Source organism: Zingiber officinale, chromosome 5A (assembly GCF_018446385.1).
Source record: "Zingiber officinale cultivar Zhangliang chromosome 5A, Zo_v1.1, whole genome shotgun sequence".
Classification (NCBI taxonomy): Eukaryota; Viridiplantae; Streptophyta; class Magnoliopsida; order Zingiberales; family Zingiberaceae; genus Zingiber; species Zingiber officinale.
The window spans coordinates 31,046,119-31,118,207 of NC_055994.1; the positions used below are offsets into that span (position 1 = coordinate 31,046,119).

General features: G+C 41.3%; 2 protein-coding genes and 1 pseudogene across 2 annotated transcripts in view; 1 reads left to right on the forward strand and 2 right to left on the reverse strand.

Moving 5' to 3' along the window:
• Window positions 1-261, reverse strand: part of LOC121980399 (transcription factor MYBC1-like) — a 2,584-nt gene extending 2,323 nt beyond the window's left edge. The window contains exon 1 of the mRNA XM_042532418.1: window positions 1-261. This exon is cut by the window's left edge and continues 789 nt beyond it. Within this exon, the coding sequence (XP_042388352.1) occupies window positions 1-87 (87 nt within the window). The 5' untranslated portion in view covers window positions 88-261.
• Window positions 262-4,221: 3,960 nt separating this feature from the next.
• Window positions 4,222-15,393, reverse strand: LOC121980401 (autophagy-related protein 18h-like). The gene is made up of 9 exons (XM_042532419.1): window positions 14,907-15,393; window positions 13,438-13,899; window positions 12,914-13,348; window positions 12,537-12,782; window positions 11,627-12,448; window positions 11,361-11,533; window positions 5,362-5,462; window positions 4,718-5,284; window positions 4,222-4,625 (listed from the first exon to the last, which is right to left on the reverse strand). The coding sequence occupies exons 1-9, from the start codon at window positions 15,075-15,077 to the stop codon at window positions 4,621-4,623; spliced, it is 2,982 nt and encodes a 993-aa protein (XP_042388353.1). The 5' UTR covers window positions 15,078-15,393; the 3' UTR covers window positions 4,222-4,620.
• Window positions 15,394-15,453: 60 nt separating this feature from the next.
• Window positions 15,454-24,063, forward strand: LOC121979503 (annotated as a pseudogene).
• The last annotated feature ends 48,026 nt before the right edge of the window (window positions 24,064-72,089 follow it).

The following is a 72,089-nucleotide window of genomic DNA, read 5'->3' on the forward strand; positions in this document are numbered from 1 at the left end:
CGAAGGGAGCTGCTCCTCCCAGTCCCATCGAGCGAAGCATTTGGCTTCTTCTTCTTCTTCTTCTTCTTCCGCTATTTGTTGCCTCATCGGCAGAATCGAAAATTGAGAGAGAGAGAGAGAAAAAAAACTGGAGAGGAGGCGGCGGCAGCGGCGGCGGCGGCGGCGGCGTCGTCGACGACGAGGGAACGATAAGGGAGCAGAGGAGTTCGAGGTGGATATTTCTTCGGACAATTACTCTTACTATCGAACGTACCGCTTTTCTAATGGGCACAGAGTCGTCCTTCATGTGGGGTTCACCGCAAAGCAGAGGCGGGTACAAGATCCGTGTATCATCGTATGCGGAACTGGGAAAGTGTTGGTGTGATTCGTTCCATACTTCCATGTTATTTCGACGCGATTAACCAACCCGCCCCGGCCAGTTCCACGAGCTCTGGTCGCTCGTCCTCTCGTTGGGTTGGGGTCCACTCAAGCATGAAGTAGCTTTAAATGATGTCGAGTTGGTCATCATATAGTTAAGATTGAATTTCGGTAAAAAAAAATTGAGAAATTATTCTCTCAAAAGATGATTAATTTTAATTTTTTTAATTTACTCTCTCCAATAATATAAAATAATAATAATAAATTATATAAAGGAAAATAAATAATGGATCAATTTTCATTAAATAGTTAAGAAGTGAAAGGAATTTATGCGATATGTTATGTATTTATTTGTACGGTAGAGTTGGAGATGAGGAGGAATGAGAATGTGGTGGCGTGCTTAAAATAAAAATAGTTGGTTGGTTGTGACGGACAGGTGGAGGTTTTTATTTTATTTTTATTTTTATTTTTTTCAAACGCGAAGAGAAGAGAGGGTAAGGTGCGAGCTCGGCACCGGTGAGCGTTGACTGAGTGTCCTGATTGGTATGACAGTAGATCTTTTGATCGTCCTTTGCGATCCAGGGATCGTTCGATCATTGATTTATTTGAATGATCTTCATCAGATAGGATTTATTCAAATGAATTAATGATCATTTATGGTCCATAATGGAACCAAAGGATTCCGTCTGGATTGGTATGGATTGAAAAGGAAAGGAAATTTGACGATCAAATTTCCATAACTCCATTCGTATCTAAATTTCAAAATATACAAATGGCATATAATATTCTTGAAATATTCCTCCACTCTATCAATTAATTTCGTCGTAAACTGATTGATATTTCGTTCCAAACAATCACTTCACTTCAAATCAAAATTATTATATATTTTTAAAAAATTTCTTAATGTATTTTTAAGATTACTTCAATTGAGAATGATGAATTAAATTTAGACGGGCTTTTCTAAATTATATATATTCTTAACGAGTTTAAAATTTTATTCTCAATTTATGCTATTGATTTGAAGTGATTTAGAGTTATTTAAATTCATCAGTTAATTTGGAACGAAATTAACTAATGGATAGTATTTTGGGAATATACTATGCGATTTGAGTATTTTAAAAATTGAGCATGTGAAACGGGTAATAGTTTTTTTAAAAATAGATAATCAACTCTTTGAATCGACTAATTTTAGAGGTGATCGATTTGACCTTAAAAAATTTCCATTTATCATTAGAATAAATCCGTGAAATACAGATAGATCCTAGTGGACGGTCCAGTATCACAAGTAATTCGACCATTATAAGCGTATGAGGTATCTTATGTGAGTTTTAAATGCTCATTGAATGGAAACTCATCCTACCTCTTACCACCGCATCTTGTCTCGTGAAATGGGTAATATTTTTTTCATAACAGATATCCAACTCTTCGACCCACTAATTCTAGAGATAATCGGTCTAACGACAAGAAAGTTTTCCATTAGCCATCGGATAAATTCGAAAAGCACAGATTGGTCCTAGTGCATGAGTGATCCTGTCCAAAAGTTGAGTCAAATGAGAGTACTGGTGATGATGGCAAGAATGTTGACGGAGAGAGGAATCTGGGACTTGGAGGAGAGGATCGTCGATGGTACCCACAACCCTGCGAACACCACAAACCAAGCACTCGGAAGCGTAAGAGCGAGAACCAGTGAAGAAGCCTCTAGCGCAGGCCCTCCAACGCTCAAGTCAGAAGAGAAGCCAAACAAGAAAAAGATGAAGAACCGTAAATACGTGCGCATAAATAAGACTACTGTAAAGCATATACTTGGTCAACGAAGAGGACATCCCTTTTTATATTAGTTTTTGTAACCTTCGTAATCATAAGGTATCAGAGAATGTCGAATGTCAAAGGGTATTGGGTGAAAGAGGATGTAAGTCGGACTTCCATTGAGTAGAGGAAGATTCCGTAGTTTGTATGTGGTAGAGTATTGGAATGTTCTCTAATAAATAGCTGTCATTCTCTGACAAGTTGTTGTAATTCTCTGATAACGTTGTCCCCCGGGGGTCTAACCAGCTAAGAAGTCAACCGGAAGTAAGGCTGGGATGGTATCCAGGAGAAATGATGGGACTGAGTCTTGGAGGTCTGACCGATTAAGAACCGACCGATATTAGGTTGGGAGTCTAACCGGTGTAAAGCCGACCGGGATTATATTAGGAGTCTTGCTCATGAGAAATAAGAGGACTGAGCCTTGGAAGTCTGATCGGCTAAGAACCAACTGGGATTAGGTTGTGAGTCCGACTGGCGTAAAGCCGGCCGAATTAGATTGGGAACCTTACCCGTAAGAAGTGAGGGGATTGAGCCCTAGAGGTTCGACCAGCTAAGAATCGGGCAACATTAGGTTGGGAGTCCAACTGGCGTAAAGCCGACCGAGATTAGATTGAGAGTCTTGCTCATGAAAAGTGAGGAGATTGAGACTTGGAGGTTCGACTGGCTAAGACCGGCTGGGACTAGGTTGAGAGTCCGACCGGTGTAAAGTCGACCAGGATTAGATTGGGAGTCTTGTCCATGAGAAGTGAGAAGACTGAGCCCTAGAAGTCCGGCCAACGTAAAGTCAACTTAGAGTAGAGGAGTGGGCTGCTTGGGCCGTAATCCCTAACATTGACCGCCACTTCCTCCTAATTTTTGACTACCACTTCATCTTGATTATCGTTTCCGCCCTATCACCGTGGTCATCCATTATTTTATGTATCAACGAGTAATTCAAATACTATATGCAAATGAGTTACCCTATGTGAGTTTTGAACCCTCGTTGCATGGGAGTCCATCCCTACCTTTTACTATCGCATCGTGCCTCTTGAAATGGGTAATAGTTTTTTTTTTAATAATCTAGATCTCTGGCTCTTCAAACCAATTAGTCTTGGAGATGATTGATCCGGCCCCATGAAAATTTTTCACAAACCACTAAAATAAATCGAGAAGCGTTCAGCTCATCCAAGCACCTAGTGTTCTTAAATTCACTTTAATTGAGATTTGAATTTTAAATATATTATTAAATATCTGATTAATCATTTGAAAAATCTAATAGTGATCCAAATCTATCTAAGTACACACAAATTAATAAATTTCAGATGATTTTTTTAAAAAAAAAATCATAATAAAGAAAGAAAAAGGAAATTAAGAACTTGGGAAAGGTTGTCCTTGCGGCGCCCACTATGAGAGATGGGAGTGACGCCCCCGACAAGTAAAAGAAAGTTCCATCAACTCAAAAAAAAGATATGCAATCGATCCTTTCTTTCATCCGAACATCCCCACCTCCATGTGCTGGCAACTGAACTAAATTATTTGTGACTGGACTTAATTCGATCTTATTTTGATCTACCTAATTGATCAGATAGAGGCTTCCATCTAGCTCATAATAACGTAGTAGATTCAGTCTGACCAATAGATTAGGTTGGATAAGATGACTAGGCTTGCCGTCGGCTAAGCACAACTTAGTTATAGATCATGTCTACCCTGTCCTCTCAAGATGATTTAGTAACTAACACATGAAATGTTGTCACCATGAGATCGGAAGTTCGAATATCGATAAAACCGAAACAAATATCTTTCTTATGTGTTAATCACTATTCCAAAAACTAATTTCTTCATGATCATTCTACCTCACTAGGGCCGAAGGCACCATTCGTGCGACTCATCTATCCTCATATGTTTGTAGTACGCATCGTCAATCCAATAAGACTGGGAATCATTTTAACTTTGCAACGAATTGTATGACTAATCATCTGTTCCCTGCATTGTTGTTTCCTATCCCCCTTTCCACGAGAAGTTTTGGATAAAACATCCAAAAAAACTTCCTTTCCGAGAAATTCAATCAAATTTCAGGCGACTGTAAAATGCAGTGGACATAATTTAATGCCGATAAATCACCTCGTTCGTAGTAGTAAACACTTCTATACAAGTAAACACCTAGCCAGAGATCATCTCCGGAAAGGGCAGCAAGTCTTTCGACATGAATTAAAATCCAAATGTACAGAATATACAGAGAAATGCCGGAAGGAAGATGGTTGAATATGTTCAGCTTCAGTCTCCCCACTGCACTAAAATTCAGGACTTCCCAATCGGCTGGGCTCACTTGTATAAACATTGTTTCACCTTCGATTGCCACATCAAATCGAATAGAAAAGAGAAGAGTTGTAGTGTAAATACATTCACATAGAATCGGTCATCTAAAAAAGGTGACGAAGACAACAACAGAACCGTAGAAGGTGAAAGTCCCATGCATCGTTAACCTGTTCAGTATCACCAGAAATAACTATCATGATCAGAGAACAGAAGAGCAAAACCCAGCAATTATGAACCGGATATATCTATATAATCAAACCTTCTTCACAGAAGGCGAATACGCCTCCCACCATTTCGTCGTTGTTGTCCCCGTCTTCATCAGGCTTTTCTCTCTCGCAGTGGCTGCTGTTGCTGTCTGCATCAACAGCTTCAGTTAACTCACGGCAGTCATCGAGTTCTGATACTTTACAATAGCCCTCATCAAAATATTGGACATATTCAACTGAATTGTTGGAATCAGAGCGTTCAGCATGATCCGCATGGTTGCTGGAGATGTATAACTTTGGAACTTTACCACCATCATCGTCTGCTAGTCTACCGTTACATGGCACACTATTTGATCTTCCTGACACCCCAGTATCGACACAGCCATCTTCGATAAAATGACTTGGACTTTGGTTTGCATGCAGTTGCATGTAATCTTTGGAGCACCTAATTGGTGCCGTACTTGGTTTAGTTTCTGACAATGCGGCAACATCATTATGGATGATTGAAGATGAACCATGACTTGATTCCCTCGGCATAGCCGTCTGCATTGAGGGTAAAATAGCTGGTTTGCCAGATGCTGTATCATCAAAATCAAGCAAACCACTTGTCGGTCTTGTCCCTAGGAAAGACCGGTCGCAATGAATTTCTGACGATCCAATTTCATATCATAATTTCATAAAATTGAAAAGTTATTACCAAAATCTGACCGAGATGATGTCTTGAAGCTATGATTGGCTGTATTCCTGCTGAACTCATATTTACCTTGGCAAGATACTGACGATGAAGTTCGACCAACTCTGCAAGAATGCAAACCGTATCAGTCAGATTCAGCAACTGCCATAATCAATAATTTAGTGTTCATTTCTATTATTCTATTGACTATAAATAGATATTTCAGCAGGGCTGTGAATGATCTAAATTTATCCAAGTTTAGCCACATTAAAGCTTGCTAAATAAAAAACGTTTTGAGAATAACTGAATCCAACCAAAGCTTATAATTCATGTCTATTTTTTTTTGTAAGTTTGTGTTCATCATCAGGCTCAAATGCAAATCAATAAGAAAATTTTATTTTTGAGTTTATAACAAGTCATAATATTTTAAATAAATAATTTATGTTGTAATTTGCATAATAAGTCACAGTGCTCATACCAAACTGATAAAAGATAAATTTAGAATAGTTCCAATAGTAGGCACATATGCAACACAAAATTTCCACCAAAAGAAAAACTTCAAGTACAAACAGTGCAATTAAAACATACGCACTTATAAGACTTCTAAGTGTATACATTAAACAAGATCATAGACAAGAGTGATGTTGAGCTTTTATTTTATCTGTTAGCTAGTGAGTTCCTTCGTTAACATAGGCTAGATTTCCACCTCTTTCTTGTCCTAAAACACAACTCAAAGAATTGCAATTTCTTCATAGTTCAATAAGTGGAATGAAAATTGTGAACACCTGAGGAAAATTAATCAAAGAGCTTATAAATTTCTTCCTCTCTATCTTACCATAAAAACACAACAGATTTTTTTTTTTTAAAAAAAAAAATCTTCTATTTCAATTATGACAAGCAAAGATTGTTATTGCCAGGAGAGCAGGTAAAATCAAATAGAGAAAACACAATGCAGACTTTATTCCTAAGTTCTAGCTAAATTGTGCAAATGAAAACACCCACCAAAAATCATAGAGAACCTTGGCACATGTGAAACTAAAAGAGAGGAGGCTACATCATTTCAGCAAAGACAGAAATTTTGCTCTCAGAAAAGATTTATTAAAAAATATAGCAATGAGAGACTAACAAACAATATAGGAGAGTAAAAGAATGTCACTGAATGTATGTATTTTTGTGACCTTATGCAATCCTGCAAGAATAACGAGAACTGTTTAAAAAACAAAGAGAATTTTCCTAAAGAGTCTTATAACTCTTCCAGCATATGCCAACTATTATTCAAGATGCACACCAAACAATTCTTCTAGCATGTCAAGAAGACATGAATAACATCCCTTGAATAGCACCTGGAGAAGATTAAATACGATGCTCAGAAAATAAGCTACGGGCTGGTTCAAGAATCCTACAAATTGGATAAAACAATGTATCTAAGAACTCTAGTCTCTATCATCTTACTGAGTGCTGCCACAACTTCCATGTGTGTCAGCTTTCAGGTGGCTAGATGACTCACATATTTGTCACTCATGAACACAAAATTAAATGTCGACATTTAAAAAGCAAGAAAGAAAGATAGACCTACCAACTGCAAAAAAAGGGAATGATTAAAGAGAAGTGAACTAGAGCAACTGAAACATCCAAACAAAAAATCAACTTCTAATAATCATATTAATTTTACAATAAATCATTCAATGTAGTGCATATATTAAATAGGATAAATTTAATATGGAGTGGGATGGGATATGCCAAGATTATAAAATGTCCCTCTAGATCCACTTTCCACCATTAGCTAGCTGTTAAAAATAGAATTTGATTAATGATGTTTGTTTAGCAATACTTAAGAATAAATTTAATGCCTCAGGGTCCTTGTAAAAGTGGTAATTATTCATCTGGTCACGAAATACTCTTTTTAAGTGTGACGTTGGCAATTGAGAAGATGATCAATGCGTTAATGAGATGACTCAACAACAGTAAGCTATTTCGGATTGCTGGACCTCTAAGTCCAGGAAGTTCTACCGGAATGGTTGTTAGTGAGCCAAGGGCAAAGCAGGTTGTCGAGGTTAGTAAGGCTGCAAGAATTTCACGCCAAATCAATATTGCTATAATGGACCAACTTCAGATATTAACATTGAACCCTAGCATAAGTTAGGCAATAAGTGATGGACCACGATAAGTGCATTGCAGAGTTTGGAGTGGGTAAAATATCCTGAGGACCCGAGGTGAATAAGATAGAGTCATGCTGTTTGTTCTTGCTGAAACAAGATGATAAATTGGATAACGATTGCAGGACAAATGGACTTTTAAGTCAATTTTTCATAACATGGCAATATCTTATTTTATTTGTATGCATATTACATCAGCCAAGAAAGAAAATCAAACTACGATGAAACACAATTAAGATAAATTCATGCTTGGGGATGTTTTAAGAAAGTAAAACAACATCAATGCCAATTGAAATGAAAACAAATATAGAGATTATTGATTGATTTTGTAGCAAAAGAATATGTTCCTTCAATGCATAAGAGGAAAAAAAGGCAGCTCAGTGCAGAGCTCCCGCAAATGCAGTTGTTGGGAAGGGTTGGATCATATTGGATCTATTGCATGCAACCTTATCTATTTTTACAATTCAAACTAGTGGCCTTATCACACGGCAGCAACTTTACTTTACTGTTACATCAAGGTTCCCCTTCCATGCATCAGAGGAAACAATATGATAAATAATTGGATTTATAACGTACCAACATAACTATTTGAAGCTTTGAACTTGAATCTTTTTTCCCCACAAAATTTAACTGGTGGGTGGCATACCACATTTCAAAAGTGTGATTCTGTCACGTTTAAATCAAGTCCCAATGTTTTGTCATAATTTTTATTTCAGAGAAAACATCTCACACTTGTAACCCTTGCTATATGTCAATTGAACTCACTAGTAGATTGATTCAGTAACCACCATAAAGAAATTAGGAAAGAGAATATTTTATTGTTTATGTTAATGGCACATCCAGTATCCACCTTATAGAAATTAGGAAAGAGAATATTGTATTGCTTATGTTAATGGCACAACCATTACACGAGCATATATGGTCTCTAGAGATGACCCTAAATCTAAAACACTAATGTAGCACTAAACGAGATACACAAATATTAGTGGATTGTTTGTCGGAAACGTTCCAAGAGTGCGTGGGCTTTGAAGGAGTAGTCAAATAATCCTATTAATACTAATTAATACCTCTGACACTCCTTTTCCCCTCCCTCTCAAGATACATTATAAAACCATCTATGTCTAGCTTATCACATGAACTAGAGAAACTTGCACATGCAAACTAAAATTAGACATGCCGATAATGAAATAAGACATGCTATTCACATTAAGCAAAGCACAAACAAAACTCATATAGTCAATGGGGAGTTCCTTTTGACCAAAATCAACAAAGCTTTAGAGATAGTGATGGAGCATATAAATGATGATCCCCTTGTACTCAGATTGGCATGTCTTTAACCTAAAATCAGCATCAATAAAGAAAGGAAAAGGAAGGGATAAAAATTAGAAGAGAGCTTAGGAACTAATCTCTAGAGTACTCTTCCCCCTAAAGTGGCAATTACACCTACACATAATAAATGAGGGAAAAGGAACCCTCTAGAGGGTCCTAAAGGAAAGATGGATTTAGATGGAAAGAATAGTACGACCCTTTGCTAGACTCTAGCAAGATGGGAACAGGATATCTCCTTCACTCAAGTCGCCACTAGTTCTTAGACACCACACACAGCTGGACCCTTTGCTAGACTTGAGCAAAATGAGAATAAGGAAACTTCTCTTTTAAGGTCTCCATTGAGACCCCACATGCAACACACAAAGAAAATAGAATAGAACGGGATCCTAGGTGATAAATCTCTTGAGCGAACTTTTCCGCTAGGCATATCAACAATACACAATACACTAAAAATGAAAAAGGAAATCACTAGATAGGGTTTGCAGGTCAATGAGGCACATCGACAACATACATGAACATAAGAGCAGGAAAGAAGAGCAAAAATAAGGTAAAGCATAACAAAGGATGGTTGAGATTTGAGGAAGAAGGAAAAGTAAGACAACTGGCTCCCCCTTATGACACATTTTGAAGAAGAGAAGCATAGTAAGTATAACAAGGGAGGGACTTTGGTGATGCTGAAAAGAAGACAGATCTATTGGAACCACAAAAAATTGAAGAACTGTTGAAGCTTGAATGATTGGATACAAATTTGAAGGTGTGCAACCGAGCATTGGCCACAAGCCAATGGAAGCTGCTTGAAGTTCAAATTCCTGAATAAAGATCACCACATGACAACATTTTATTGGTCTAACAATGAAGAAGCTAAATCAACAATGAAGGTATTAACAGCAAAATAAGAGAAGATTGATTCCTTAAGGATAGTTTTGGCAAGTAAGATTGCAGTTATTAAAGAAATATAATTCATGAAAACTCGCCTTGAATATGAAAATCAGGAGCTATATAGACATTTTTGAGAGAATACCAAAATGCTCGAATAAATGAAATTAATACCACAATTCTCAAGATTCATAGGAAAATATTTATGGAACATTCCCACAAGGGTTGATCAGAGGACAGAAACTGAATGAAGATCCAGATGGTGAAGGTAAAAAGATTTGGGCGGCTGCCTTAGTCAGTTAATTTTCAAAGAGAAGCAGCTTTTGAACTTGCTTACTGAACTAGAAGACTCTCAGTCTTCCTTTGTGTTACAGAAACTAGATGACAAAAATAATAGTTCTTATGATATTTGAATTCGATAACAGAAAAAATATTGTTAGTTCTTATTATAGTCAAATAAAAACTCTTTTGAGTCTAGCTCAGCTATTGGACACCTGAAACATGAGATGGTAGAACAAAGGGTAAAAGTTGCAGAAAGCGTCAAGGTTTTGTAATACCTACTAGTGAGAAAAAAATGATGCTCTTAATCAGGCCAAGGCTTAAATCCCAAGCTATAAGACAGGCAAAAAATGATACTGTTGAATAATTGCAGAAAAGGGTTTCCCTTCCCCACCTTTAGCAGCAAACAACTCTCCAGGTTCTCCTCCCATTGAAAGAGAGGGTTTGGCCGATACTTTCTCCACTGTGATGCATATGTGTCTCAAAGGGTGTCATCACTCATCTCTTATCGTCATCATCAACTACCTCAGCCACGACAAAAATAAGTTCCCAACAAATGCGATGAAGTTTCATGCAGCACAATGCAACTGACTTAGACCTTGAGGTGCAAACTTTCATAATTTATATGGAGAGTGAAGAAGCAGAATGGATCCCATTTGATCCAATTATTGTCTCAACTGCTTCTGTGCAAAATCAAACCGAAGAGACAGATGGAGTAACATCTACGAAAAAGATGGACCAACCTTGACTTGGCCAATAAATTGTGAACCTATACAGGTAAATTCCAAATCAACAAATCGCAATCTGTTCATTTTTCCTCCTTTGTGAGAATCTGCCATCATCTACTGGTCTCCTAGTATCTTTCTCCTTCATCCTTTATAAGCTTAAGTAATCATTCATCTCCATCATTTTTTGTTCATTCAATTTTTTTATTTGTAACCAGATTTGTGTTAAGACTGATTATGTAAGCAGAAGCAAGATAAGTAACCATGTCCTAGTTCATGAGTATTTTAGTCTATTCCATTTCCATCCTTCCTATTGACCCAAATAAATACAGGAATGGATCCACTTCCATTCTTTTCTCTTCCATCAAGTAAACAGGTTTTCTTCCAGCATCTCTTCCCTTCCTTTCCTCCCATTCCCGTCTTCACCCTGATTCCCCTTCCCTTCCACTCACAAGTCAACATACCCTAATGGATATACTTGGGAAAATTAAATTGATCCTACAGATTACTACTATTCAATTACACATATTTTATAGCATCCAAAGAAAATAAACAGTAACTAATGATTTTTCCCCCATGAAGACCTTTGACCTACCAATTGTACTTGTCCTATACGGATAGGAGAGTCTTATCAACAGCAATTTTAGTGAAACAGTACCTGTCAGTCCCTTGTGATTGGAAGCCTCGAAATTGCTCAAAAACAGGAAGCAAATCCTTTCGTCTCACTTCCACCTCATCAAAATGTAGTTTTTCAATCTCAATCTCTCCACCAGTATAATCTGTTGCAAAAACTTCACCAGCTCCCGATGGAGTTATTATGCAAAAGCAAATCTAAAATGCAAATTGAGTTAGGTATAAATTATTCATCTAGTTGAAGAATCTAGTTTTTCCAAAGTGAATTTCTCAAAAACAGAAAAATTGTACCTTCGATTTCTGCCATATTGGGATCTTTCCTGAGTTAATCTGCACTTCAGCATTTGAGATGAACCAGTGGGATCTTTCACTCCTAACTGATTCTGCCCCAGATGCACCACTGGCGGAAGACATGGCATATGATGTTCCATTATCTTCAGAATCTCCAGGATCCGGGATTTTCTCACTATTTTGCTGACTGTACAAAATAACTTGGCAAATATTTTCCTCTCTTTCTGGCCAATTTGACCTTCTACAAACATCCCACCATTGAACTGGCTCAGAGTTTACACGTAATTCTTCATCTTGAGCTTGAAATAGAGGAGCAGGTACAGCTTTCAAGCTGCTATCAGTAGACTCCACTAACGAAGATGGAAGAAGTTCATGTTGTACGACATGGCCAGATGGGGAATACACCAGGATATGTTCCAAAAAATTTTCCTTGCCAGTACCTGGTATAGAGTCATGATACAGAGAATTATAGAACACTGCAGCAATTGCACCTGATGGTACAGAAGCCTTTCCCGCAGCAGATGCGGCAACATTGCTTACAGTGTTTAGCCATCCAGAATTAAAATTTTTAATTCTACTAATTACAGAGTATGTGATTGGAGATGGAGGTGGGTGTAATTGCTGGTGGATCATGCAGCATGAAGCTGACCACCAGGGTGATGTTAGATTAGGAGTAAGAACTGGGCCTTCACCATTTATAGTTTGTGGTTGAAGGCTAGCATCACCGCCAAAAGGCGATAGAACATATATGTGGCTGGTGCCTCTAGATGAAACAATTGAAATCCACTGGCTATAATGACTAAAAGATATATCTTGTATGACCTGTTAAAAGAAGCAAAAAATAAATAAATATAAAGCAAAACATCTTGTACGCCCAATAATCAAGGTAAAAAAAAATACAGATTCATACAGCTGCTGTTAGTCCACGATATAGCTTGTAAAGATGAACATGTGATGACGTCCAATCATAACATGCTGGGTTCGAACTATTCTGTACACGAGTTGGCATAATTCGGAAAATATTTATATTGTGCCCATGTACTGAAGCTGTGACCAATAGGGTACCACTAGGGTCAAAACATAGAGCAGATATTGGACTGCTATGAGCCCTAAATTGAGAAATAACTTCCTTGGAAACAAAATCCTTAATGACAACCTGCAAAGGACAAACAATTATCAATCACCCAGTATGCAATTCTCAAATCACCTAATGGTTGGCGACAGGTATCTATATGCATTAATATGAAAGTATTAAGGAAAAGAATAACTCTGACAATATATACATACCATTCCTGCATTGTCAGGCTCGCTTGGATGTGTCATAGTTTGAAATCTTCCAGATCTCCGACCTACACTTGATGACAAAGGAGAGTTAGAACCGTCAGGTAGTAGTTCTTGGCAATATTTAGACAGAGTTTTGTAACCCATATCTCCCAGATTGATAATTCCAGCAGCCAATGTTTTACTAGATTCCATAGCATATCGAGCAACAAGGTTTCCACTGCTGGGAGAAGTTGATGGGCTTACACCTGGAGAGGGAGTAAGATTTTGTGGACTAAGGCGACCCGTGTTTGATATGAGAGGGTTATTGGAAGCATAAGCTAACCACCTAGGACCAACAGCCATCGGACCACAACCAATGTTAACACCAGCTGCTCCTTGTAATGGATAGGTTAAAACACTGAACTTGTTTTCAAGAGTAACAGCATCGAAGCAATATATCTGCCAAAAACATTTAACCAATCAAAATGATTTTCCTAGTGAAACCCAACATACCTAATTATTCAAGAAAAAATAATTATCATTAGTACCTGTGCTGCAAGCGCAACAGCAACTATTCGGGAACTGCATCGAACAATATATACAGCAGAGCGGAATCTCAAAACATGAATATAACTGTGAGACTTGAGTGAGTAGAACCGAACAACAGTAGGAGTAGAGACACAACTTCCTGCCTGAGGTTCACTGCTATTCTCTCTGATCAATGCACTCAAACGGCCACCTTGGACTACACCTGAGCCATTGGTCTCATCACCAGCAACAACCAAGAGCATAGGATGTGATGCCCTGAACCCTTCGGTAACTTCAGAACTGATTGGCGTGGGCTGCATCTGTAAAAAAGTAACTGGACCATCACGCTTAGAAACCAGTTCGCAGACACTAGCGGCATCCTCAACATCAAGCACTTGAAACCCATTTGAATAACCAAGAAGTAGAACATGCTTAAACGAAGATGGACCAAGCTCCAGCTTATCAAAGCCAGCCCATAGTACCTGCAAGAGCAATAGAAAATGAAGTAAAATTTTGGTCTATTAGACTTAGAAAAACAACATACAAAATTACATGGACCACTTGAGAGAAATATAAAACATGCAAGAGAAGAAAGTCACCATACAAAAAGAGAAGTGTGTTTATTCAAATCATGGCAATGGTGCCATAAGAATATACACCTCCACAAATACTTTCCTGTAGAAAAAATGATTTTCCAAATTATTCTAGAAAGGTGTACTGATTCCATGTTAGAATAAAATTCTTAAGAATCATAATTCCAATTCCTATGATCAAATTTTAAGCTCATTGTTGGGATTGAACTTTTAAGTTCCAATTCCCATTTTTAAGTTGCCCACATTGTGATTTGAACCTTAGGATATTAGGATCATATTTCTCAAGTTGATATATACATTCCAGATGCCAAGTAGGATCCAACTTTGCCAATACATTTCTTATAGCTGCAGGAATTAATATTCTTAGGAATTCTTTTTCTTATTTAAAATTGGAATTCTATTATATAGGAATTGCTTCAAACAAGCAAGCTGACAAACTATAACGTCTTAACAATTTGGAAAGGCCGCCAACAATAAACATAATGCAAATGTTTAATTTCATGGACAAAATAAGATAGTTCAGAACAATTAATACTTTTCCTAGTGAATATTTGCATTCTTCATTCAATTGACAGGATAAGCTCCTTAGATGCCTTTGGTGCCTCTTAATCCAACTCTATGGATTATATTGCGTTCTACTCTCAGACCAGTTGAAAATGAGCAGCATAAAAAATCCGCATGACTGGGTAATCAAGGAACTTCAGAGCTAGAACCCTATCCATCGAGCAGTTGGCATTTATCGAAGCCCTTTCCCACAGTAAAACACCCCAAAAAGACAAACCACCAAACGGAACCTAATCGCATCAGAACCCAATCGAATTGGACAACACAGATCTCTCTCCCAACAGAAAGCAAAAAAGAAGTTTTTTTTTTCTTTTATGGTGACAAAAAGTAACCTGGTCCTTTTCATCCTCCGTCGGTGACGCAATCGATCCAGCAACAGATGCTCCGGCAGATCGGACGCTGCTCGCAACCGTCCCTGCGTTCGACGACACTGTCTTCAGGCACGATGAGATGATCCGGAGCGAGCTCGGCAGCAGACCGTTTTTACCTTTGCCCCGAGTCATCCTCCCTTATCTCCCCCGCCCCCACCTCTTTCCCCTCTACCACACGCCCGCCGCCCCACCGCCGCCCATCGACAATTCTCACCGCCGATGATCAATACCATTCGACTCTAAACCACTCCCACCTCTTCCCTCCCAAAAATTTCTCCTTTCTCTTCCCCTTCACCTCCTCTGCCCATGCTTTGACTTCACCGCCATAATTCTCCTCCCTATCTCTCCTCCTCCGGGACTCCCCAGCTCACCCACAAAACAAAACCAACTCAACCCTCTCTCTCTCCCTCTCTCTGCACCTCTCCCCTTCCTCTTCTACCCTCTCCCCCTCTCTCTCTCTCTCTCTCTCTCTCCCAGCTGTTGCTTTCGTGTTTGCCTTCCCTAAATCATGATAGGAAACCAGTTCCTCTACTCCGCCAGTGCACGTAATGGGCAAACGTTCGATCACATGTATGTTCGGATTCCGTCTAGATCAAGGAATGGTACACGATAGATCGAGTAATCTGCATGGACACCACAACGGGTGTTCTATTAAAGGGCTCAGACAACGGGAATATAAACCGTAGATTCCGCTTACAAATCCGTTTTCCAATCAAATTAATTCCGTGGATCCCGGTAGCGCGTGGAATCAGGTAATCGGTAGACTTGTGGGTCAAGTAATTCTAATTTCGTCTTTTCACCTACTATTATTATTATTATTATTATTAAAAGAGAATTTAAATATAATTTTTTATATTAAATAATAATAATAATAATAATAATAATAATAATACTATTAAAAGAAATTTAATTATTCTTTCATTAGGGTTGGGGGTGTATTAGGATTCTTAGGGAAGAATGTCGAAATTTCGGCCTCTAGAGTGTTAAGCTTAGAAATTGTCACTATTACTATAGTACTTTTTAAAAAATTTATACATAAATTATAATTAATAAAATATCCTAAAAAATCCTTCTAATCTTTAGTCAAATGTCCAAATAAAAATGAATTGTTTTTCTTCCCAAATGCTTTTTATTAGTAGTCTTAATCAATTAATTTTTATTATATGCTAATTTTTTTATACATGTATTTGTGATATTTGGCTTTTTACTCTTAATAAAATGTATCTGAAAGGAAAATAAATTATAGAAAGCTTCGTCCAGTAATAATAACTCATGTAAGGAGATTATCAGTGGAGCATTCTGCACCATATTGAAAATCGAGTTCAAGCCTATTAATGATAATAATCTTATATGAATCAACTACGATAACCCGTGAGAGCTTATTAAGCTTGGATATGATCCCATACATGATATGCATCTTTGACAAGTGTGCAATTATATTTATTTGTGAAGTAATATGCTTATAATTTCTAATTTATCGAGAGTAATAAGAAAAAAAAATTATATTTTGAGTTTTAAGTTGTTCGACGACGACTAAAGATGAATGAGTACTCATCTGTACACATTAAGAAAAGATAGTTTGAGCCCTATTTTCTTTTCTTTGATCCTCATTTTTGACAAGTTTCACTTTCATTTCTAAGTAATTCTTGTGACTTTCATTTCTTAATGAATTTAAGAATGAGAGAATGAAATGATAGTAAAAAATAATATTTGAATTATAAGTTTGAAAATGATGATTTAGGAATGATTATTAGATTTATGGGAATCAACCAAACTCATATAATTAGGTTAGTTTCATTTCCATTCTAATTCTCATTCTATTCTACTATTAAACTTATACCTATAGTCATTTCCATCATTTAATCAAACGCCACCTAAATACTTCTTGTGATGGTGATGGTCTAATGATGCCTTTATCTTTGGGTGACCTTATTAATTGCTTACCTCGTTTATTGATTGTTCTTTTTTGTTTTTTTAAATGTTAACATTATGTTTATGTCGATTAATCTTATGGTGATCGATCCGTTTTATAAAAACTTTCCACCGATTATTAGAAAAATGCTCATAATGGATGATCCATCAGTTCAATTTTTGTAGGTCAACTGCTTATTAAAAAAAAATTATCCATTAAATTGTCAAAGCTGAGATTGAAAACATTTTACCATATCATTTGCCTAGAGAGAAAAAAAAAATGCTTAAAGACATTGTAACACCATATTAGCGGCTCCTTCATGAATGCCCCGCCTATAAGTGATAAAATTCTCTGTCAAGTTTTGACATATTATGTTTGCTTGTTCATATTCTCGACTTATGGAATTTACGCCATGTGAAATTGTTCATTTATTTGTGATCTAAAAGATTATAATAAAAGTTCCTAATAGCATTATTATTCAAGTGATTAGTCAAACGAATTTAATGTTCATAACAATATTATTAAAAGGTTCCTTGTCATAACAATATAATTGAAAGGTTCATAAGATAAATGCGTTAGGACTTCTTAAATTCCCCACCAAACTCTTGGGATATTGACCACTGGCGGCAGAAGAATTTGAGATGATCTAAAGGTCATGATAGCCTTCGGTATGCTATCTAGTTCAAATATTTAAATTTCATTATAAATTTTCTAAGTAGTTCAGTATTATCATATTCTCCATACCCAGACTTTAATTTTAATTCAAATTACAAAAGTTCAAATATTTTTTTATATCAATGAATTTGATTTATTACATTTCTGGTGTCTAATCTATTTTATTTTTTAATTATTTATTTATATTTTTGTTGAAATATTATCATGTGAAAGATTTGGTGTATAATATGATATATTAATTTTTTTATAAATATTTTTTTTCATATAAAAAAATAATGATTTATTTTAAATTTAATATAAAATATAGAAATAGTTAAATGTAATTGATTCACAAATTTTTTAAAAACTAAAAATAAAAAGAGAGAGAAGAATTTTATTTTATTTATTTATTTATTTTTACTAAAATCCAAATCATTGTAACCTTTTAAATGGAAAAATTAGGATTCTCAAACAAAAATCACACTCGTAGAGTTTAGAGATTCTCATCGAACATATTAAATAAATGTTCAAAGGGTGTATTTTTATAAAAATGATACGTCAAAATACTCAACTCCATTTGTATATTCTAAAATACTTGTGAATTGAGAATTCATAATTATCTCTTTCATTTTCTTTAATGTTTCGATTAATTTTCTTTTCTTTCTTCTCTAATTTTTTACATAATGACTTTTCATAATTGATTTTAATGTGCGGAATTTCTTTTCCCCATATATATTTTCATTTGGAAGGGAATAATGATTATTGTACCAAGATAAAATATCTCTTATAATTTATCCGCTAATTATCCAATAGCACACATTGACTTTTTGAGGGTCATCCATATAATTCAATCATTATGGACCTATAAACCCGCGCCCGAGGAGCATGAGTTGATATAGGTTCTCTGTCGTTGGTGCGTCCAAGGGCCACTATGAACCAAACGTAGACCTCATCCTCATCTTCCATTTCCTTGGTCCCGTGGAAATTCACTTCCCCAATTTCGCAAGGTCGTCGCTCCTCGCTTGCTGCCCCCGCCTTCTCGTCTCCAGCGTTCTCGACCATCTCCTCCCCGCACTCAACTTCCTCTGTCATGTCGGTTTCGTCGGCCGCCACTATATTGTTGGTCCCTTTGGAGGCCGACAAGAGGGGAGGGTGAATTGCCCTGAAAAATAAACCAACTCTTTCCCGGCTTATAATTAAATAAACAACACTTGCAAATAAAAAGTAAAGAGACTAATTAAAAGAAAGCAGACACAAAGGAGTTACTTGGTTTGCAATCAGAAGATTGCTAATCCAAAGAGAATATGACGTACTATCTAAAGATCTTCTTCGGGTGGAGTAGCCTCTTACAGCGTTAACAGAACAGACAGAAAAGTATAACACAGAGAATTGGATTACAAGTGAACTGATCTAACTGTGAAAATCAGTGCTATATTTATAACGCTGTTCGAAGCGCCTGAAAAGGTTCCGGGCGCCCTGGGGGGATAGAATTCTATCCTCGACGCGTCGGTTAACGTCCACATCATCGCAGATAAAATTTGGATTCTAGGCGCCCGAACTCAAAAGAAGGTTCCGGGCGCCCGAACCACATAAGTCAATAGTGTTGACTTTTTGTGGTCTGGTTCCTCTGCTCCGGTTCAGCTTGTCTCGGTCTGGGTCTTCCGCTCCGGCTCCACTAGCTTGGGTGATCTTGGCCATTCGGAATAGGGCTCACCCGAACCCAACTTCCGACTTTCTCTTCGAGCAGCCTTCCTCCCCGGTTTCTCGTCCCTCGAACGTCGCGTACGTTCTTCTCGTCCACCGGTGTACTCTTCCGCGGCACCTCGTCCCTCGGACGCACCGAGCCCGTTGGCTCTCTCCCCGTGTCGTCCTTCTCGCTAGCCGCGTCTTCCGCTCGACTTCCTGTGCTCCTAAGCTCCTGCACACTTAGACACAATGGTTAAACCAAACAGGACCTAACTTAACTTATTTGATCATATCAAAACACCTTAGGGTTCCAACAATCTTCCCCTTTTTAATGTGAGCAACCCAAGTTAAGATAGGGTAAAACAAACATAATGTAGAAACAAATAATTTTGCAAATTAGTGTAAGTAAGAATTTTCAATGAAAAATTTTGAATACACCTTCCCCTAGACTTAACATTCTTCTCCCCCTTTGATCACATAAATAAATGGGGTTCTTTAACAAGTCTAAGGTTAATTAAAATTTTTAAAAAGAATTTACAATAAATTAGGAAATTTTAAGTTTAAAAAAATCTAAGTAGAAATTAAAATTTTTAAAAAGAATTTACAATAAATTAGAAAATTTTAAGTTTAAAAAAATCTAAGTATGAAAATTTCTAAGTAAAAAGAAATGTATTTTTCTAAGTTAAACATAACATTTTATGCAATGGAATAACATATTTTAACAGAAATAATATTGAATTTTTCTAAGTGAAACTTTTAAAAGAAATTTTAATAAGTGCTAAGAGTTGCAAAAAGTTTCTAAGTAAAAACAAATTCTGAGTTAAAGATAATTTTAAAAAAAAATTGAGAAAATTTCTCTAACTTTTTGCAAACATAAATATTTTTGAGAATTGTCTAAAACAAATTGAGTAATCCTTTAAAGCATTTCAAATTAATACTTTTTTAGTTAGTCAATTAAATTTTTCATTTCAATACTTGGCTTCCAAGCAGTGGCGAGAAACTAGGCCTTCTTGGTTATTGGAGCAACAACAACTTTCTAGACAAAGTCTTATAAAGAAACTAAATATTTAATTTTCTTGCTGAAAATACTAAGTCTAATTTTAAATTTAAATTAAACAGGTTTTTAAAACCCAATAGAAGTTTCTTCCTGGAGGGTTAATCAGGTATTTTTTAGGAATATAAGGCTTTGATATTTTTCTGATTTGGCTTTTGTGAAACCTATAGTACCAGTTTAATCCTCTATAATTTCTAAAAGAAGAAATATTTGAACAAACATAATTTTTCAAGTTTTGTATTTCTTCTTTTAATTTATCATTTTCAAGTTTTACTTTTTCAAAGTCTTCTATTAGAAAATTTTTTGCCAAAATTCTTTTTAATTCTAAATTTTTATTTTTTTTAATTTGGTATTTTTTACTTTTTAACTTGAACATGGATTTTGTCATAAACTTAATTCGAAAATAAAGTTGATCAAGAGGTAAGAGACATATCTCACTTACCATATCATACTTGAAGCCTGACTCTCCCCCTGTTTCGCTGCATTCATCTGAAGTCGCTCCCCCTTCATTGATGCTGGGTTCTGATGTACTTTGCCCTTCATAGCTCGCCATCAGTGCTAGTCCAACATATTCTTGTACTTCGGATTCAGATGATGAAGTGTCGTCTCAAGTAGCTTTTAGATTCTTGTGTTTCTTGAGTATCTTGACTTTATCTTTCTTGAGTTCTGGGCAATCCTCTTTTAAGTGACATTCCTTTTAACACTGGTAGCAACGAACCCTTCTTCTATTTCTCAGATTCTTCTTATTCTGCATTTCTTTAAATTTATTAGATCGAAAGAATTTTTTAAAATTCCTTACCATATACGTTTCTTGATCTTCTTTTGAGTTTGACTCGAGTTCATCCTTTTTGATTGCGTTTAGTGCCATAATCTGGCTTGATTCCTTTATTGTCCCTACACATATGGTTTCATGTAATTCAAGAGTAGAAAATAATTCCTCTAGGGTACTTACCTCCAGGTCCTTTGAAATGTAGTAGGCGTCGATTATCGAGGTTCATTCCGAAGTTTTGGGAAAGGCGTTGAGTGCGTAGCATATGGTGTCCCGATTGGTTAACGTTTGACCGAGGTTCTCGAGTTTGGTAATTAACTCTTTTACCTTTGGGTGTAGATCAGCTACTTTCTCACCTCTTTCCAGACGAATGCTCGTTAGTTTGTTCCGAAGTATATCTCTTCTTGCGAGCTTGGCTTCGGATGTGCCTTCATGGAGTTCCAGGAATTTTTCCCAGAGTTCTTTGGCTGACGAGTAGCTTCCGATGCGGTTGACTTCTTGAGGCGGCAACATGCTCAGTAAGTGATACTCCACTCGGTTATTTGCTACGGAATCATTTCGCTCCTTCTTCGTCCAAAGACTTTCTTCTTTTTCTTCTCCATTTTGATTCGTCGGAGCTACAAAACCATATTTTATTATTAAATGAATTTCGAAATCGATTTTCAAAAATACCTCCATACGACGTTTCCAGTGTGCGAAATCTCCCTCGAATTTTGGTGGAACGATGCTTGATCCGACCATTAGTTCCTTTGCTTCGGTTGACAGTTAGTCCTTCTGAAGCGTCCTCGCTCTGATACCACTCGTTGGTCCCTTTGGAGGTCGATAAGAGGGGAGGGGTGAATTTCCCTGAAAAATAAACCAATCCTTTCCTGACTTATAACTAAATAAAGAACACTTGTAAATAAAAGGCTAAATAACTTTAAGCCCCCCTATGTTTTCCTTCCAAAAGCAGTTTGCCCCCCTATATTTAAAAAATGACACTTAGCCCCCCTATGTTTTAAATAAAAAAGGAAAAAAATAATAAATGACCAAAATAACCCTTACTTTGCTATTTAAATGTTAAACTATGGCTAAATAACTTTAAACCCCTTTTATTTTTCATCCAAAAGTAGTTTCCCCATGTATTTAAAAAATAACACTTAGCCCCCTATGTTTTAAAGAAAAAAAGAAAAAAAAAAAGTAAATAATCAAAATAACTCCTTTATTATTCTAAATATTAAAATTATTCTAACTGAAACATCCTTATTCAAGGTAACCTTAGATTTTTAGACAAAAAGAAAAGTAAAAATAAAAAATATCACATAATCGTTGAAAGCTTAATCTTAACCAAACCTGATTGATATATAGGTTAAAAATTTCACTTGTTCTTAAAAAAATTCTCACAAAATTTATACGTACACCAGTATAAACAATAGATAAGCAACGACTCTAAAAAAAAATAACTATTCAAAAACCCATTCTACCACCCTTACCAAATAAAAAAAAACCAAAATTTTAAATTAATGAACCAAAATCAAATAAAGATGGAATAAAGTTCATAATTAAAAATTTCTTTCTCATTATCAAATGTGACATACAATAAAGCAGCAATGAAGTGTTGGTGTGACAAAATTACATCAATACAAAAATAAAGGTAACCTTAGATTTCTAGAAACAAAAGAAATATAAAAATAAAAAATCTTGGATGGAAAAGAAAAAGGACTTAAAGTTATTTATCCATAATTTTAACACTTAAATAAAAGTAAGGGTTATTTTGGTCATTTATTTTTTTTTCTTTTTTCTTTAAAACATAGGGGGGTTAAGTGTCATTTTTTAAATATAGGGGGGCAAACTATTTTTGGATGGAAAACATCGGGGGGTTGAAAGTTATTTAGCCTAAATAAAAAGCAAAGAGACTAATTAAAAGAAAGCAGACACAAAGGAGTTTTTTTGTTTGAAATCAGAAGATTGCTAATCCAAGAGAATATGATGCACTATCTGAAGATCTCCTTCGGGCGGAGTATCCTCTTACAGCGTTAATAGAACAGACAGAAAAGTATAGCACAGAGAATTAGATTACAAGTGAATTGATCTAACTGTGAAAATCAGTGCTATATTTATAGCACTGTTCGGGGCGCCTGGAAGGGTTCCGGACACCCTAGGGGGGATAGAATTCTATCCCTGACGCGTCGGTCAGCATCCACATTATCGTAGATAAAATTTGGGTTCCGAGTGCCCGGAATGATTCCGGGCGGCCAAACCACATAAGTCAACAGTGTTGACTTTTTGTAGTCCGGTTCCTCTGCTCCGATTCAGCTCGTCTCGGTCCGGATCTTCCGCTTCGACTCCACTAGCTTAGATGATCTCAGCCATCCGGAATAGAGATCACCCGAACCCAACTTCTGACCTTCTCCTTGAGCAGCCTTCCTCCCCGGTTTCTCGTCCCTTGAACGTCACGTACGTTCTTCTCGTCCACCAGTGTACTTTTCAGCGGCACCTCGTCCCTTGGACGCACCGAGCCCGTTGGCTCTCTCCCTGTATCGTCCTTCTTGCTAGCCGCATCTTCCGCTCGATTTCCTGTGCTCCTAAGCTCCTGCACACTTAGACACAAGGGTTAAATCAAATAGGACCTAACTTAACTTGTTTGATTACATCAAAACACCTTGGGGTTCCAACATGCATCACCTGTCACACCACTGTCCTCCTCGTCTATAGCGTTGAGGACACCTTCATCCCCAAGCTTGAATACCTCTGTGGCCTTGGATTCTCCCATTGGGAAACCCGAAGCATGGTGATTCGCTCACCCGGTTTGCTTACCTTCAGCATCGAGAACAATTTCCAGCCCAAGGTTGAGTTTTTGCGCCACGAAATGGGCAGAGATCTCTCCGGACTCAAGGACTTTCCACAGTACTTCTCCTTTAATCTGGAGCGAAAGATCAATCCCTGACATTTGAAGGAGAGTCGGGTGTGTATACCGCTCTCCCAGATGCTCAAGGTCAATGATGGTGATTTCTTGGCTCGGTTGCTTGAGATGAGACTAAGTCCTATTGATGACAAACTATAACTTTCGCTATGTAAGTTGTAATGTAGTGTGTTATTAGATGTATGTAGAAATACCTAAACTAATTCTCCAACTAAAATATGTCAAAGAAAAGTAGAAATCTACTTTGTCTTTAGTTGGTTGTGTTAGACGAAGTTTACTGACCTGGTTGATCCAAAAGTCAAATGGAAAGAGCTTTTTCTACCTCTCTGTAGGAAAGTATTGCATACTTAAAATTATCTCCTTTGGGATTCGTATATCATGCTATAGAGCATTGTTTAATTTATCTTGTATATGGTGGTGTTAAGGGAATGCTTTGAAACTGGTCAATAGTAGAAGATGAATCAGTTTATGCTGAAAGCTGGCTCACATATCTTGCAATTTTGATGCTTCTTATGTTACATAAGTCTGTACTAATATTGAGATATTTCAGTGGTTTGTTGTGTGGAATAGTTTGAATTTAGTGTCGATCTTTATTAACATTCTTTTATGGCTATTTGGAGTTATGGTTGCAACTTTTACGACGAGATCCTAAATAGTGATGTTTGTGCATGCGAAGGGCCCATATCCAACAACTGGTTCTCGTTCTTTTAATCCATGATAATCCACTTGCTAAATGTAAGGTCGGGGATTAAATTGTGTAGGGTTTGGAAGCTGGATTGGGAGTCTTCACATAAATTTAAGCAAAGGTTCCTTCACTCTAGCTTTATTCAGACAACCATATGACATGAGGCAGTGTAGTGGTCTTTTAACAAAGTTTTTATAGATTTTGCAAGGGAAGGATAACCCATCCACCTTGGTCGTGCGACATTTAAATACAATGTATAATAATTATTTACGACACTTATTATGTGAGTACATATGCGAGAGTATAAATGAGTTCTTTGAGTGAACTCACATGATCTCATCCATGCTCTCACCTCTACATTTTTGACTCATATAAATTTATCAAGAGAAAAAAAGTTATTTGATCCCGATGAATATATGTAGGTCAAGAGTTAAAAGTAAAACTACAATTGTGTTATTGTATGTTAGAAGCTATTGTGCTATTGTATGTTAGGAATACAATTAAAATTCACATTGAAAATACATAAAAAAAAATCTTGAGTTTATAAAATAAAAATATCTTCATTGATATGAGATTTTTAGATAGAGTTTGAAAATAAATCCATGATAATTTAGATCTAAAGTGAACAATATCATATAATTGTAAAGATATATGAATTTTATCGACCTATTAAAATGAAATTATTAATTTACATCAATGGACTTAGAGATGTTAAAAATATAGATGTCAGGGCAAGTGAGTTCTTGCAAGTACAATGGCGGTCTCACATCTTCAATTTTAGGACTAAAAAAATTTAGATATCTTCAAAATAGTATAATATTATTCACTTTGACCTAAAGCCTTATGATTTTATTTTTAGGTTTACCCAAAAGGTCTCATACTAAGTAATAAAGATATATTTCCCTTATAAGCTCATGATCTTTTCCGTATTTTCAATGTAAGACTTTTGTTGACAACCTTGCAACCCCAATATATATGACCATCAAGATGAAATAATCTAGACTGCAAACATGTAGGTCCATCAAGATCAAATGATCTAGATTGCAAGGATAAACCATTAAAGTGTTCCTAGTGATCCAAAAAAGACATATTTGTGCCCTCCCCTACGTATATAAATGATTTGTACACGGATTAAGGTTGTTCGGCCAAACCTACTATGTCAAACATAAGATGAGCAAAATCAAAAATGAGAGACAAGTTTTTATATCACAAGGTCATCAACCAACAACCAACCAAATATAGTCATCACATGTCACCCTTATTTTGTTGTCACCAAAAACACTAGGGCTACCAACAATTTTGATTGATTGAGCAAACACTTTGAAATAATTGATGTATTAGAGTTGGACCACAATGGTCAAGTGAATAAAAATTGAGCACCAAAAAAATCCAAAAAGAAAAAGAATATTTGAATTGGATATACCAATCAATGCAATTGATCAAGTCAGCTAAGTCAAGTTGGGCTTTAAGTAGCATAATGTTATTAACTATAGAGCATGCTTTATTAGTATGGGTTTAGTGTTGATGCAATAAACCCCTATTAAGATTGACCAAGTTGGACTAGAGTTTTGATAATTTGATCCATATATTTTGTATTTAGATAGTTATTAACAAAAGGGAGATTGTTGGTATAATCGACATCTAGTTAATGTTAACCAAAGATTTAATTAAAAAGAAATCCTAGCAGGCCGCAAGAGACCGAAAGTTAGACACTCAAGTGTAAAATCTAAGCAGTCAAAAGTGACTAGATGCTTAGCAATTGATTGAAAGTCCTAAAATGTCATAGAAAATCAAATGCTAGGTAGTCAAGGGTAAAATCCAAACAAGCCAAAGGTGATCGAATGTTTGACAATTGATTAAAAAGTCCTAATAAATCGTAGGAGACCAGATGTTAGGTAGTTAGATGTGAAAGTCCTAGAGGAGTGAACTATAGATAAGGAAAAATCCTAAAGAAATGAATTTTAAATAAGTTTGAAACTCTTATAGAAGTTAAATAAGTTTGAAACTCTTATACAAGTGAACTATAGACAAGGGAAAAATATTAAAAGAGTAAACTTTAGAAAATTATAGAAGTTCTAGAGGAGTAAACTCTAAACAATAGAAAAGTTATGGAGGAGTAAACTCTAGATAAGTAAAAAAATTTTGATAAGTCAGGTAGATCAGATACTAGACAAGTTTAGTAGATCAGGCAGATCAAATACTAAGCATATGTATATACTCTATGATGCTTCAGACTAACCTATGCAATGTAAGAAAAGCTTGGGGTCTGAGTGACTAGAATATAATCTAGGTCATCGAAAGTAGTGTAGGAGATCGATGACCGGCTAGAAGAGGGGTTGGATAGACGATGCCCCCAAATCAATCGCTCTTCCTATGATGTTAGCTTGCGCAGCGGAATACAAACAAAACAAACAAGCTAAACACTAAAGGAAAGAATGCAAACCAATACACGTCGTTTAACATGGTTCGAAGATATCTTGCTCCTACTCCACGACTGCCCGTAAGGTGGACGATCACTATCCGTCGGTGGATTAGCCCCCGATAAACTTCGGCTATCTCAAGTCGCTCCTTGTAGGTGGAGAAACCTCACCACAAAACTCACAAGCACTTGAGAACTAGTAGATTACTAATTAGGGTTTACCACAACTAATTTCGTCAACCTTAACCAAGCTCCCAAGACTTGGTTATATAGGCCACGGGTTGAAAAACTCCGCCTACCAATCGACTGCTAAAACCATCAGTCGACTGCCCTACGTGGAGATTCAACCGTTACATCCCAACTGCTTCATACCAGTCGATTGGTAAAAATACCAATCGACTGCTTCACACTGGTCGAGGGAACAGAAGCATTCTATTCGCTCCCAGTCGACTACCCAGTCGACTACACCAATTGACTGATGAAAACATCAATCGACTGCTACAGTAGTTGATACATTACTGCTATAGTAATTGCTACAGTAGCTACTACAGTAAAACCCTGAACCTAGGATTTTAACCTAAGTACAATCTTTCATACACTCGTACCCTCACGTCTCACTTGACCCTTCATTACAGCCTTGACCTTTAGCCTTCAAGCCTACTTCCTTTGGCTCTCGTCCCTCGGATGCATCTAATCCCATGGCTCGTCCCCAGTCTCATCCTTCGCGTATGCCTCGAAGTCGCTTCCCTCGGCCCTTGTCCTTGCTGCTTTGTCCATGGACCCTCGGATGCTCCATCCTTCACCGGACCCGAAGCCATCAAGTTGAGTCATATGTGTATCCTGTAAACCTGCATACTCACATACATATATCAAATAACAAGGGTGAACCTAACTTAAACCCTTTTCCCAAACACCAAAATACATGGTCGCATAAACCATTGGGATTGCTCCAACAATTTCTCCCTTTTTGATATTTGACAATACGTTTAAGTTAGGGAAAACATAATGGCAAATAAATATGCTAAAACAAATGGACTTACGTTGCCAAGGCTACACACTTGGACTTACACCGCCGAATGGACTTACGTTGCCAAGGCTACACACTTAGACTTACACCGCCGAATCAAAAACAATGCAACATGCATTTGAATCTATCACAAGGCTCCCTCTACACCTATGCTCCCCATTAAGCTAGGAATTTCCCATAGGACTATTTAAGAACCTATCACAAGCCTTCCCCTACACCTAAGCTCCCGAGCTAGGATTTTCACCACCGTAAAAGTATTTTCAGGTTTTCCTAACTAAACCTTAGTTCTCCCCCTTTGCCTAATAATAAAAAGCTTCAACAATATCCCAATTATTGAAAACTTGATCATCAAATTGACCCTAAACTCGTGTATTTATTCCCCATGGATCTCATACACATATACGAGCTGACACAGTTAAAATCCTGTGCTGAAAATAATTTCAGATTGGTATTAGCCAACTGTCAGAAGTATCAGTCGACTGTCCTTATCGAAATGAGCTTACAGAGACATTTTGTGCTAAAAAATACTATTACCAGTCGACTGATAACTGTACCAGTCGATTGATACACTATTTCTACAAAAATTAGCCTTTCTGACCCAACTTCAGAAATATACCAGAAATTCCACAGATCTCCAAAAATTCTCAAATTTTATGGAGATGTCTATTTTCTCAATGTCAATTTGGAAAAAAAATATATAAAAATATATTTATCACAAATACCAAGATTAACACAAAATTCAAAACTAGCTAAATAGTTCAATTGAACCTTGACCTAAAGTGCTAGTTTTGGCTTCCTCTTTTTTATATTTGCTCATACTAACCCACAATATATCCCTAACATTGGTTTATATGACATCTATACATCCAAACCATTATCATGCTATGTGCCCCCAATGTCATATTTCTAAGCATGAAATATAAACCAATTGTGCCAAATCCCTAGGTTTGAGACTCAAGTCCATCTTCAAACCACTTGACACATTCCATGGCCCAACCTAGACTCCCAAGTAGTACCCACTTGAGATTCATTTGCCATAGGTCTCAACTTGACTCTTATAGCTCCCCCTAGAGCTCTTAACCTTAGCTACCTCCCTAGGTGATCCATTTACAATAGCTAGGGCACATCGGTGCACCTCCTGTGATACTTGGCCTACAAACCTAACCTTCTTAACCTTGGACACCTTGTCCTTGGTTAACTTCTTCTTACCTTTAAATGTCTTTCCCTTGCCATTTATTGACTTCTCCTTGCTATAGTCATATGCAACCCTAGCATAAGACTTTCCCTTAGCACTGGAAACACTAGATCGGTATCCCAAACCCGATCTATCATTGTTGGGTCTTTGACTACTCAACACCATATCTAAACCCTTAGATCCAACATTGAATCTATCTAGGGTTTTCTCCAAATGATCAAGTTTTGCCGTCAAAGTTTGATTTTACCTTTCTAGGTTCCTAACCCTAGAGTCAACATGTCCACCTTGGACATTCCTAGATCTACCTATTTTTCTAGGCATATGTCTCCCCTTCTTGGGATTAATGTCTTGGGTCTTCTTAGGTCTACCATTTCTAGAGTTATCATGATTGAGTTTCCTAGGGTATGATCCACATTTACTTTACTCCTATCATGATATCTAAAACCAAAGTTATGCATGGGTCAATAATAATAGTTATTTCTAGCATGCATGGAAGAGTTTAAATTTGAATTAAACTTCAAGTTAGGATATACCTGCCTTACCCTTGAAGCTCCCCTTTAATTTGAGCTCTTCTTCTTCTTCTTCTCCTCCCGCTTCTTTAAATATGCAAGCTTCTTAATCTCCCTCTTCTTGGGACATTTTGTGTGGTAGTGTCCATTCTCCCCACATGTGAAGCATACGATGTGCATTCTCCTTCTTTGGGCTTCTTCATTCCTACAAGCCTTGTTAGTATTTAAATTAACTTGAATGAGTTTAGGATTTACCTCTTTCTTATCCAATAGACATCTACTCTTGTAGTGTCCCTCCTCATTGCACCTGAAGCATATTATGTGGTCCTTTGACTTCACTTCGGTAGAGATGCTCACTAAGTTGGTTTCCAAGACTTCTTCTTCTTCTTCACTTATCTTGGATTCTTCTTCAATTCTTGAGGATATAAATGATGTCTCATCTTCCTTATCCTCCTCAGATGTTGAGCATGACTCAACTTCCGTTGACTCCTCCTCAACTTGAGCCACTTCATCCTTTTCTTCGAATTTTTCCTCTTCGTGTGTAGGCATGAGTTCTTCTCCTAGAACTATCTTTACCTTTTTCCACAACTCATGGGCATTCTCATATTTACCTACACGACTCATCTCATTAGAAGACAAAATTTCAATCAACATGGATATTACCTTATCATTTGCCTTTGATCGTGAGGTTTTCTCCTTCGTCCAATGTCGTGGTCAGAGCTTCATTCCCTTCTTGTCCTTCTGGACTTCAAATGGCTCTTCCACCACCATTATTGTGTCCCAATCTGTCTCGAGGAAGTTCTTCATCTTCACCAACCAAAAGGTGATGTCTCACAAGCTTCCTCCTTCGAACTTCGACGGATCAATCAAGCCGGTCATCTTTGCTTCCTTAGCGATTAGTCCAATGGAGAGAGACCTCGCTCTGATATCACTTGTAGGAGATCGGTGGCCGGCTAGAAGGGGGGTTGGATAGATAACACCCCCAAATCAATCGCTCTTCCTACAATGTTAGCTTGCACAACGGAATACAAATAAAATAAACAAGCTAAACACTAAAGGAAAGAATGCAAACCAATACACGTCGTTTAACGTGGTTCGGAGATATCTTGCTCCTACTCCACGGCTGCCCATAAGGTGGACGATCCCTATCCGTCGATGGATTAGCCCCCGGCAAACTCCGGCTATCTCAAGTCGCTCCTTATGGGTGGAGAAACCTTACAACAAAAGTCACAAGCACTTGAGAACTAGTAAACTACTAATTAGGGTTTACCATCACTAATTTCGTCAACCTTAACCAAACTCCCAAGGCTTGGTTATATAGGCCACGGGTTGGAAAACCTCACCTACCAGTTGACTGCTAAAATCATCAGTCGACTACCTTCTATGGAGATTCGACCGTTAAATCCCAACGGCTCCATACCAATCGACTGGTAAAAGTACTAGTCGACTGCTCTACACTGGTCGAACAAACAAAAGCATTTCGTTCGCTCCCAGTTGACTGCCTAGTCGACTGATGAAAATACTAGTCGACTGATGAAAATACTAGTCGACTAATGAAAATACTAGTCGACTGCTACAATACTGCTACAGTAACTACTACAGTGAAACCCTGAACCTGAGATTTTACCCTAAGTACAATCTCTCATGCACTCGTACCCTCACGACTCACTGGACCTTCATTGCAGCCTTGACCTTTAGCTTTCAAGCCTACTTCCTTTGGCTCTTGTTCCTCGGATGCATCCAAGCCCGCGGCTCGCCCCCAATATCATCCTTCATGTATATCTCGAAGTCGCTTCCCTCGGCCATTGTCCTTACTGGTTTGTCCACGATTCCTCGGATGCTCCATCTTCACCAGACACAAAGCCATCAAGCTGAGTCATATGTATATCTTGCAAACCTGCACACTCACATACACATATCAAATAATAAGAGTGAACCTAACTTAAATCCTTTACATAAATACTAAAATATATGGTCGCACGGATCATTAGGATTGCTCCAAAAGTGGATTCGGTTGATCGAAGCATGGATAATCAATGAAGACTAAGTAATGGATAATCGTCAAGCTGCAAACAACTAGAAAGCTATCCAAGAGACTGGAATACCCTTGCATAAAAGGCTTCAAGAAGGCATGCATATATTAATCAAGAAATCATTCTACTAATCTAAAAGCTCTTAAAGTGTTGTTCTTTAATCCAGGAGGTGCTAAGACGAGTATTACAACGTTCTGGGCTTACAATCAAGTCTTTGTATAGTTCATTTCCTGCATTGTCTTTTGTGTTATAAATATTATATTTACGTATTGCTATAAAGACAACAATATGTAGGAGGTTTCTCTAACTAAAGAGAAAAATAATAGAGTAGAATCATCGAGTAGGAACCTGACTCTGAAGGTAACAGTAACTCTAAATTTATAAATCTAATTTCATTATAGGACCTACTATATTACATCATTGTCACATCAAAAATAAAAAATCTATAATTTTTATAAATCTCTTCCTACAATTATAAACCTAACAAACAACTTTATATTAGACCCATCACATCATTATCTATATTTTCTATTTACTTTCTTTATTTAATATTTATTTATATATTATCATAAATATATATTTATAATATACATATTAATTAATTTATTAATAATATATGATCAGCTTGAGATCGGGCTGAATGGAACGTGCACTTTAGTTGACCGTTAATGGACTCCGAGTCAGCGAGACCTGCAACCACATCGACGTTAGTGCCGAGCCAGAGAGGGGTTCCCCGACGATGACCCTCCGATGCTCAAGTCAGCCAATAGTGATGTAGAAGAAACGAGAGAACGAAGCAGCAAGGTAACAATAGCTATAGTAAAAATCATGCATACCTCCGTTGAAGTCTGGGGCTCTTTATATAGGGCTCCCGGGGAAGTGCGTGCATATTTTTTGAGGTGTGCACGCTTCCCAAAGCTTCCCTTGGAAAAATATGTCAGGAAAGTGTCTCTGACGCCATACCTCAATAACCCGAGCATATCTTTGACATGACAATGAAAGCTTCCGCCGTACGATCCTCTGCCCAACCATACCACCAACCATGCCGTTTGTCCGTGACATGGTTTCCCATGAGGATATCGGCTGATCCTCCTTTTGTTTGTTATTGGGCCGAGCGGGATGACCGCTCGGCCAACCCTCAGCCGTTCGGGTGGGCTAGCCTTTGAGTCGAGTGAAGTGGCCGCTCGGCCAACATTCCACTGTCCGGGTTATATCTGCAAGTGACAGCCAGTTCTGAGATTCAATGCGAGTTTAAGCAAGCTGGCCGCTCGGCGTATATCTTGTTCTGAGTGTCGGAAGCTTGGTATGCGATCGAGCTATGATAATCATCTGGTTGATATCGGCTCGGCTATCCTTCACACCAGTTAAGCAAGTGGGTCACCCGCTCGACCAGCGATACGGGGGCGTTGACCGCCTAGACTTTGACCTCCACCATGGCAATGACCCTCTGAGGGGTGGGCCCTTATCATCGAATCACATGTCTCCCCCTCAAGTCTAGTCGAAGGATGCTGCAAGTTTGACTGACTGGACAAAGGGAAGTATGGGGATCGATTGACCGATCGACCATCATTTTGGTAGGACTTCTGATCGACCCGCCAAAGAGTGTCGGTCGACCTTAAGGCCCATCCTTGCATACGATCGGCGCGCCAAGCATTTGCACTTGAGCTTTCTCCCTCTATGTCCTCGGGCGTATTCGGTCAATGCAAACGTCATCATAATCTCTTCGAAATTTGTGCAAATCACCCTGTTAAGGTCGAGCACACCCCTTAAATGCGAGCTAATGGGAGAATGCCATGTGTCGCTGCCGTTGTCGCCACCTACCCGAAGCGACAGGTGTTGAAGTGACGTCTGGCAATTTGAATTCTACGGCTGGATTTGCGTCTTGGATTTTACGCCCTAGATCCGACGGCTCTGCTTGGCCGAGCCGAGGGCTTATAACGTTGCAGGCCCCCCTTCTTCTCTTATCTTCGCATTTTGCTCCAGTGCTCCGGTGATTCTTGTGCAACCAGTGCTCCGACAACTCCAGTGACCTCAGTGCTCCAGCGACTCCGCGTCCTCCCCCGCGACAACCTCTTACATCTTGTCCGTAAGCTTCCTTTGATCTCTCGCCATTCTTTTGGATCTTTGCCTCTTTTTCGTGTTCATCACACTTTCTATCCATCTTTACTTCCATTGAAATCCTCCTGTTCCTATTTTCCGACCATGGCTAGCTCTTCTCGACCGTTTGACCCCGCTCTTGGTCTCTGGTACAATACCATGGAGACCAGATTTGATGCGGGTGACGCCGAGAACCTTAGGAATGTGTTTGAGATCCCCTCTGACCATGAGATAATCTTGGCCTCCCCGTCCGATTGGCCAAATGATCCGCCGACCAGCACTATTTATCTTTTCTTAGACTGATTTGTGGCCAGTCTTCGATTCTCGATCCGCCCGTTCATCATTGAAGTTTGTAACTATTTCCGCGTCCCCGTTCCGTAGCTCGTACCCAATTCTTTTCACTTGTTATGCGGTGTCGTCATGCTATTTCTACTGCACGACATTCCTTTGACCCCTCAAGCCTTCCATTACTTTTACTACCCCAAGCAGTCCGAACTAGGAACCTTCCTCTTTCAATCTCGGGTGGGCCTAGTGTTTTTCGATAAAATGTCAACCTCCAACAAATACTGGAAGGAGTACTTCTTCTTCCTACGCCTCCCTGAGCGGCCCTGCTACTGAACGTGCTGGCAGGTCAGTTTACCTCCTTAGCCCGATCTGAAGAAACACAAGAGCCGACCGGAATACCTTCACGCGATGACCATGCTGGCCGGCCAGAAATTTGACATCCATAAGCTACTGCAGGAAGGGGTTATGTACATCTTCAGCCTAAGTCCGATCCGCTCCCGACTCTCACACGGCTTAGGTAAGAAACTCCTTGGTTCTTTCCTTTGAGTCTAACTGATTTCCTTTTTTCCTTTTGCAACCCACATCATGATGCGAGCATGGGTGACTGACTAAAGCAAGCCGAAGGATGCTGAGATCGAGGCAGTAACAGCAAAGGAGTTGGAGGGCCTTGGCCTAGCGTCGGTCGGCTCCCAGGAGGGCACAGCTGCTGGGAACGAGGAGACGACCGTTGTTGGCAAGGGCGCCGCCGACCAGACGGCCAGCATTGAAGTGGCTAATGATCCGCTCACAACCCTGAGAATGAGCATTTTTATTAGTTATTTTGGCTCTTATTCTTGACATTTTTTATCTTCTCACATGTTTAATTTTATGATTATATTATATTTTGTGAGTAGGATCTATTTTGAACTTAATTGTAAATTTTCTACAAATTGTAAAATATAATTTCATATTTTTATGTGGTTTTATAGGAAATTTAAAGAGCCATGATTAGGGTCGAGCTGGATCAAATTTGGACTGATTTAGAGGTCAAACGGAGGAGATCAAGCTGAATCAGAGTGAACCGTTGATCTAGATCAGGAGAAATCTTACCCCTTTAGTCAGATCAAATGATCCAGCCCTTCATCCTGATTTAAAGCGATCTGGACCGTTCACAGAGATCCAAAGAAATAGAGCTCCAATTCAAACCTAATCCAAAAGCCCACTCTTCAAGCCCAATTTCAAAAACCCAATTTCAATTTCTTATTGGATTCGGATCTAAGCTCTAATGGATACCTCAACTCCACAACCCGAACCCGATCCACTAAGAAATCCAGCCCTTCATCACTCACGCCTCTTCTCTGTTAAAAAAAAAATCATCTCTTCAGCTCGCGACTTTCTTCCTCACGACAAGGCTAGGGCACGTAAAGCCTTCTCCCCACTGCACCACCTCTCTTCTTTCTTCTTCTTCCTTCTAACCGGCCGGTGGCTTTTCTCCTCTTCCCTTGCTGCCGACCGACCATCCATAGCCACCCTTCTCCTTGCGATTTCCAGTGGCGACGGCAACGTCGCCAATTTGATTATGACCCAATTTGTCGTGAATTGGGCATCAAACAATGAAGTATCAAACCCCTCCTATGCTAATGTAGCATAGAAATGACTCGGGTTGTCCGTGTTGGTGCGGGAAGCATCTGACGATCGAACTCAAGTTTTGATAATGGCAAAGGGATTCAAAGTTAAGTTTAATTGTTATCTAACGTTTTTAATGAGCTTACAGAAAAGTCCTAAGTGTACTTAGGCAAAAGTCCTAGTTGCGGTTAGGCAGGTGGAAAACCCTAGGGGGTGGTAACCCTAGGTCATAGGGGGTGGTAACCCTATGCGGAAAGTCTTGGCGGGTCGAGAGCTTCAGGCAAAAGTTCTAGGGGGGTAACCCTAGGTGGAAAGTCCTGGTGTCGCGAACCAGGTGAAAGACTGGATGGGCCGGGAAGCGGAAGTCCAGCAGAAGGTCCGGAAGCTTCGAACGCTGAGCAAAAGTCTAGTCGATCTGGAGGATTGCACTGGAAACAGGTAAATCTCCTGAGTGGAGTAGGTGAGGACGCGTTCCCCGTAGAGGGAACAGTAGGCGTCGGGTCGACTTAGGGTTTCCGGTTGGAAATTCGAAGTCAGACCCGGACAGTCCGATGACTTTCGATATCATTTATCATATTTCTATGCTAACTTTGTTTTGTAGGGTTTTGTGTTTGGGACTAACACATTTTGCAGGAACAAAGGAGCATATTTAACCTCGGATGAACAATGTCCGAGGCGCCTCCATGGAGCTTGGAGGTGTCTCGGGTGCTAGCCGAAGCCAGCTGTCCAGAGGTGTTGGAGGCGCCTCGGAGGAAGCTGAAGGCGCCTTAGACCAGGCGTTGGAGGTGCCTTGGAGCAGCTTGGAGGCACCTTCAATGGGATAAGGTGCGACCAGATTAGAGCTGATCCACGTGTGTGACTCGGCGGCCTAGAGGCGCCTCGGACAGGCTTGGAGGCGCCTCCAGCACTGTATAAAAGGGGTTTTCGAGCAGCAGCTTCCTACAACGAATTCTAGAGATCTCTACTACAACGTGCTGCTCCAAAAGACACCCTGAAGTGCTGTTGCAAGTCCCCGACGACCCGAAGCTTCGAGACTTTGATTCTGTCGTCTGTATAACTCTGTTATTGTTATTGCACTACTATAATACCTTTGTAATTGAATTTGCGCGATATAGTTGTTGCTCACAGAAAGCGATCAACGATCGCGGACCTTGGAGTAGGAGTCGCCCTAGGCTCCGAACCAAGTAAATATCTTGGTGTCTTTTGTGTATTGTTCTTCTTTCGTTGCTACTTCTCGATTGTTTTACGATTACGAAATGAGTGAAAGCCACGAGCGCTATTCACCCCCTCTAGCGCTTTCGATCCAACAATTAGTATCAGAGCGGGATTGCTCTGAATTGGTACAACTACCGTTCGAGCATTTTTTTTGTCGCTTTCTCGTTCTTATAGGGTAAAAATAAAATCTTACGCCTTTCATTTTTTCCCTCCAAAATTATTTTCGAAAAATTCATTCTCATCTCTTCACCATTTATTAGTATTGATAAAATATCGAATTTGGCAAAAATTAAAATAATATTTTTTATTAATATTTTATTATTTTTTATCGAAATTTATGAATTCCTATTTTTATCCTTCTCTCGCAGTACTAATCCAGGATTAAGTCCTGGGACAAGTTTTTTGTTTATTTGTGTGCTAGATCTTAAATGGCATTTCAAGAAGGATTTTGCACCGTCCGCCCGTCACTCTTTTCCGGCGAGGACTTTGGATATTGGAAGAACCGGATGGAATACCACCTCAAGACGCAAGTCGAGATGTGGATCATTATCCAGACCGGACTCGAGCTTCCTCGTGACGACACTGGAAAACTTATCTCATGCATCAACTGGGATTCTAGCACAATGAAAAAAGTTGAAGCCGATGCCAAAGCGACCTGCATGCTACAATGCGGCCTAACCAATGAAGAACTAAACCGCATCGGCCCCTTCGCAAGTGCAAAAGAGTTGTGGCAAAAACTTATTGAGCTACACGAAGATAACTCCAATGCGAAAGTAAGTAAGCACAATTTAATAGATAAATCATTTGAACAGACTAATACTACTCTGGTCGAGGAAGGTGTTGTGTTAGTTGCAGGTACAATCAAGACTAAGGAAGCTAGAAAGAAGAAGGTGTTGCAGGCGACATGGGATGAGTCCTCTTCCGAAGATTCCAATGAAGAGCTTGAACAAACAAGCTTCCTAGCTCTACCGATACAAGCAAATATTGTCGAAACCGAGACCGAGTCCGAATCCGAGATCGAGAGTGAGTCAGACACCGAGTCCGAGCGAAGCCACGGATTCGCATCCATTTCCAAAGGACCAAAACCCACTGTAAGCTCTGTAATTTCTGGTATTAATATAGATAATCTAGAAAATTTACAAAACCTAGTACCTTACTTGCTAAAGAAATTGGCTAAGTCCAATATCCGGGTCAAGTCGCTCCAAAAGGAGGTAATAGCCCTTAAGGAAGCAACAGACTTGAGTTCTTTAATTGAGCCAGTTCAAATTGGAAGTTCAACTCAATTTCAACAACTTGAGGAAGAAAATTCCAATTTGAAAACTCAAATTAAAGAACTCAAGAACACGTTGGAACGGTTCACCTTGGGTTCCAAGAATCTGGATCTGATTCTTGGAAAACAACGATCCATTTACAACAAATCCGGACTTGGATTTAAGATCAAAACAAAGTATAAATCATATCTGTCGTTAGTAAATAGAAATAATAGAAACATAATTCAAGCATGGGTCCCCAAGTCAAACTTGGTAAATCAAGTTAGACTTGGACAATATTGGGTCCCCAAGGATCAAATCCATTACCTTGATAGACCATATCAAGGCTATGATCCAGGGGGAGCCAATAGAAAGACCATCTTTACCAATAGATAAAACTGATTGATGCTTGTTTATTTATTTTCCTTACAATATACATGCTTAGACTAGGATAGCTTAAGGATCTAGGCGTAATTTACACTTGCTAGTTAAATCTAGGAGTTTCAAAAAGAAAATTAAATATATATTTCTTTGAGCGATTCTGTTTAGGAAGGGGTGGATAATCTCATACCCAAGAAGGTCTAGAGCCTCGCCCTGACCTAGGAATCAATCATAGAAAGACATATTTAATTGACTAATAGGAAAACCCAAGTTTAACTCAAATGTAAATTAATCCTTAGAAATAACCTAAATTAAAAATAACTGATCCTGTCCGAATCGCCGATACAAAGGACGCTGGGCACGTGGCGCGCTCCTAGTCGATGGCGTAGGCCTCCGTCGGGTCACGCGAGGCTCCGGCGAACCTGCACAGAAGTCGGGCCGGGAAAGGTTCCCGGCAGCGACCCTCCGACGCTCAAGTCAGGCAAGCAAACAGTGTAAAAGAGTGGCTCCAGAGATGTTTCTTGCGCGTACCTCCGGCGAAGTGAGAGGCTCTATATATAGAGCGAGGAGAGAACTAATGCACGTTTACCGAGGTGTAGACGTGTCAGCAACCCATACCTCGGTATGCACTTGTCAGAGAGCTTACCTGACACCATACTGCTACAGTCCAAGCATGTCTTCGATGGGACAACAGGACACCCCGTTGTCAGACTAGGAGTATGACGTAGCCATACGACTTGATGGCTGTCAGAGGGCGTTCCCTTCCTTTACCTACCGCCCGGCCGGGACGTCCGTACGGCCGACCGGGCGAAGAACGTCGTCCGGACGGCCTTAATACCCTGCGTCGGCCGGGCGGCACGTCCTTCCGCTCGGTCATTATGTACTGCGTCATTGAGCGTCGGAACCCTGGTCCTTACCAGGGTGCCTTTTACTACCAGATGTCCCGTTCTTCCAAGTTCGGTCGGCTCGTCCTTCTCCGACGGGCTCGTCCTTCTCCGGTGGGCCACTGGGCCCTTTGACCTACCCGTGGCGTTGACCCCTCGTTATGGGGTTCCGGATTCTTACCACCGGATCACTTGCCTCCCCCTTGAGTCTAGTCGAAGGAGGCGAAGTCCGACTGACTGGACTGCCGATCTTGACTGAGCAATGATCCTTGCATTAGTCCACTCGGCAAGGCACAAGGATGCTCATCCGTTCGGCAGTATCTTGTCTGTGCCTTGTGCTTCTCTTGGAATTCATGTCCAATGCTCTCCCCCACTATTTATCACGTGCTCTGCGCACGGTAAAGGGAGCTCATTAAATGCGGCCAGTATCCCATTGACATGTGGCGATCGTGTGCTTGTCAGCGTATGGCGGTGGCGTCACTTCCGATGGGACAGTCGCCGTTCGAAATGAACGGCCGGATGATGATCTGGGTATCCGTGACCTGGATCAGACGATGGACAATAATGGCGGCCGCCCATATAAAGCTCCCGACCCATGTTCCTCGCTGCATTTCGTCCTCCTCTTTTCCAGACACCCTACTGCTCCTCCTTTCGCCGGCAACCTTGTGCTCAGGCTTTCCGGCGACCATACGGCTTCTTCTGACCGTCTCCCTCGCTTGTAAGACCCTTTTTCTTGCTCTCGACGTTTTCTTTTTTCTGTTAATCGTCCCCTTCAGTTGGTTTTCCTCCATTCTCTGCTTGAACCCTCCTCTTTTATCCCGCATTTTTGTCTTTCGATCATGACCAGTACCTCGCAGTCGGCCGGCGGCGCTCCGGGTCTGTGGTATACGACCATGGAGAGCCGTTTTGATGAGGAAGACGCATTGCGTCTCGTTCAGACTTACGACCTGCCGACTGACCATCAAATAGTGGTAGCGACCCCGGCCGATCGGCCTCATGAACCGCCGTCCGGCACCGTTCTTTTCTTCCGAGACCAATTCCTGGCCGGACTGCGTTTTCCACCCCATAAGTTTTTCTTAGAAGTTTGCAACTATTTTCGCATTCCGCTCGGCCAAGTGGTTCCTAACTCTATTAGGCTGCTGAGCGGAGTGATAGTTTTGTTCAAACTGAACGGCATCCCCTTAACCCCAAAAATTTTTCACTACTTCTACTATCCCAAGCAAGCCGAGTGAGGTACCTTTATTTTCCAGTCTAGGATAGGCTTCGTCCTTTTTGATAATATGCCGAGCTCCAACAAACATTGGAAGGAGCATTTCTTCTATATACGTTTTCCCGAGCGGCCAACTTTCCGCACCAAGTGGCAGACGGCTATGCCCGCGCAACCGGAGCTCGGCAAGTTTAGAGGCGACGCGGACTATCTCCATGCAGCCGAACGGCTAGTCGGTCAGCACTATCATATCGACAAGATGCTCCTTCCGGGAGTAATGCATATATTCGGCTTGTCTTCTACCCCAGCCGATCTGCCCTGTAGCATGAGTAAGTTCCCTTATCTCCCCCTTTATTATGTTCTAACTGATTTATTTTCTGCTTCTGCAGCTGAAGTCATGTGGCGCGCCAAAGCTACCGAGAGGCTCAAATTGAAGGCCGCTCAGATTGAGGCGGTGACGAGCAAGGAGGCCGCCGAACGGGGCCTTGCTCCGGCTGATCCGGCCGGCGAAGAAGGTGCGGGGACACCAACTGTCCCTGAAGCTTCAGACGCCCCTGCCCCTCCTGATGAGGCTGCGGGCGACATAGAACCTCCTACCGAAGCTGTGGTGGAGGACTGTTCGACCGATGATGTGCCGCTACGCACTCGGAAACGTCGACGACCAGAATCCGCACCTGCCTCTACACTTGATGAGCCACACCCCGAGCGGGGTGCGGATGCACCGGTGCTGTCCGGGACGGTTTCTTTCGAGAGTACCCCGACCCCTCACGGTTCTCCGAGAGCCAGCTCGAAGGTGCCGTCCTCCAGCCCTTCAAGAACTTTGCGCTGTATCAGGCGTTTGGGCGAGCTTCCTTCCTCGTCCACCGGCAAGGCCGGTACTTCCCAGAGTGAGCCGAGCGGCTCGAATTTAATAAAGACTGTTCTGCGCCTCCCCTCAGAGGCGTACCTGGCTACTGCTGATCGGCCAGTGGTCCCCGAGCAGCAGATTACTCTGACGGGCCCTCTTGCACAAGCTTGGATAGACGCTCGGCTTCGAATAGCCAAGATGACTCCCGGGCAGCTCGGTGACAGCAACCTACAACAGGCCACCGGGGTAGGTTCTCCTTTTCTTTGTTTGCATATTCGACTTATGTTTTTAACCTGCGCACATTTGCTGGCAGAACTGGGTGGAGCAGATCGCTATTAGCGATCGATTGGCCGAACTGGAAGACGAGTTGAAAAAACAAAAAGCTGCGGGAAAAATTGGATGCCGACCGGAAAAGGGCTAACGATTTGGCGGGCAAGGTCGTCCGGCTTGAAGCGATGATCAAGCAACGAGATAAAGAGATCAAGACGGCGACCACCCGGAAGCTCCAGGCCATCGATGATATGGACCGGATGAAGGTGGAGATCAGAGGGCTGGAGCAACGCATCAAAGACTTGGACGCCCTGCTGACCACCGAGAAGGAGAGCCGCTCGGCGGATCTCCAAAGATTCGATGGAGACTTGAAAGAGCTCCAAGCCGCCAGTGACGCCGCTCACGCCACGCTCAAGGAATACAAAGAAGGGGAGTCAGCCCGCTCGGACGAAGTGAGGAAGGCATTCCTCCGCTCGGAAGACTTCGGAGAGAAGTTCACCGACAAGATATCCCTCACGTTCGAGGAGGCGATCAAGGCGGCGGTGGGATATTTGAAGACCAAAGGTCACCTGCCTGCCGAGCTGACCATCCCCCCCGAGGATCTAGCGAGCGTGATGGACACCATCCCCGATGCTCTTTTTGATTATGGTGTGTGAAGAGCGTTTTTATAAACTTTTTTGTATTCCCGCCGTTCGGCCCGGCTTATCTCTGTAATGACTTTTTTTGGCTTGCATAATAGATAATCTTCTGTTCCTTTCACTTTTTATTTTGGCTAGAAATTTTTCCCCCATCACGACTAAGTGTTCTTTAAAACTCTTCCGCTCGGAACCTCGCTATGCCAGACATGAATTGTCTTTAATGTCTTTTACCATGTGACTGAGCAGCCCCTCAGCACGCAAATGTCGTTTGTTGTTTGCCTTTTCCATTCCGATTAAGCATCTTTTGCTTCGCACCTCACCTCGATGGGGTTTTCGCTGGATTTTCGCATGCGAGCCGCTCGGACGTTTATAGACGCCGGCTCGTCTCTCGATATTTATCGTCGGAGCTCGACGGCGCGGATATTTATAGCCGGTCGGCGCGGCTCTCAATTTTTAACGACGGGGCTCGTCGGCCTTCCGCTCGGACGTTTATAGACGCCGGCTCGTCTCTCGATATTTATCGTCGGAGCTCGACGGTGCGGATATGATCGGCGCGGCTCTCGATTTTAACGACGGTGCTCGGCTTTATAGACGCCGGCGGCTCGTCTCTCGATATTTATCGTCGGAGCTCGACGACGCGGATATTTATAGCCGGTCGGCGCGGCTCTCGATTTTAACGACGGGCCTCGTCGGCGCGGACGTTTATAGACGCCGGCTCGTCTCGATATTTATCGTCGAGCTCGGCGTGCGGATATTTATAGCCGCCTTGACTCCAAGGAAGCACGTCAGCCTGCCTTCCGCCGGACGTATAGACGCGGTCTCTCGATATTTATCGCCGGAGCTCGGCCGCGGATATTTATAGCCGGCGGGCTCTCGATTTTAACGACGGGCTCTCGGCCTCCGCCGGACGCTTTATAGGCCCGCTCTCGATATTTATCGCCGGAGCTCGACGGCGGATATTTATAGTCGGCCGCTCTCGATTTTAACGATGGGGCTCGTCGACCTCCGCCGGACGTTTATAGACGCCGACTGCCCTCGATATTTATCATCGGAGCTCGACGGATATTTATAGCCGGCGCGGCTCGATTTTAACGACGGGCTCGTCGGCCTTCCGCCGACGTTTATAGACGCCGGCTGCCTCTCGATATTTATCGTCCGGAGCTCAACGGCGCGGATATTTATAGCCGGTCAGCCTCCTCGATTTTAACGACGGGCTCGTCGGCCTCGGCCGGACGTTTATAGACGCCTGCTCTCTCGATATTTATCGCCGAGCTCCACGGCGTGGATATTTATAGCCGGTCGCGCTCTCGATTTTTAACGACGGGCTCGTCGGCGCGGATTTATAGACGCCGGCTCGTCTCGATATTTATCGTCGGAGCTCGACGCAAGATAGCCGGTCGGCGCGGCTCTCGATTTTTAACGACGGGGCTCGTCGGCCTTCCAAGGCTAACTCCTTACCAGGCCGAGCGACCTTGGCCTTCGTTCTCGAGCTCCCAGCTCGGATATAAACCTCCCGGTCGATCGGTTCGGGGGCCTTCGCTCTCTGAGCGCTTGGCTAGGATAATTTATATGCCCCTGCCGAACGGCAAGGGGTCTTCACGCAGTAAGCCGTTCGGCGGAGAATGCTCAATGTGTTTTCATCTTTTTGCTTCCTGTATTACAAGTACATAGGCGACTAGCATATATACTAGAATAAATTACAATCGTGCACCTTTCATCCAGCTCGATAAGGCTGGAGATGATTTGCACTCCACGGTCGATCCAGCTGCCGCCCGTCCTCATCCTCCAAGTAGTAAGCGCCCGAGCGGAGTTTTTCAATAACCTTGAAGGGACCTGCCCAAGGAGCTTCAAGCTTGCCGACGTCGCCGACAGGCTTGACTTTCTTCCAGACGAGATCGCCGACCTGGAATGATCTGGGAATTACTCGGCGGTTGTAGTTCTGCTTCATCCGCTGCCGGTATGCCATCAGCCGAACGGACGCCTTAGCTCGCTCCTCTTCGACCAAATCCAGCTCCATGTTCCTCCGCTCGGCGTTCCCTTCATCATAGCTCTGGATCCGGACGGACTCAACGCCGACTTCAACCGGAATGACTACCTCGCCGCCATACACCAAATGGAACGGTGTGGCGCCCGTCCCTTCCTTCGGCGTCGTTCGGATGGCCCACAAAACGCCCGGCACTTCATCCGGCCAACTCCCTCCTAAATGGTCGAGCCGAGCGCGCAGAATACGAAGAATTTCCCGATTGGCTACTTCGGCTTGACCATTACTCTTGGGATAGGCCACGGACGTGAAATGTTGCTCGATGCCGTAACTTTTGCACCAGTCCTCTAGCACCTTGCCTGTGAATTGCCGCCCATTGTCGAAAACCAATCGGCGAGGGATGCCGAACCGACAGATGATGTGTTGCCAGATGAATTTTTTGACCATCTGCTCGGTGATCTTCGCCAGCGGCTCGGCCTCCACCCACTTGGAAAAATAGTCGACCGCCACTAGCAAAAATTTCCTCTGCCCGGTCGCCATCGGAAATGGACCGACAATATCCATTCCCCATTGATCGAACGGGCATGAAACGGTGGATGCCTTCATTTCTTCGGCCGGTCGGTGGGAGAAGTTGTGATACTTCTGGCATGAAAGGCATGTAGATACTGTCCGAGCGGCGTCTGCTTGCAAGGTTGGCCAAAAATACCCGGCCAAGAGGATCTTCTTGGCCAACGAGCGTCCGCCCGGATGCCCCCCGCATGATCCTTGATGTACTTCCTGGAGGATGTAAGCCGAGTCCTCCGAGCTCACGCATTTTAACAACGGGCGAGAGAAAGCTTTCTTGTAAAGCTGATCGCCGATAAGTGTGAACCGACCGGCTCTCCTTCTTAGCAGCCGGGCTTCATACTCATTGGATGGTGCGGCGCCCGAGCGGAGGAATTCTATGATGGGTGTCCGCCAATCGCTTGGAAATGTAAGGCCCTCCATTCGGTCGACGTGCGCCACCAACAGTACTTTTTCAATTGGCTGCTGAATGGCGACCGGCGTTATTGAGCTCGCGAGCTTGGCCAGTTCATCGGCTGCTTGATTTTCTGCTCTGGGTATCTTCTGGACAACAACTTCTTTAAAATCAGTTTTGAGCTTCTCAAAGGCTTCAGCGTAGAGCTTAAGCCGAGCGCTATTGATTTCGAAGGTGCTAGAGAGCTGCTGAGCGGCTAATTGCGAATCCGAGTGGAGGGTTACCCGACCGGCTCCCACATGCCGGGCAACCTGCAAGCCAGCTATGAGGGCCTCATACTCTGCCTCATTGTTGGTAGCTTTGTAATCCAGCCGGATGGATAAGTGCATCTTTTCTTCTTGAGGAGAGAGCAGCAATATTCTGATCCCGCTTCCGAGCCGAGTGGATGATCCATCCACATATATTCTCCACATAGCTTCCGGCTCCGGCCTTTGCACCTCAGTCACAAAATCGGCCAAGAGTTGAGCTTTGATAGCCGAACGGGGCTGATATTGGATGTCAAATTCACTCAGCTCTGTCGTCCATTTGATGAGCCGTCCGGATGCCTCTGGATTTAGTAACACACGTCCGAGCGGGCTATTGGTTTTGACCACGATCGTGTGCGCTAGGAAGTATGGACGAAGGCGGCGAGCGGCGAGGACCAGAGCAAATGCTAGCTTTTCGAGCCCGGTGTAGCGAGATTCATCATCTTTTAAAATGTGACTAAGGAAATATACCGGCTCTTCTCCGCTCGACCTCACTAAAGCTGAGCCGATCGCATGCTCGGTTGAAGACAAATACATATAAAGTGGCTCACCCGCCGTCGGTTTGGCTAATACCGGGAGAGAGTTTAGATACGTCTTCAAGTCTTCGAACGCCCGATCGCATTCTTCATCCCAGTGAAACTTAGTGGCCTTGCGTAAAATTTTGAAGAAAGGGAGGCTCCGATCGGCAGTTTTGGAGATGAATCTGGACAGAGCGGTTATCCGACCGGTCAAACGCTGCACTTCCCTTGTATTTCTTGGAGGCGGCATATCTTGTAGAGCTTTCACCTTGCTGGGATTAGCTTCGATACCCCGCTCGGTCACTATGTATCCCAAAAAACGTCCTCCTTTCGCTCCAAACAGGCACTTCTGAGGATTCAGCTTGACTCCATACCTGTGCAGCGTTCGGAAGGTTTCTTCCATGTCCTTGAAGAGGTCGGCCGCTCGGACGGATTTAATTAGAATGTCGTCCACATAAACTTCTAGGTTCCGCCCTATCTGCTCTCTGAATACCTTATTCATCAAGCGCTGATATGTGGCTCCAGCATTCTTCAATCCGAACGGCATCACATTATAGCAATAAGTGCCGTCGGCCGTCACGAAGCTGACTTTTTCTTGATCTTCACTGGCGAGTGGCACTTGGTGATAACCCTGGTAGGCGTCGAGCATACAGATCAATTCACAGCCGGCCGTAGAGTCCACCAGCTGATCTATCCGGGGCAGAGGATAAAAATCTTTCGGGCAAGCCTTGTTAAGATCCCGAAAATCTATGCACATTCTCCATTTGTTGCCCGGCTTGGAGACTAATACTACGTTCGCCAGCCAGCTCGGGAACTGCACCTCGCGTATATGGCCGGCTTCCAGAAGCTTTTCCACCTCCGCCCGGATGATGGTATTCTGCTCGGTGCTGAAATCCCTTTTTCTTTGCTTTACCGGCCGAGCGTCTGGTCGAACATGTAATTCGTGCTACGCGATGCTCGGCGAAATTCCGGGCAGCTCATGTGTCGACCAGACGAAAACTTCATGATTTCTTCTGAGGCATTGGATCAACTCCTCTTTCTGCTTCTCCTCCAGATCGGACGCAATAAAGGTTGTGGCCTCCGATCGGGTTGGATGAATCTGCACTTCCTCTTTTTCCTCATAAATTAAAGTGGGTGGCTTTTCGGTGATGGCGTTTACCTCGACCCGGGGCGCCTTCCGAGCGGAACAGGCCTCTGCTCGGACCATTTCGATGTAGCATCGCCGAGCTGCTAGCTGATCTCCCCGTACTTCTCCTACTTTGTCCTCTACGGGGAACTTGATCCTCTGGTGAAAGGTTGAGACGACCGCCCGGAATTCGCTGAGCGCCGGTCGTCCCAAAATGACGTTGTAAGACGAGGGAGAGTCAACCACCATGAAGTTTATTGTTCTTGTCCTCCTGAGCGGCTCTTCTCCCAGCAAGGTAGCCAGCCGGATCTGGTCGACCGGCTGAACTTCGTTACCCGTGAACCCGTAGAGCGGAGTCGTCATGGGTAGCAGCTCGGCTCGATCAATTTGCAGCTGATCGAAAGCCCTCTTGAATATGATGTTGACTGAGCTCCCTGTGTCAACAAATACGCGGTGAATAGTGTAATTGGCTATTACCGCTTTGATGAGCAGCGCATCGTTGTGGGGTACTTCAACTCCTTCCAAGTCCCCGGGCCCAAAACTAATTTCGGGTCCTTCCGCTCGTTCTCGGCTACAGCCGACTGCGTGAATCTGGAGCTGCCGGGCGCTTGCCTTTCTAGCTCGGTTGGAGTCTCCTCCGGTCGGCCCACCAGCAATGACGTTGATCTCGCCTCGGGAAGTATTGCTTCTATTTTCTTCTTCCCGAACGGATGGTCGAGACCGTTCTCTGGACGCTCGGCGATTCTCTTGCCTTGGAGAACGATGCCGATCGGGAGTCTGTGGCTGTCGCCTCGTCCGGTTGGTTTCCTGAGTTCTCTGTCGCCTGTCGACTGAGGGAGACCGTCGTCCAGCATTACGTGGCACAGGATGAGCCACGAAGGGAAGACTTCGACAATCCCTTGTGTTGTGCGTATCTGTCCGGTGGAAGGAGCAAAACATTGGGGTCCATCTCTTTTTTGGCTTGGGTCGAGCAGCGGCTACCTCTTGCACATGTGACCTGACGTGGGGGGATCGGATTGCTTCAGCCCTTGGTCCTCTGGGCAGCTAATGAGCGGTATGTTGTTTCCGCTCGGACTGAGGAGGCCGTTCGGCTGGAGTTTCTTTTTTCCTGGCTGCCTGTGCTTCTTCCACGTTGATGTACTCGTTAGCCCGATGTAGCATGTGATCATAATCCCGGGGTGACTTTCGGATGAGCGATCAGAAGAAATCTCCATCCACTAGGCCTTGTGTGAAGGCGTTCATCATGGTTTCCGAAGTGGCCGTTGGAATGTCCATCGCTACTTGGTTGAATCGCTGGATGTAAGCTCGAAGCGATTCCCGGGCCTCTTACTTGATGGCGAACAGGCTCACGCTCGTTTTTTGATAGCGCCGACTGCTGGCGAAGTGGTGGAGGAAGGCCATCCGGAAGTCCTTGAAGCTTGTAATGGATCCGTTCGGCAGCCTCCGGAACCACCGTTGAGCCGATCCCGAGAGAGTGGTGAGAAAAACTCGGCACTTTACTCCATCTGTGTATTGATGGAGGGTTGCCGTATTATCAAATTTACCCAGGTGATCATCCGGGTCGGTTGTCCCATTATACTCGCCGATCGTCGGAGGCATGTAGTGCTTGGGCAGAGGGTCTCGTAGAATAGCCTCTGAAAATTAGCGATTGATCCGCTCGGGAGATGCGTTCACTCGGGGGGCTTTCCCCTTCCTGTCATCTCGTCTAGGCATTTCATCCGAAGAAGAACCCCTATCTCTGTGAGTTGGTACGGCTTCAGGGGTGCGGAACAGAGCCCGATGAAATGCGACAGTGGCAGGTGGTGCTTCCGCTCGGCCACCAGATGCTGATGTTGCTTGCTGCTCCGGCCGCTCGGATGTGGCTTTCTGTTTTTGCTCCACGAGCTTGGCGGCCCTTGTCTCGATCAGAGCGTCGAGTTCCTCGTTTGAAAGCGTCACCATGTGTTGTCGTCCAGCCTCGTCCATTGTTTCCGATCGGATGCAGGAGCGTTCCCACAGACGGCGCCAAATTGATCCTGTCCGAATCGCCGATACAAAGGACGCTGGGCACATGGCGCGCTCCTAGTCGATGGCGTAGGCCTCCGTCGGGTCACGCGAGGCTCCGGCGAACCTGCACAGAAGTCGGGCCGGGAAAGGTTCCCGGCGGCGACCCTCCGACGCTCAAGTCAGGCAAGCAAACAGTGTAAAAGAGTGGCTCCAGAGATGTTTCTTGCGCGTACCTCCGGCGAAGTGAGAGGCTCTATATATAGAGCGAGGAGAGAACTAACGCACGTTCACCGAGGTACAGACGTATCAGCAACCCATACCTCGGTATGCACTTGTCAGAGAGCTTACCTGACGCCATACTACTACAGTCCGAGCATGTCTTCGATGGGACAACAGGACACCCCGTTGTCAGACTAGGAGTATGACGTAGCCATACGACTTGATGGCTGTCAGAGGGCGTTCCCTTCCTTTACCTACCGCCCGGTCGGGACGTCCGTACGGCCGACCGGGCGAAGAACGTCGTCCGGACGTCCTTAATACCCTGCGTCGGTCGGGCGGCACGTCCTTCCGCTCGGTCATTATGTACTGCGTCATTGAGCGTCGGAACCCTGGTCCTTACCAGGGTGCCTTTTACTACCAGATGTCCCGTTCTTCCAAGTCCGGTCGGCTCGTCCTTCTCCGACGGGCTCGTCCTTCTCCGGCGGGCCACTGGGCCCTTTGACCTACCCGTGGCGTTGACCCCTCGTTATGGGGTTCCGGATTCTTACCACCGGATCAATAACCATCTCACAAACTTACTTAAGATTACCTGATTGATAATTTAGAATCGGGTAAGATGGATCTAGGTTCAAATAATCTCAAATTGCTCAAAATTTAAGTAAATTTAATTAAAATCAACTAAACCCAATCAACCTTTATTTTAAAAATCTTTAAAAACTTAATTTCAAAATTATTTGAAAAATCTTTTTAAAAACATTTTAAAAATATTTTAAAATTTAATTTCAAAATTATTTGAAAAATCCTTTAAAAAACAATTTCAAAATTATTTGAAAATCCTTTAAAAAATCTATTTCAAAATTTTTTGAATAATCCTTTAAAACTTAATTTCAACATTATTTGAAAAATCTTTTTAAAAATATTTTAAAAATCTTTTAAAAAACATTTTAAAAATCTATTAAAACTTAATTTCAAAATTATTTGAAAAATCTTTTTAAAAAATATTTAAAAAACCTTTTAAAATTTAATTTCAAAATCATTTGAAAAATCCTTTAAAAAATAATTTCAAAATAATTTTGAAAAATTCTTTAAAAATCAATTTCAAAATTATTTGAAAAATCTATTAAAAAATCTATTTCAAAATTATTTGAAAAATCTTTTAAAAAACATTTTAAAAATATTTTAAAAAATTTTTAAAACTTAATTTCAAAATTATTTGAAAATTCCTTTAAAAAATCTATTTCAAAATTATTTGAAAAATCCTTTAAAACTTAATTTAAAAATTATTTGAAAAATCTTTTAAAAAATATTTTAAAAATTTATTAAAACTTAATTTCTAAATTATTTGAAAAATCCTTTAAAAATCTATTTCAAAATTATTTAAACAATCCTTTAAAAAATCTATTACAAATATTTAAAACTCCCTTGAAAATTTTTTCAAAACTTATTTTAAAATCCCCTGAAAATTATTTCAAAAACTTATTTAAAAATTCTCTGAAAATTATTTCAAAAACTTAATTAAAAATACCTTGAAAATTATTTCAAAAATTTATATAAAAATCCTCTGAAAATTATTTCTAAAACTTATTTAAAAATCTTCTGAAAATTATTTCAAATCCTTATTTAAAAATCCACTGAAAATTAATTTAAAAACTTATTTAAAAATCCCTTGAAAATTATTTCAAAAACTTATTTAAAAATCCTCTGAAATAATTATTTCAAAAACTTATTTAAAAATCCCTTGGAAATTATTTCAAAAACTTATTTAAAAATCTCATGAAAATTATTTCAAAACTTATTTAAAAATCCCTTGAAAATTATTTCAAAAACTTATTTAAAAATCCTCTGAAAATTATTTCAAAGACTTATTTAAAAATCCCTTGAAAATTATTTCAAAACCTTATTTAAAAATCCACTAAAAATTATTTCAAAAACTTATTTAAAAATCCCTTGAAAATTATTTCAAAACTTATTTAAAAATCCCTTGAAAATTATTTCAAAACCTTATTTAAAAATCCACTAAAAATTATTTCAAAAACTTATTTAAAAATCCCTTGAAAATTATTTCAAAAACTTATTTAAAAATCCCTTGACATATTTAAAAATCCTCTGAAAATTATTTCAAAAAATTATTTAAAAATCCCTTGAAAATTATTTCAAAAACTTATTTAAAAATCCTCTGAAAATTATTTCAAAAACTTATTTAAAAATCCTCTGAAAATTATTTCAAAATCCCTTGAAAATTATTTCAAAACTTATTTAAAAATCCCTTGAAAATTATTTCAAAAACTTATTTAAAAATCCTCTGGAAATTATTTCAAAAACTTATTTAAAAATCCCTTGAAAATTATTTCAAAAACTTATTTAAAAATCCTCTGGAAATTATTTCAAAAACTTATTTAAAAATCTCTTGAAAATTATTTCAAAAACTTATTTAAAAATCCTCTGAAAATTATTTCAAATACTTATTTAAAAATCCCTTGAAAATTATTTCAAAAACTTATTTAAAAATCCTCTGAAAATTATTTCAAAATCTTATTTAAAAATCCTCTGAAAATTATTTCAAAAACTTATTTAAAAATCCTCTGAAAATTATTTCAAAAACTTATTTAAAAATCCTTGGAAAATTATTTCAAAAACTCATTTAAAAATTTCACTTAGATATTTCAAAATGCTTTGAAAAATCATTTAAAAAATCTTTTAAAAGCATACTCATTTGAATAATCCTTAAAAAAAAAAAACTTATGGCGAATTTATTAACTTAGCTAAACATTTACAAGAAAACTTATTTTAAAAGAGCTAAGTATTTATGTCTATACTCATTTTACTCTCTTATTTTTTTTTATATATGGCAAAGGAGGAGAGTATAAAGAAATTCAAAAGAAATTAAAGAAAATTTAAAATTCAAAAGGAATTAAAGAAAATTTAAAATAAAAAGAAATCATTTTAAGGGGGATCTTCTATTAAGGGGGAGTTTTAATGTGCTTATGCTTTATTTATGCTTGTGCTAATTTATGCTTTTCTTTATTGTATTTTTTTCTTAACTTTGAATTTCGGTTGCCATAATCAAAAAGGGGGAGATTGTTGGTGCGGGAAGCATCCGACGATCGAACTCAAGTTTTGATAATGGCAAAGGGATTCAAAGTTAAGTTTAATTGTTATCTAACGTTTTGAATGAGCTTGCAGAAAAGTCCTAAGTGTACTTAGGCAAAAGTCCTAGCTGCGGTTAGACAGGTGGAAAACCCTAGGGGGTGGTAACCCTAGGTCATAGGGGGTGGTAACCCTATGCGGAAAGTCTTGGCGGGTCGAGAGCTTCAGGCAAAAGTCCTAGGGGGGTAACCCTAGGTAGAAAGTCCTGGTGTCGCGAACTAAGTGAAAGACTGGACGGGTCGGGAAGCGGAAGTCCAGCAGAAAGTCCTGAAGCTTCGAACGCTGAGCAAAAGTCCAGTCGATCTGGAGGATCGCACTGGCAATAGGTAAATCTCCTGAGTGGAGTAGGTGAGGACGCGTTCCCCGTAGAGGGAACAGTAGGCGTCGGGTCGACCTAAGATTTCCGGTTGGAAATCCGAAGTTAGACCCGGACAGTCTGATGACTGTCGATATCATTTATCATATTTCTATACTAACTTTGTTTTGTAGGGTTTTGTGTTTGGGACTAACACATTTTGCAGGAACAAATGAGCACATTTAACCTCGGATAAACAGTGTCCGAGGCGCCTCCATGGAGCCTTGGAGGTGCCTCGGAGGAAGCTGAAGGCGCCTTGGACCAGGCGTTGGAGGTGCCTTGGAGCAACTTGGAGGCACCTTCAATGGGATAAGGTGCGACCAGATTAGAGCTGATCCACGCGTGCGACTCGGCGGCCTGGAGGCACCTCGGACAGGCTTGGAGGCGCCTCCAGCACTGTATAAAAGGGGTCTTCGAGCAGTAGCTTCCTACAACGAATTCTAGAGATCTCTACTACAACGTGCTGCTCCAAAAGACACCCTGAAGTGCTGTTGCAAGTCCCCGACGACCCGAAGCTTCGAGACTTTGATTCTGTCGTCGGTATAACTCTGTTATTGTTATTGCACTATTGTAATACCTTTGTAATTGAATTTGCGCGATATAGTTGTTGCCCAGAGAAAGCGATCAACGATCGCGGGCCTTGGAGTAGGAGTCGCCCTAGGCTCCGAACCAAGTAAATATCTTGGTGTCTTTTGTGTATTGTTCTTCTTCCGCTGCTACTTCTCGATTGTTTTACGATTATGAAATGAGTGAAAGCCACGAGCGCTATTCACCCCCTCTAGCGCTTTCGATCCAACAGTCCACCAATGAAAGTAACGATAGGATGGTAAACTTAGGATCATTTGTTATTTCTATTTTTGGGATTTTTAATATAGAATTGGGGGTTTTGGATTTTGATTCTAAATCTAACAAATGAAAAACAGAACAAGTAGGAAACTAATCTAATGCTGGAATGAAATCTAACTAAGTGTAAATAATTAATCCACAACGCATTGTCACACTATGTTATGGATTAACTATCAACACAACTAAACTAAGGAATGAAATGGCAAAGAATTTAATGAAATCTAATCTAGTAAATTAAAGACAGTTCAAGTAATAAAGCTAAGTCTAACCTAACTACAATTACTGAAAATAAATGGCAACATGAAGTAAAGTAAAGCAAAACATTTAACAAACCCTAAAGCATTAAAAAAAATCTAATCTAACCTAACCTAATTGCATTTAATCAAAGCTAGAACTTAACGAAATTGAAAGTACAGGACAAAGCAAGAATTAAACAAACTAAAATACATCAAATTAAACATAACTATTGGTTGAAGCATTTGATCGAACACGTTGCGTGCATGAAACTAATTAAGCATAAAATGTGCAATTTAAACATGGGGAATCAAGTTTGATACAAGCATTCAATCAAAAGTATCAACACAAGTAAATTGACAAAATTAACAGAATTAAACTAAGTTAATCCATCCACAATTCACACGTCAACCTCCAAATTACCAACGACTACCCTCACTGTCACACAAAGACCCGGCTCAGAACCCCCAAAATCGGTGGACAGTAGCTCACTGCCGGTTGCTGCTAGCTGCGACAACGAAGATGATGCGAATCTTCCACCGAGGACCCCCCTCGGTTGGAAGTTGACTGGAAGATCCTTCACCTCCCGCGCATTCTTCCTTCAGTTCTTCCAATCGGGGTTCAGGCGACAGAGCAGTGTGGGTGAGCAGCCGACAATTCATCATCTTCCAGTCAACTTCCAACCGAGGGGGTTCCTCGATGGAAGATTCACATCATCTTCGTTGTTGCAGCTAGCAGCAACCGGCAGTGAGCTACTGTCCACTAGTTTTGGGGGTTCCGAGTCAGGTCTTTGTGTGACGGCGAGGGTAGTCGTTGGTAATTTGGAGGTTAATGTGTGAATTGTGGATGGATTAACTTAGTTTAATTATGTTAATTTTGTCAATTTACTTGTGTTGATGTTTTTGATTGAATACTTGTATCAAACTTGACTCCCCATGTTTAAATTGCATGTATTATGCTTAATTAGTTTCATGCACGCAACGTGTTCGATCAAATGATTCAACCAATAGTTAGGTTTAATTTGATGCATTTTAGTTTGTTTAATTCTTGTTTTGTCCTGTACTTTCAATTTCGTTAAGTTTTAGCTTTAATTAAATGCAATCAGGTTAGGTTAGATTAGATTTCTTTAATGCTTTAGGGTTCGTTAAATGCTTTACTTTACTTTACTTCATGTTGTCATTTATTTTCAGCAATTGTAGTTAGGTTAGACTTAGCTTTATTACTTGAACTGTCTTTAATTTATTAGATTAGATTTCATTTAATGCTTTGTCATTTCATTCCTTAGTTTAGTTGTGTTGATAGTTAATCCATAGCATAGTGTGACAATGCGTTGTGGATTAATTATTCGCACTTAGTTAGATTTCATTCTAGCATTAGATTAGTTTCCTACTTGTTGTGCTTTTCGTTTGTTAGATTTAGAATCAAAATCCAAAACCCCCAATTCTATATTAAAAATCTCAAAAATAGAAATAACAAACGATCCTAAGTTTACCATCCTATCATTACTTTCATTGGCGGACGACCCGAGTCATTTCTATGCTACATTAGCATAGGAGGGGTTTGGTACTTCATTGTTTGATGCCCAATTCATGACAAATTGGGTCATAATCCTTTGAGTCTAACTGATTTCCTTTTTTCCTTTTGCATCCCACATCATGATGCGAGCATGGGTGGCCAACTACAACAAGCTGAAGGATGCTGAGATCGAGGCGGGCACAGCAAAGGAGTTGGAGGGCCTTGGCCTAGTGTCGGTTGGCTCTCAAGAGGGCACAGCTGCTGGAAGCGGGGAGACGCCCGCCGCTGGCGAGGGCGCCGCTGACCAGACGGCCAGCATTGAAGTGGCTAATGATCCGCTCACAACCCCCGAAGCACAGCCTGCCGATCGGATTGGAGGCTCCGAATCTTCCGATGGAGTGCCCCTCCCGAGGTGCAAGAGGCGCTGTACAAACAATCCACCCCGCTCCGCCACCTTGGCTGTGGGGGTCGCTGAGCGGGTCAGCACCTCTTCTCCTACAACCCTTCCAACCGCGATGGAGGTTATTTCATTTGACCAGACCTCATCGTTGTCCGAGCAGCCACTGGAGGCCCTTATTGCCCAACCGGTTGCCTCTTTGCCGTTGACCCAAACCCCACAAAGACCACTGGTGTCCAGGATCGATCCTGTGTCTGTTGTCGCTCCTTCCGGTCTGGTGGTCTCCTCCTCGTCGGACCCGAGCGGCAGGTGATCGGTGACAGTGACCCTCAACCTTCCATCAGAGGATTACCTTAAGCAGTGCACCCGTCCAACCATCCCCAAGCATAAGATTCTGATTCGTGGGCCACTTGTTGGTATTTGGGAGGACGCAAGGGCCCGAGAGGCAATGATGTCGCCAGGGGCGCTCAACAATTGCCACCTGTAGATGTCCACTGCGGTACATATTTCGTTTACAATTCTAACTTACCTCCGATCGGCGTTCAACATTTCCCTGTATCTGTAGTACTGGGTGGAGAGCATGGCCATGTGACAGCGGCTTGCTCTTGTGGAGGAAGATCTGAAGAAACTCAAGATCTCAAGTGGCGCCTCTTCCTCCCAAGGGCCATCGGTCGCCAAGTTACAGGCCGATCTGGAGAAGGCCCAGAAGCTTCTTGAGGCCGAACAGAAGAAGTCCTCCGAACAGGAAGTCCGGCTGGGCCAGCTTGAGGCGCAGATAAAGACTTATGATAAAAAGATCGAGCTGGCCATGACAAGGAAGAAACGAGCCATCGCCGACCTAGAGCTCAAGAATCAGGAGGCTCGACAGCTTTCCGAGAAGCTATCGGCAGCCGAGGACTTCCTGGTTACCCAGCGGGCTTCCCGCTGGCTAGAGAAGCTACTCTTAAGGGGCAGCTTAAGGAGGCTGAGGACGCTTTGGAGGCCTCTCGCTCGGCTCTGGTGACCTACCAGGAAGCCGAGCCGACTAGGTTCGAGACGATGAAGCAGGCATACCTTCGCTCGGACCAGTTTACCGACAAGGTGGTCCAGCGGATTGTTCGCATCTTCGAGCTGGCGATCGACGGGACACTCCAGCTGCTTAAGGCAGGCAGTCACCTTCCTCCCAAGACGGCGACCAACATCGTCAGTCGTAGCAAATTGAACGACTCGATGCCTAACGATGTTTATGATTATATAGAGTGAGGCCGAGCACCCATTTTGTAGAAGTCTTTGTGAAGTCTCATTGTATTTCCGCCGATCGACGATCTTTCCTTTTGGTTAATGAAGTTATCTACCCACTCGGCGGGCTTTCTCTCAAAAATGTTTGCTTGTATGTCTTCCCGTTCGACTATAGTCATCATCTATCTACGATTTATCTCTTGGATTTTAAGGTCGTCGCTCGACCATCGATGAACACAGGGGTTTAACGTTGTTGCTTGATGATTTTGACGAAGTCATGGGTTTAAGGTCGCCGCTCGACCGTCGATGGAGACATGGGTTTAACGTCGTCGCTCGACGATTTGACAAAGACTTGGATTTAAGGTTGCCACTCAACCGTTGGTGGGGACATGGCTTTAACGTCGCCGCTCGACGATTTGGCGAAGACTTGGGTTTAAAGTCGTCGCTCAACCGTTGGTGGAGACTAGGGGTTAACATCACCGCTCGACGATTTGGCAAAGACTTGGGTTTAAGGTCGCCGCTCGACCGTTGGTGGAGACTAGGGTTTAACGTCGCCACTCGACGATTTGGCGAAGACTTGGGTTTAAGGTTGCCGCTCGACCGTTGGTGGAGACATGGGTTTAAGGTCGCCGCTCGACCATTGGTGGAGACTTGAGTTTAAGGTCACCGCTCGATCGTCGATGGAGACATGGGTTTAACGTCGTCGCTCGAGGATTTGACGAAGACTTAGGTTTAAGGTCGCCGCTCGACCGTTGATGGAGACATGAATTTAACGTCGTCGCTCGACCATTTGGTGAGCCATTCGGCCCGGAATTTGGAAACCCTTGGGTTCTTTTTTACTTATCCTGCAAGTAGAGTACATGGCTATCGAGATACAAAGATTGACTACTACATGAGCGCGCCTCTTATCCGGCTCGGTAGGGCTGGAGATGATTTGCGCTCCATGGCCATTCTAGTCGTCTCCCATCCTCGTCCTCTAAGTAGTAGGCACCCGAGCGGAGCTTTCCCATGACCTTAAAAGGCCTGCCCCAGGGGGCTTCCAGCTTCGAGATGTCGCCGACCGACTTTACTTTCTTCCACACCAAGTCGTAGACCTGAAATGATCTTGGGATCACCCTTCGGTTGTAGCTCTGTCTCATCCTTTGCCGGTAGGCCATCAGCCGCACTGTCGCTTTAGCGCGCACCTCGTCCACCAAGTCCAGCTCCAAGAGCCTCCGCTCGGCATTGTCCTTGCTGTAGTGTTGTATCCGATCGTATTCAACTCCGACTTTGACAGGGACGACGGCTTCGCTGCCATACACCAGGTGGAAAGGAGTTGCCCCGGTCCCTTCCTTGGGAGTCATGCGAAGCACCCACAGTACACTAGAGAGCTCATCAACCCAGCTGCCTCCCATATGGTCGAGACGAGCGCAAAGGACTCTGAGAATTTCGCGGTTGGCAACCTCCGCTTGCCCGTTACTTTGAGGGTAGGCTACCGAGGTGAAGGCTTGCTGAATGCCATATCCTCCACCATTCTCTGAGTCTCTGGCCGGCAAACTGCCTTCCGTTATCTGAGATGAGCTGACAGGGGATACCGAACCAGCAGATGATGTACTGCCAGATGAACTTCATGACCATTTGCTTGGTTATTCTTGCCAGCGGTTCGACTTCTACCCGTTTGGAGAAGTAATCCACCGCGACGAGCAGAAACTTCCACTGACTCATCGCTACGGGAAACTGCCCTACAATGTCCATACTTCACTGGTCAAACGGGCAAGAGACTGTGGACGCCTTCATCTCCTCGGTCGGTCGGTGTGAGAGGTTATGGTATCTCTAGCAGGACAAGCAGGTGGCTACCGTCCAAGCGGTGTCCTCTTGTAGGATCGGCCAGAAATATCTGGCCAGCAAAATCTTTCTTGCTAACGATCGACCGCCCGGGTGTCCTCCGCATGATCCTTGATGTACCTCATATAGTATGTAGCCGGCGTCCTCTGATCCGACGCATTTGAGCAGAGGCCTGGAGAAGGTCTTCTTGTAGAGCTGATCTCCAATGAGGGTGAACCAACCAACCCTTTTCCTCAATAAGCGAGCCTCCTCCCGATGGCTGGCATAGCCCCTGACCGCAAGAATTCCACTAGAGTCGTCCTCCAATCACTCGGAAAGGAGAGTCCCTCCATTATGTCGATATGCGCCACTAAAGATACCTACTCGATCGGCTGTGGTATGACGATCGGCGATAACGAGCTGGCTAGCTTGGCCAGCTCATCCGCCGCTTGATTCTCCGACCAAGAAATTTTATGTATGAGGACCTCTTGAAAGTTGACTTTTAGTTTTTCAAAGGCTTCGGCGTAGAGCTTGAGTCGCGCACTACTAATCTCGAATGTCCTGGTCAGTTATTGAGCGGCCAATTGAGAGTCCGAGTGGATGAGGACCTTGATGGCTCCAACGCGCCGGGCAGCCTGCAGGCCGTCTATGAGCACCTCATACTTGACCTCATTGTTCGTGGCCCTATAGTCCAGCCGAACGAACAACTGCATCTGTTCCTCTTGGGGGGAGATGAGCAGTATACCGATCTCACTCCCCTGCCGTGTAGATGAGTCATCCACATATATCTTCCAAATGACTTTCGGCTCAGGATTTTGTACCTCCGTAATGAAATCCGCCAAGGCTTGCGCTTTGATGGTCGTTCGAGGCTGGTATTGGATGTCGAACTTGCTGAGCTCCGTAGTCCATTTAATTAGCCGTCCAGATGCTTCAGGATTCAGCAGTACCCTCCCCAAGGGGTTGTTGGTCATTACGATGATGGGGTGACTGAGGAAGTACGGGCGAAGCCTCCGAGCGGCGAGCACCAATGCGTAAGCCAACTTCTCAAGACTGGTGTAGCAGGATTCAACGTCTTTCAATATATGACTTAGGAAGTACACCGGATGTTCCTCGCCGTTCGACCTAACTAGTGTCGAGCCGACCTCATGCTCGGTCGAGGATGAATAAATTTTGAGTGGCTCGCTGACAATTGACTTAGCCAATACAGGCAATGAATCGAGGTATTCCTTCAGTTCTTCGAACACCCGGTCGCACTCCTCGTCCCATTGAAATTTGGTTGCTCGTCTTAATATCTTAAAGAATGGCAAGCTCCGGTCGAATGAGTTGGAGATGAACCGAGACAGTGCAGTTATCCGACCAGTGAAACTCTGGACTTCCTTCAAATTTCTAAGAGGTGACATGTCCTGTAGTGCCTTCACTTTGCTTGGGTTGGCCTTGATGCCCTGTTTGGTGACAATGTAGCTCAGAAATCGTCCGCTTTTTGCGTTGAACAGACACTTGTTTGGATTCAGCTTGATCCCGTACGCCCTAAGTGTTTGGCAGGTCTCCTTGATATCTGCACATAAGTCAGCTGCTCAGAGGGATTTGATTAATATGTCGCCGATGTATACCTCTAAGTTGTGGCTGATCTGCCATTGAAATACTTTGTTCATCAGCCTTTGATAGGTGGCCCCGGCGTTCTTCAATCCAAACGACATGACGTTATAATAATACGTGCCATCAACAGTAATAAAGCTGACCTTTTCTTGATCTTCCCGGGCGAGCGACACTTGGCGGAACCCTTGATACGCGTCCAGCATGCATATCAGCTCACACCCAGCAGTGGAGTCTATCATCTGATCAATCCGAGGCAGCGGGTAGAAGTCCTTTGGGCATGCCTTGTTGAGATCCCAGAAGTTGATGCAGACTTGCCACTTGTCGCCCGACTTCGAGACCAGTACTACATTCGCGAGGCAGCTCGGGAATTGAACTTCTCGCATGTGGCCGACCTCCAGCAGCTTCTCTACTTCCGCCCGGATGATCAGATTTTGCTTGGCGCTAAAGTCTCTCTTCCTTTGTTTCACTGGATGAGTGTTCGGTCGGACGTGGAGTTGGTGTTGCGCAACGCTCGGGGAAATCCCGGGGAGCTCGTACGTCGACCACGCGAACACATTGTGATTTTGCTGGAGACAGACGATCAACTCCACCTTCTGTTCAGATTCCAGGTCTAACGTTATGAAAGTTGTTGCTTCCGCTCGGCGAGGATGGATTTCCACTTCCTCTTTCTCCTCATAAACTAGAGTAGGCGGTTTTCAGTGATGACGCTTACCTCTAGTCTGGGAGCCTTCTGGGTGGATCTAGCCTCGGTCTTGACCATCTCAACGTAGCAGCGTCGAGTGGCTAGCTGGTCTCCTCTGACTTCTCCAACCCGGTCGTCTACCGGGAACTTGATCTTTTGGCAGTATGTTGAAACTACTGCTCGAAACTCATTAAGGGTCGGTCGACCAGGATGATGTTGTAGGCTGACGGGCCATCTACCATGATGAAGTTTGTGGTTCTGGTCCTCCTGAGTAGCTTCTCTCTGAGCGATATGGCCAATTTAGTTTGGTCGATCGGCTGTACCTCGTTGCCAGTGAACCCATACAGTGGGGTCGTCATCGGCAGTAGCTCGCCTTGGTCGATTTGGAGATGATCGAAAACCTTCTTAAAGATTATATTTACCAAGCTCCCTGTGTCAACAAAAACTCGGTAGATAGTATAGTTAGTGATTACCGCTCGGATGATGAGGGTGTCATCGTGAGGGACTTCCACTCCCTCGAGATCCCGATGCCCGAAGCTGATCTCAGGCCTGCTCACCTTTTCTTTGCTGCAACCTACTACATGTATCTCTAGTCGACGAGCGTATGACTTCCTGGCTCAGTTGGAGTCACTGCTGGTTGGCCCTCCAGCGATGATGTTTATTTCCCCTCGAGCAGCATTACTTATGTTTTCCTCCTCTCGAGCGGATGGCCTGCTTCTCTTGTGCGCGGCTCGGGAAGGGTCAATGCTTCCCCTTGCTGATGATGCTGTTGTCGCTCGAGTGATCTTCTTGCATCTTCCCGCCGCCCCGTGGATTGATGCCCATGTCACCGATCGGTAGAAGGAGATCGTCGATGGTAGCCCCTTGAGGTCAGTTTGGTGATTGGTGTGAGACCACGACAATCACGTGTGTTGTGCGATACCGACTGGTGGAAGGAACAAAACATAGGTGTCCATACCTTGCCCTTCGGTACCTTCGGCTGATCGGAAGCCACATGTTGCATGACATGCACCCTCGTTTCCTAGTGCGGTCGACCTTCAGCTCTCGGCCCCTTCGATGGTTGGTGGTTGTTCGGCGGTCGCCGTTCGGTCGGCACCGCGGGTTCGACTGGTACCTCCTTCCTTCTCGTGGTCTAGGCCTCCTCCACGTTTATGTACTCATTAGCCTTCTTGAGCATGTGGTCATAGTCGCAGGGCGGCTTCCTGATGAGCGATCAGAAGAAATCCCCCTCGACGAGCCCTAGGTGAAGACATTCATCATGGTCTCAGATGAGATCGAAGGGATGTCTATAGCTATCTGATTAAATCGCTGGATGTACGCCCAGAGAGCTTCTCTTGGTCCTTGCTTTAAAGAAAATAAGCTGACGCTCGTCTTCTAGTAGCGCCGGCTGCTCGCAAAATGATGTAGGAAGGTCGTTCGGAAATCCTTGAAGCTTTGTATCGATCCGTCCAGTAGTCTCCTGAACCATCGTTGTGCCGAGCCGGAGAGCGTGGTAATGAAGACCCGACACTTCACCCCATCTTTGTATTGGTGAAGGGTGGTCGCATTGTCGAACTTGCCCAAATGGTCATATGGATCGGTCGACCCGTTGTATTCTCCAATAACCAGTAGAGCATAGTTGAAGGCACTGGAATTCCGTTCTGTTTAAATTTCCCCATACAAAAATTGTACAAGTACATAACTATTCTAGAAACCCGCATGTTCGATCAGACATGTGTTCGATCAATCAAGTAAGTTCTTGACAGATCAAAGCACACCTTGATCGAAGTACAAGATTGCTGACCTCTTGTGTTGGTATTCAAAATCGATACAAAGAAAACTCGACTAATTACGCAGCGGAATTAAAGAACTAGTTGTACCTTTTCTTTGTAGCTAAATATCTCTTGATCTTTTGCCGTATTCCTCTCCTCTTCTTGGACATCGTGTGGGTGACGATCTACCAAGACAACACCACCCTCCTTCTCTTCTCGGTTTCCAAATCGCTGGCTACAAAAGGAAGCTCTAGGATGGGACACCTTCTAATCTTTTTTCCTTCTTCTTTCCTCTTCTTCCTCTTTTTCCTCTTCTTCCTCTTCTTGTTGCCACCGACCACCAATGGATTGCTAGGAAGGGGCGCCGGCCCTAGCTAGGGGAGGAAGGGGGAAAGGGGCGCCGACCCTAGAGGGGGAGAGAGGTGCTGCCGGCCACAAGCAAGGGAAAAGAGAATCAGGAAAAATTAGGTTTTAGGGGTCACCACATCCTTCTTTTTATAGGCTTACCATCGGTTACAAGGAAAGAAAAAATAATAGAATTTTGTTTAGAAAAAATCTAAACTAAAACCAAGTTAAGTTAAACCAACCAAGTTAAGTTAAACCAAACCAAATTAAGTTAAACCAACCAAGTTAAGTTAAACCAAACCAAGTTGTAGATGGGTGGATGAGAGACTTTATATAGAGGCTACAATAGGGACCTAGAGGAGGAATTAGTTTAGGCCTCCTGATGGCTTGGGCTTCCTGTGTTCGGTCGAATACCCAACCCAAGTGCATCAATAATAACTCATACCACTAAAGAGTTATTATTAAACTACCACACCAATCCCATATTACAATATGGGCTCCTTCTTATCATAAGTGCGTTAATCTCCCTGTGTTTAAGATATCGTATGCCCGTTAATTAATTGAGTTACTGACAACTCAATTAATTAACATCTAATTCCAAGAGTAATACCACTCAACTTTATTATCATGCCGGACTAAGTCCACCTGCAGGGTTTACATGATAATCCTTATGAGCTCCTCAAGGGGACATCATCAGCCTAAATAATTAGGACACAGTTTCCTTCTATAATTAACAACACACCATATAAACAATACTATTTCCCAACTCATCGGGCCTATTGATTTAACGAATAAATTTCACCCATTGATAAGTTAAAGAAATAAATACTAAGTATACGTGTGATAACCATGATTTTGGCTATATTATTGTGAATCATAATGCATATTTTTATTGATTTATTCATAGCTTAATCTCGCATTTACATCATATTTCATAATTGTATATGATTTTGGAGCTAATTGTAAATTAGCTTATTTTCATGGTATTTGATACTAATATTTGTTTATTATTTTGTAGGCATCAAAAGGGTCATGGACCCGATCAGATCAGGCTATACTTGGGCTCAAATCTAGGGCTAAACGAAGCAATCAGACCTTGGAGTGTTTTGGACCTTCCATTGAAGATCAAGTAGATTGGAGCCATCCATTGAAGATCCAGCTCATCCAACCTAATGAGGAGTAGATCTGGACCGTAGATGAAGATCGGTACTGTTGGATCGGATTTTAGGCTATTTTCCACCGTTGATCAAGCTCAGAAGCATCTCAGCCGTTGGATCAAATTTGAAAGGGATATAAAAGCGTTGAGAAGCTACAATGTACCCCTAGGCTTGGCTTCGCGATTCTTGCTACAGTGTCATCGTTTTCTTCTTCTCCACGACCGAGTTCCCATTCTCCTTTCCAGATCTGTGATTGAGAGTTCTTCATCGCCGTCGATCACTGTGCTGCCGGTGTTCATCGTACGAGATCAGATCGCGAACGAGGGTGTTTCCCAGTCCGTGAGTTCAACGCTGATTCACTGTCTGCGATCCAGGCTGAGGGTGTTTCCCAAGTGTTGCGATCTTCATCAGCCACCGGAGCTCGAAGGGCGATCCCAGAAGCATCCAGATTTCATTCCGATTTCACTTCATCTGCTGCATTCGAACCAATCTGATCAGTTGCTTGGATGAAGCAAATTTCCAGAGTTGAGCTACTAATTTTGTGTGTTGTGAATGTTGCCCAATCCGTGAGCCCGAAGGGCGGTTCCCAGAGGCTGTGATGGAGAGGATGCATTAGCCGAAAGCTTGGTTTGTCGCCGGTGGTCACCCGAAGGGTGTTCTCAGAGGTGACTCTGTTTTACAGTAGATTGGAGGAGTTTTTGTTACGATTTAGGATTGTAGAATGCTAGGGTTTTAGTTTTCTTGTTTTTGTCTCTAAATTGTGCTCAAATTGGCTCAGATCATCAGATCTGATTAATTTTCCTTATCATTTCTTCTTGTTTTAGTTTACTGCAGTTCCTTCTATGAATTCCTTTGCTGCAAAACCCAGATCTGATTTCTGACTTGCAATTCTAATTTTCTTTAGATTTCTGCAATATTAACCACACTAAGCTACTAACCTAGTTTATAATCTGAATCTTATGAAGCTAACTAATTAGTTTGCAATCTAGTGTTTGTTTTGAAATCTTTATTTCGGTTCATGTAAGTTAGTATTAGTTTCAATTCAAGAAATTAGTTAACCTTTGATCTAGTCATTGGATGAGTTGTGGCTGAAATCATGCTTGAAGGTTAAATGCTTAATTGAGTTTATTTGATTGCTATATCTGTTCATGAAAAATAGTATTTAGTAGAGGAACCAAATGATTGAATGTTGAATGCTTGTTTTGTTTGAGTTTTTGAGTTTAATTGTCAAGTTGGATTCTAGTTGTTCATTGAAGATTATGTTTATTGTTTACCTTGCTTCACTGATGCATTGAATTTGAATTTAATTGCAGTTAAATTGATATTGAATTCTCCTTGATGATGTAAGAGAATAATTTGAATCGAATTCTAGAATCAACACACATTTACTTACTAGTTGCCCTTGGAAAAATACAACTTGGGATTTCTTACTACGACACATGTCTTAATTTCAATGAGTTTCCAATCTTTAATTAATTTGGAGCGCTCCGTGACATGCAAAAAGGCCGACACCAAATTTTGGCGTCGTTGCCGGGGAGCAACTAATTAGTAGTGTGTTTATTTTAGATTGTCCATTGAGCATTGATTGGTTTATTTTGTTAGCATCTTGATTGATTTGATTGCTTATTCTTTTTGTATTTTCATGTTGGTTTATTCTTGAATTTTTAAGTGCTTTACTGTTCACAATTTTATGAATTTGAAACTTTATGCTCTTGAGTCTTCTAATCTTGATTTTTAGTGTTGTAGTGAAGAATAGGAGATTTCTTTAGCATGGATCCGTATTTTCAGAATTTTGGAGGTGGAATGGAGAGTTGTCATTTTCAGCCTGAGTATCAGTTTTACCCAAACATGGATCAACAAAATAGGTATGAATCATTTCATAATAGTTTTAATGCTAATTGGGTGGATAATTCATGTTTCAGGTATGAAAGTGCTCAAGGACAATTTGTGGAGCCATATCCAACCTACCAAAGTTCATATGGGTTTCAAGAAGTTTCAACAAATTTTATCCCACAACCTTTTCAACAAAATGAACCTCAGATGAATGAGACAACATGGAAACTCAGAGAGATTATGCAACAAATGAGTGAGCATCAAGAGCAACAATTTTCAAGGATACAGAACATACAGATTCAATTAGATCAAATTGCATCGTCCATCAATCCGCTGCAAGCACAAAACTCTAGTGGAGAGATGGAAAGTAGCAATTCTGTCAGGCCTGACCCTACTTCCATTACTTCACATGATTTTTCTAGTATTTTTTGTGATAATGATGTAATTATGTAAATTTCTGATCCTAATGATTTTGTTGTTGAAGATGTTGATAGTGATTCAGGTTCTGAACATTTTTTTTGAAGATGATTTAAGTGTAGGGACTTGTGCTATGGAGTCAAGCACCCAAGGATCACCACATGAGATTGAACATTCACCAGAACCAGAGCTTGAGCCATATCATGATGAAAAGGAGGTAACAATCACCACTCCAGGTACCTCTCAAGATGACAAGGTGAGTATTTTTTGTGATTCTTCAGAAAATTTAATAGAGGTACCAATTGTTGATTTTATTAGATGTGATTCAATTCTTGAAATATCTTTGACCCACACTAATATTCTCCTATTTTCTTTTTACCCCACATGCGTGTGGGAGGGGTTTTCCTTTATTGATGTTGTAGGAGAACATAAGCTTCCGGAGTGGATGCTTGAACTGAACCGCCCCCGTCCCCCAGAAAAAGTTTTCAAAGGAAAAATGGTAAATAAAAAGAAGTTTATTGCAACCAAGGATACTCCACTTCCAGGGTGGCTTCTTCTTCTAAATCTTCTTCAACCACCGGGGAAAAGAGGAGTTTGTTCCAACTTAATTTTCTTTTGGCATTTTAATTCATTCCTAATGTTTAGTCTTTTCTTTAATAAATTCTTTGAGTGTGAAGGTTGATTTTCTTATTGCATTTAGTTATGTTTACAATTGGTAATTTTCTTATTGCATTTGATTTTGAGTGTGAATAAGAAAATGACACCCCTAGCAAGTTTTCTATAACATGTTAGAAGTAGAGAATGTGAGCTAGATTTGAGAATTTATTTTGGAGCTTAATGTCAATAATGGACTTTTAATTTTCTCAAGGTTTCTACTTAATGATGGAAATTTGATTGATAAATTGAATTGATACATTTTCATGCCTAGTGAGGATGAGCCTTAAGTGAGTGATGCTTTTGCGTTATTGCACTCTAGAACTTGCTTTGATTCTTTCAAAACCACAATCTAATGGATCAAATCATATTTATGAAGGTAAATCTATTTGTTTATTTCTTTCACACAAATTCTTGCTATTCTTCTTGATAATCATCATATCAATTTATGTCTTTTCATTTGTAAATCTTTTGGATGTGGATACATGGTTTGTTATATGATGAATATTTTGGCAAGGTGGATTAAGTTGAAGTGTGGGGGAAGAGTTTTTGGATGATTTGTGAAGAGTACATTTTTGATAAATTTTCTTATGGCCGGAATATTTGATAGTCAAGGTTAAGTTTGATTGCCATGGAGGTTAACATTAGAGGTTTTGGAGTAAATGGATGTATAAAGAAGTTTGGAGTGGTTAAAGATTGGGAAGAGCAATTGCTAAAGGGAAGATTTTGTGAAGGATACCTTGAAGGACCTGATAATTTTGTTTTTAAATCCCAGCTCTTAATGTTGCAATGCCAAATAGAATTATTCCTTGAGTTTATTCATGTTTAGAGCAAGCTTAAATAATCTTGAATTCAGGAAATTGTTACTAAGGTGATACACTCAAGCTATTCGAAGACATATGTTGAAGAAAGTGTTAACTGCTGGAATCTGAACATTTTGTTGGAGCTACTGCACATGAGTTGTGCCATGTCTGAAACAAAAAGGCAGAAGTGCTGTAGAAGCTGGAAAACAGAAATGCAAGGATCAAAACAGAATTTTGATGTAAATATGTATCAAGTGTGAACCAATTTGTCATCATGTCTTTTCCATTTCTTCACAAACCTGTTGAACATAATTTTGATAGTATCAAATGGCTAAAAATGGGAATCAGTGAAGTGTTTAATCAATAATGGATTATTAAATACATAGATAGAACCAAGGATGGCTGCTGATCCAGAATTGGACAATGCTGCTGGACAGGGATTGCAAAATCTATAGGGCTGTATCTATGAAACTGTGACTGTTTGGGCTGGAAATTTCGGTTAACAAAGTGGAGTGTATAAGCTAGAAGATTCAGAAATAAAGAAGATATTCAGAAATGAAGGTTTTTGATTAGAAAGCACTTCAATTGAGGTACATAGCATTTAGTGCTTAATGAAGTGGAAGCTGCTGTTTTGAAGGTCATACTTGTTTGATTTCTAAATCAATTAGAAAGGAAATCAGAAGCAAAGTTCAGAATCTTGGAATGAATTTTTGAAACGAATGGCACAAAGCAACAACAAAAGTTCAAGTTGATTTGGACAGGTTATAAGAATGGAAATTAAAAGCTGAAATCAAGAAGCAGTGAGCTTTGATAGATACTAGAACTTGATCATTAAAGTCAGAATTCGAAATTCAAGTAAGAATAAGAGCTAATTAATATTAAACAGTGATGAAGAATATGGAAGTCAACCATTGGAAACAGATTGGTTTCATTCTGCTGCCAACTTTCTGTAGGATCTAAATCACAACTAAAATGTACTTCTAATTCAACAAGGAATGAGTTCTAACTATAGTTGAAGAATCCAATTGTGAAAAAAGTTGACAGAGATGCAGAAACTGGAAGCAAGAAATCTGTTGGTGATGGTGAGCATTGCAGCTACTGGAAACTGTTATTATATTGTAAGAAATGAAGACAAAGTCAGCAACTGGAGATTCAAAATAGAAGAAAAAATGTGGCATTCATAGTAAGAATTGAGTTCATTTATTTCCATGTCTTCTACAATTTGGATGGCACTGATTTGTGATTTCTGAAACTCTGAAATTGCTGGACATGAATCTGCTTGAAACTATTGTATGCTGTCAAATAATGGTTGTACAGGAAGTATAAAAGAATGAAAAAGAGAGTGTTTGATGGAATGGGAATTATAACAAGACTGAGGATTTTCATTGAATTGCAGTGAAGAAGTCTCAATGCAACAGATTTGAGAAATGCAATTCGAATCTTGGAATTGTAATGCTGAATCTGGAAGTAATTAGTGAATTTGTCTGATATCTTCTATACTTGTACATGTCACTTCCTTTCACTTAAGATTAGGAGCTGAAAATAGGGAACTTAATTTGCCCAATTTGTTAAAATGCTGGAAGTGTAGCTGAATCTGAATTCTGATTATTGATGGCATCATAACAATTCAGAATAATGGGATCAGTAACACAGTGATGGGAACATGAAGTGTAGATGTTTCTGATTTTAAGGAACTGAATATGAAATTTGCCATAACTGATAAATTGAACTCTGATTCTTATTTTTGATTTTCTGAAAATCTTTGGCAGTTTTTAATTAGAAGAGTATTAAATGCATATTAAGAAGCAGAATTTGTGTGCAGAAAATGTTTAATTACTTCCTGCTTAATGGGTATTTCTGTGCCATCTGGAAAATGCTTTGTAACATGCAAAAATTACAAAAATCTGGAATTCTGCGAAGTATGCTTTGAGAAGGATCATGAGAAGTTAGATGGAAAGGAATTGGGATATTTGGCAGCTAAATTATGTACAGTTGACACATAATCAGGATGAAGCAAGTGTTGTCAGTAAATGTAGGAATTTGCAGATTCATTTACAGATTCTGTGAAATTATCTAGCAATGTACCAAATTTTGTGAAGTTGCAGGAAATTTCTAAATTGCTGAGTTGGTTGAGCATTTGTTGAGTTTTATTGCTTGAGACGAGCAAGAATCTAAGTGTGGGGGAGGTATGGTCCATGTTGTTTCATTAATTCAATGCGAATTAAGCCAACAAAAGTGATTAAGTATAGAGAAGATGAATTTAGTTTCTGAAATGTTGGTGGCTATATTAATTTGAGCTTTCTGATAAGCAAACATTTGGATTCAAGCTTGCATTAAATTGATGCTTAATGAGACAATTAAGAAGGATTAATTATCAAGGCTTGGTGAGAGGAAAGAAAGGTTAAAATTCTGAAAATATTAAAACACAGAAACCAAAATAAGCTTCTGGATTTTGTGCCAATCTGTAAATTGTGTTCTAGATTTGACTTGAACTGAATTCAGGTTGCTATTTATTGGGAAGTAAGTTCAGGAATGAAGAGGAAGAAGGAAGTATGGCCAAGTATCCATTTATATAGCATTCTTTGTATCCATGTCTTCCACTAGAACTAAAATTCATACTTTCTTTCTTATTTTTTCCTTGTTGCTAATTCTTTCTTTTCTTATCTTTTCTTGCAACTAATGTTTTGAATTGCACTTAATTCATATTCTTACATTGTCATTTCCATGATTAACCTTTATGAATGTGATTGATATCTCTGATCATGGTGGAGAGTAGAAGATAAACAAGCATATGGTAGTGCAAGAAGCACAAGTAGCATGAGCACCCTCTATTTTTGTGATTACACGTGAAATAGGATGAGGGCCACAAAAATTCTATTTTGTGAGGTTTTAGTGTGAAATCAATTTCAATTTATTCATGATAGTTGGAAATTATTATGTGGTTAACCAAGAGTAAAGTTTGAAGTCCATGAATGCTTGAGATTTTGGAATGTGATTATCTTAGATGATTTACTTTCTTTATTTTTCTAATCATGTTTAGGAATTTGTTTAGGGGGTGCCATTTAAGTAGAATTTTTAGTTTTCTTGACTTGAACGGGACGTCCAAGACTAAGCATGGGGTATTTGATAACCACGATTTTAGCTATATTATTGTGAATCATAATGCATATTTTTATTGGTCTATTCATAGCTTAATCTCACATTTACATCATATTTCATAATTACATATGATTTTGGAGCTAATTACAAATTAGCTTATTTTCATGGTATTTGATGCTAATATTTGTTTATTATTTTGTAGGCATCAAAAGGGTCATGGACCCGATCAGGTCTGGCTATACTTGGGCTCAAATCTAGGGCTAAACGAAGCGATCAAGCCTTGGAGTGTTTTGGACCTTCCATTGAAGATCAAGTAGATCGGAGCCATCCATTGAAGATCTGGCTCATCCAACCTAATGAGAAGTAGATCTGGACCGTAGATGAAGATCGGTACTATTGGATCGGATTTTAGGCTATTTTCCACCGTTGATCAAGCTCCGAAGCATCTCAGCCGTTGGATCAAATTTGAAAGGGATATAAAAGCGTTGAGAAGCTACAGTGTACCCCTAGTCTCGGCTTCGCGATTCTTGCTACAGTGTCATCGTCTTCTTCTTCTCCACGGCCGAGTTCCCATTCTCCTTTCCAGATCTGTGATTGAGAGTTCTTCATCGCCGGCGATCACTGTGCTGCCGGTGTTCATCGTACGAGATCAGATCACGAACGAGGGTGCTTCCC

Excerpts from the sequence above, each read along its gene's own strand:
- LOC121980401 (XM_042532419.1), bottom strand. The coding sequence starts at position 15,077 with ATGACTCGGGGCAAAGGTAAAAACGGTCTGCTGCCGAGCTCGCTCCGG. Across the intron at positions 12,449-12,536 it reads ATCGTGGACTAACAGCAGCT|GTCATACAAGATATATCTTT; the intron begins GTATGAATCTGT and ends TTCTTTTAACAG. Across the intron at positions 5,285-5,361 it reads ATCATCTCGGTCAGATTTTG|GGACAAGACCGACAAGTGGT; the intron begins GTAATAACTTTT and ends GGTCTTTCCTAG.